A 72,089-nucleotide genomic window follows, 5' to 3' on the forward strand; every position below is an offset into this window, starting at 1 on the left:
GCTCCTTGCTGTTCACCGCGTTGTCCGACCACTGGCCGCCCGGCTTGTGGCCCCTTTTCACGACGCACCACGATTGTTTCATCACTAGTCTGGTTGCTCCAGACTGGCTCTTGCTCCCCTTCAACAGAGGAGTACCACGGACCCTCCTGGTCCACTCCAGACGCCATCTTGACTCCACCGCGTGGGCTTGCCACTGCCAAGACCTGCTGCCCCACTCCTGGGCCCAGCATCATCGACAGCAGACACCTGCGTGGGACAGCTCGCCCTCCATCCTGGTCGCCGCAGCGCCTCCTGGTCCGGGGAGCAGTCGAGTCCGACGTCATCCACTCACCTGGTCGAGGTGACTTCAGCCGGTACCCTCCTGGTGCTCACACGATCGCTGGCTAGCGGTTGAGAACTGAGTCCCCTCTGCTTTCAGGTTTCCTTCATCCCCTATCCAGGCTTGGATCTCGCTGAACATCGTCACTGGTCGCCTGCCAGCAACTTCTTCTTTCAGGCTCCTGAGACTACAACGAGGACTCCCGACATCTTGCCGAACCTCCCGCAGCCGCAGCCTCTGGGCTAGGTAACTCGAGCATTTCGGTGCTCCATCGCAGGTTCGCTCTACAAGTGTCCAGTTCCTTTTTCGTTTAGTCCCACTGATCGGATCACTCCGGAATCAGTAACTCCAGACTCTAACCATTCGCATTTCACTGTTAGTGTATATGGTTCCTCGTGCCCCTCGGGCATTTGTGTAAATTGTGCAACTTGAAGTATTTTCGTAAGAGTTTTGTAGTGTGCTTAGCTCCCTGACTCAGGAAGAGCCAGGGTAGTCTTGTTATAAATAAATATCCTTTATTTTCATAACAACTTGTGTAGTGTCCTTTCACGTGGTGTTCAAGGGGTAAATGTGGTGGTAAAACAGCTGGCTTAACACGCCCTCTAGAGTTTAGCCTAAGACTGCTCGTATCCACGCTACTAGGATAGCTGGTCTATAAGGTTGACTTACAACCAATCATCAATAAGGGTCGTTTGGAATGATACACAGTGATCACTAGAATAGTGAGCACTACATATCAGGCCAACTTCCCACAGCCGCTGGCTGGACAGGGTCTGTTGTGTGGTAGTGGGCCTCCGCACCATCCACACGGACGAGTCTGTGGGCTCTGCCTGGGGAGCAACGATGTCGGCTTGGAGGGTTTCGGCCGGGCTTCCCGTCCATCGGTGCGTATCGCATGCACCGGCTCTTCCTTAACAGCAGATGGTGAGGTGGGGCCCATATGTGCCGCCTGTGCTTTGGACAGTTCTTTGGAGCGCCCCAGCATCAGGATGTCCCACAGGGGCATGTTGTGTTCTTGTAGGATGCGCTCGTGGAGTTTGGACGAGGCGTACCCTTGGATGAACTGCACTCGGATCTCGTCTTCCTCGTCAGGGAGGGTACACGTGCTGGCAAGTTCCTTAAGACGAGCATAGAAGACATTGACAGACTCGTCTGGCAGCTGCCGCGCCTGGCGGAGGAAGAACCGTTCGTAGTCAGGATTGGCGAATGGCTTGAAGTGCGCCGTGAGGGTATCCCGCATGGAGGTGTAGTTCCGTGGGGGTCCACCTTCTCAGACAGTCTTTGAGATTTTGTGGATCTCAGCGCCACCTAAGTGAATAAGCATTGGACGTCTGCGTGGTGCCAGGATGTCAGCTGCGTCGAAGTAGGTTTCGAGGTGCTCTACCCACGCTTTCCATCGTGCTGCCTGTGATGGAGGAGGGCCGGTGACTGTGAAAGGTTCCAGAAGCGGGATGGACGTCATGGTGGGGTGGTGCAGGGGCGGGCAGTGGGCTGCGGGCCGTGTCACATTGGGCCCGGGATGTCAGCGTAAGGGCAGGAGCTGAGGTGCTGGCCAGGGCCTGCAGCATCAAGTGAAGCCGCTGTCTGGAGGAGTGAGGTTGCCTGAGAGACCAGGGCCTTGGAGAGGGCTGTGAAGACCGCAGGTAGCGCTGTGCAGCACACGTAGAGGTTGCTGCGGGTCTTGTGTCAAGTGGGCAGTGCAGGGCTGCGCTGGTGGAGCAGGCGACGGGCCTGGCAGGCAGGAACTCACCCCGTGTGGAGGAGGTGTGCAAGGCAGATCCGATGTGGCAGGTTAGGTTGCCGGCCCAACGATGTAGTGCTTGAGGAGGTTGACAGTGACATGGACGGAAGACACACATGCGGTCTTGTGGTACACCACAGCGTTGGCAGGGGGCGCTGCGGCGGGAGGCTGGTGCAGCGTGGAGCCATTGGCAGCCTGAGTCCGTGCTTGCGGCTGTGCAGTGCTCTGCAGTAACGGCAGGGGGCGCCGTGGCGGGAGATTGGTGCGGCGTAGAGCTGGAGGCAGGCATTCACCGCAGGAAGGCTGTAGGCGGCCGCGGAGTTATCGCTGACTAGGAGCGGCAGGGTGAGGTGAGGCTGGCACTTCTGGTTGCTGCGGCTGACATATTTTGTGGTGCGTACACGAGGGCCAAGTAGGTAGCTACCTCGTCGCCAGTGTAGTGTCGGCCTGCGTGCGAGGGGTACACGTGGTAGTGGTCCTGGCGCCGGACGGGTGTAATGTCGTGACTATGACGCGATACGCCTCGAGCGTACGCGTCAGTCACGTGACAATGTTAAATAAAAGACGGTCGCGCACGTACGTACGCCACTAGGGCTACGACGGCGGACCCATTCAAACTACAGTCAGCCTCCTGTCTTACTTTAAGGCCATAGCCTCTAGTCGTGACTTCCCGGCAGTCACAGGTCGGCTATTACGACTGCAGGAGCCGGAGAACACCACATAATTGGTGACGAAGGTGGGCGTGCCCTCGCTGACGTGCGGAACGTTGGTGTGGCGGCCGCGAGTGCTGCCTTTGGCTCGCGGCGCTCGTGCCTCTGCGCGTGGCGCGAGGTGCTTTTCCTTCGTGCACCACATGGAGCGCCTGAAGAGCGGTGCGGTAGCACTGCCCAGCTGGAGTGCTGCCGAGCAAAGCACGAGACGCAACGCGCGTCAACCCGCCGGCCACGTGGTCCGGCCCTCACTGGTGGTAGCTGAGGGGCTCCCTGCAACTGAGCCCTGCTGTTAGCTGCTGATCTCGCCGTAGAGCTGGAACTGCTCCTGCACATCCTGTAAGTACCCCTCCTTCCCTGATTGTGAGCAAGAAGACATTGCACCAGAGGGAGGACTAGTGGTCAAGAGCAGGCCCATTGCACTGTCGGGAGCCCTAAGTGACTGTGCACCAGAGTGGGGGGCATAGTGTGAGGGGGAGCCCCCCTACACCACCCTGTAACACCCATCCCCAGCGTAAAAGGGGAGCATCATGACGTCGCAAGCAGTGAGAGCCCCAGAGAGGGGGAAGACCCACACGGACTGGGGCACCACAGACGGCCTAAGGACACTGGGAGGTCAGGAAGGACCCGAACATAAGGCTAGGCAACAGAGATTGCCACGATACCACCAATAGAACCATTCGCAGTGGAGGGGTCGCCCTCTACGCTGGCAGCCAAATGGAAGGACTGGGAGGACCGCCTGCGTATCTTCTTCGAGGCCACCAAGGTCCACAGGGACCAGAAAAGGGCAATGCTCATACATTTGGGTGAAAAAGACTTTCACAACATCGTCAAAACACTAGTGGAGGCCACTCCCAAGACCCACCACACACTGATAACTGCCCTCAATGAACACTTCGAACCGATGGCCAACCAAGACTACGAGAGGTTCATCTTCCGACAAGCGTGCCAGCTTCCGGAAGAGTCGCTAGACACTAATCACCCCCACCTGAAGAACCTAGCGGCCACGTGTGGGTTCCGTGATGAAACAGAAGAATTCAGGGGACAGATCATCCAGGGCTGTGCGTCGGCCAAGTTGTGAGAGCGCATACTAGAAGAGTCCGGGAAGCCACTGGCGAAAATCCTGACCATGGGTCGGACCAAAGAGTTGTCAAAGGTGCGCGCGGCACACATGGAGGCAGCTCTTCAAGCACCGGTAGAAACCGAACCGGTAAATGCGATATCGACCAAACCCCCACAGAGGTGGGGCATGAAAGGAATGGGAACATCCTCCCAAGGACAAGCCAAATGGTGCGGGTACTGCGAAGGATCGCCACACCCAGCAGCCGAGTGTCCTGCGAAAGGCAAAAGGTGTTTGGGGTGCGGAAGGTTCAATCACTTTGAAAAAGTGTGCCGGTCAAAGAAGTATCGCAAGCCTCGACAAGTGGCGAACACTCTCAAGGAAGAGGATCCAGGAGCCAGCGATATGGACGATGATGAGGAGGAAGAGAGAGTAGTGCACAAGATCCACATGATTGGCACCACCACCCGCAAGGCAAGAGGCCTACCACAATGCAGCATTCGAGTAGGATCCCGGGAGTTAACCGCAGTTGTAGACACCGGGGCCACCATCAACATCATGGCCGCAGCCCTACACAGCACCGTGAACGCGAGGCCAGTCCTACACCCTTCGACCATAACTGTGTTTGCATATGGCCAAGACGCTCCTTTGAAGATACGAGGACGGTTCCGGATGGTCCTATCCCACGGCACACAGTCTGTCACCACCAACGTCTACGTCACTGAAGATGGCCAGGGGATGCTTCTAGGGTGCCGAGCGGCCGAGGACTTGGGAGTCGTAACATTTGCCTTTGGGGTGTACCAGGAATACCTTCAGCACCTCCTGGCTGAATTTGCGGAAGTCTTCCAGGGGATCAGGAGGTTCAGAGGAAAAAAGATCCACCTCCACATTGACCCTGCGGTCCAGCCAGTTGCGTTACAACACCGGCGGATAGCGTTCCACCTGAGACCTTTGGTAGAAGAGGAACTTAAGAAATTGGAGGCCGCCGGGATAATCGAGAAGGTGTCCGGTCCCACCCCATGGGTGTCCCCGATAGTTGTCACTCGGAAACCCAAACAGCCAGGCGCAGTGTGGATTTGTGTTTACATGAGGCTGCCCAATGTCGCGATCAAGCGGGAACGTCACATTACCCCCACGATAGACGACCTCATTGGGGAAATGGCAGGAGCCTGCTGGTTCTTAAAATTGGATCTGAGGTCCGGATACCATCAGCTGGTGTTGGATGAGGCGTCCCGCAACATCACCACATTTTCAACGCACGTGGGGCTCCGGAGGTACACAAGGCTGAGTTTTGGGATATCCAGTGCTGCGGAGGTATTCCAGAACGTGATACAGGAATTGATTGTGGGCATCCCAGGTGTCATCAATGTCAGTGATGACATTATGATACATGCCAAAACCGTCCAAGAACACAATGAACGCCTCCTTCAAGTGCTACGCCGCCTGAGGGATGCAGGCCTCACCCTTCACAGAGAGAAATGTGAATTCCTACGCCAAAAATTGCAATTCTTTGGCTACACGTTTTCCACGGAGGGGGTCAACCCAGACCCGGAAAAAGTTCGGGACATCAAAGAGGCTGTTGCCCCCACCAACATAACCGAAGTCCGCATCTTCCTCGGCATGGTGAACTACTGCAGGAGGTTCATCCGAGACCTGGCCAACCTAACGCTACCGCTGAGGGAACTCACCAAAGAATCCACCAACTGGAAGTGGGGCCCGAGCAAATCCAGGCCTTTAAAAACATCAAGGAGGCCCTCTCGGAAGCCACCACGCTGGCGTTCTTTGACCTCAGGAAGCTAACCCTAGTCCCCGTGGATGCTGGCCCGGTAGGGTTGGGGGCAGTGCTCCTACAAAGACGGAACACGAATGAAGACTGGGCTCCCGTGGCATTCGCCAGCAGATCCCTCACCGAAACAGAACAAAGATACTCCCAAATCGAAAAGGAAGCCATTGCCATTCACTGGGGGTGTTGCTATTTTCACTTGTATGTCTACGGGAAACCTTTTGTAGTGGCAACGGACCACAAGCCGCTGGTAGCCCTCTTCTCCGGAACCTCGACCAAACAACCACCAAGGATCGAGAAGTGGATACTACAGCTCCAGAACTACAATTGCAACATAGAATACCAACCCGGCTCCAGGAATCCGGATGATTACCTTTCTCGCAACCCCCGGAATGCCACCGAGCAGGAAATGGAAGATGCGGTCGACACAGAAGAATACGTCCGGTGCATCACCGTGCGGTCCTGCCCCATACCAATCGCCATGGAGAGCCTACGGGACGCAACCAGCCAAGATGAATGTCTGCAACGGGCAAAGGAAGCATTACGGAATGGCAACTGGCACCGGGCCAAAGAGGAATGTCCGGGAAGAACTCACTGAGGATGACACGGGGTGTCTACTGAGGGGACACCGGCTGGTGATCTCAACGTCCTTAACCCAATGAGTGGTGGACCTTGCACATGTTGGACATCAAGGTATGGTCAAAACAAAGTCACAGCTTCGCACCAAGGTGTGGTTCCCGTTGATGGACGACCTTGTAGAGGCCACAGTCCGGGCCTGCACGGCGTGCCAGGTCACAGGGGAAATACCCCGACCTGCCCCTGTCATCGTAGAACCTCGGCCGAGAGTTCCATGGTCCCTAGTGAGTTTAGACTTTGGCAGTCTCCCAGATGGGCGCCATACCCTGGTAGCCATTGATGACCACTCCAAATACCCCGAAGTTGAGATCCTATCAGCACTCAGCACCACAGAGGTCATACCAAAACTTGAGAAAATCATGGCTGCACATGGACTCATGCAAGAACTGAGGACGGATAATGGATCCCCTTTCCAAAGCCAAGAGTTTGCCTCGTACCTGCAGGCTTTAGGCATTCACCATCGCCGAATCACCCCACGGTGGCCCCAGGTGAACGGGGAGGCTGAAAGGTTTATGAGAACACTTAATAAAGTAATCCGGATTGCACATGACAAGGCCCAGTCCTTAGAGCTAGTCATATTCACCTTTCTCCGGAGCTATCGTCAAACACCTTATACGACTACTGGCATAGCTCCCGCTCATTTGCTGATGGGACGGGTAGTCACTGACTCAACCCCTCATCACCCGGAGTGGCAACCGGAAACCCCCAAGGACAGCCTCATTGATGCCCGGCGACGGAAAGCACACGATCGCGTCAGTCTCCGGCGGAGGGCCATCACGCCACACATCCACCAAGGGGATGTTGTACTGCTCAAGAACCGAATCAACAGAGGCAAATTTTGTCTGAATTTCGAGAAAGAACCATGGACGGTGGTGTCCGTTAGAGGAACCGGCGTTGTGGCCACTCGAGGGAGAGAGAGAATAACCAGGAATGTATCGCATTTCAAGAAATATCACCCTGAAAGATCCGGGCTGTCTCCCCACCAGGACAGCCCCAACGCAAGACGGATGGAAGACACCAGGCCTGGTGGAGGAGAGATGGAGCCGGTCATGGAGGACACTGGAGAGTCCGAGATCCCAAGGTCACCTCCGCATAGAGGACCGGCTAGTGTAGCGGTGAAAACTAGATCCCTGTCGCAAGAGACTATGACTCCAGCTGATCTGCCGGATGGCGAAAGCAGAGACTCACAAGGCCGTGGTATGTCGCAGTACAGCCTGAGAGGCAATCCTGAGCCATCCTGTCGATTGAAAGACTACCTCACGTAAGACTGTTTTTTTTTTACATCATTTGGGGGTTCAAACATTCCGCTATTTGCTGATGCTGGGCTGGGAGGTTATCCCGAGTGCCTAGCAGCAATGTTTTGTTTTTGATGTTTGTTGGGGAGGAATGTAATGTCGTGACTATGACGCGATACGCCTCGAGCGTACGCGTCATAGTCACGTGACAATGTTAAATAAAAGACAGTCGCGCACGTACGTACACCATTAGGGCTACGACGGCGGACCCATTCAAACTACAGTCAGCCTCCTGTCTTACTTTAAGACCATAGCCTCTAGGCGTGACTTCCCGGCAGTCACAGGCCTGCTAATACGACTGCGAGAGCCGGAGAACACCACAACGGGGACACAGGAAAGCACACACATTGCGTCTTGTGGTGGCCAGATAGCTAACCACGCCCGGGGCTCCAGGCTCTTTATTAAGGCATGACACGCTGCGCTGGCATAAGCCAGCACAGCGTATTAAACGTACGCACAGGAGGGTGGTACATTACATGAGCGAGTCCCGCCAGGCGGGACGAGTTGGTTTCGCCCAGATGCCTCACAACATTACAGACACCAGGGAAAATAACAATGTGACATTACTCCCTGTGATGATATCGGGACTAAAGGTTACATGATAGCACTTCCTGGGATGCCATCGGTGTTAGAGGTCGTGATGTTTCTTTTGCTAACCCTGGCATTCTGGGGAGTATCAGTCCCTATCTATTATTCTAGATTCACGGTTTACAACCTTGAGAGTTATCCCCTGATCATATTTGTCTTAGTTATCCATGTATTTATATATTCAACTGATATTACATAATATAACATGCTAGTTTTTTGCATTAACTCGTTAACGATTTTGCCGGCCAGCAGCTTCCACATATTGCTTTGCAATTTTTATTATTATGCTTTGATACATGTACTTGTAGCCGTCTTTTCACTCAATAGAAATGTTCTAAAAAAGGTAGAAAAAGTTCTCCAATATTTTTCTGTAATGTATAACTGACACATGGTTGGGGCCTTGACACAACACGAAAATAAAGGATATTAAACAAATATTTTGCTCTCGAGTTATCAGGAAAGAAATTATGTTTCCACCATATATTTATTAAATTCTTAAATCTCAAGTATCAAAGCTATGCTGCTTCTACATTCTGGCTGTAATTTACCACAGCAATTATGATAAAAAGTGGCGAAATCCTGTAGGTTTGTGGCAGAAAATATATAGTGGCTGTGGTGCAGTTATACCTGAAGATGGCGCTCGCAATCCATAAATCTGGAAAAAGTGTTGATAAATAGAGGCTGTATTTTTCCGATGACGTCAAAGGGAACAGCCCTAAAACTACAAATGCGAAGAAAGGCTCGCGGTCGGAAGAAAACAGAGTAATAACAGAGGACGGACTGTGGGAGCACAGGAAACAGAGCACCGAGAGGATCGAAATCGAAACGAGAACAAGAGACTCGGAAGCCAGAAAAGAAGTATAAAGGAGGAGACGAGCCAGGATCAAGCTAAAAAGCATAACAGATCTTTAACCGTCCTCCACCAACATCATGGCAGCCCCGATGTCCACCCCAGAGCTGGTCCAGCAGGTATTAAGAAGGAGGCATCTTCCAAATCCTTTCAAAAGGAGACTCAGTGTCGTTTGTCTCCGTTTATTAGAACTTGACTGTCAATCTGTTCCACTGTATTTGACTTCTTGTCTGTGGTGTGTTATTGTTTTGTCAACCATCCTATACCCCATGATTCTAGCCTTATGTACCCTATATGCCTGCTAGCTTGTTGTCACAGCAGTTAGTGCATGTCTTATTATTGATGTCGTTAACATCAGTCTTCATTTTTTTGGAGGGCGAAGCCAGTCAGAACTCTTGATAAAACACTAAAAACGCACAGGTTTATTTTCGGAAGTGTTCCGGGGCCGTATTAACAGGTGTTGCATCCGCTTTTTTGTGCCACAAGAGTATTTTGGTATTGCATACTAGATACATAGTTACATAGCACGCTGGTGGCAGAATCTGCACCAACGCGATCTCAAGGGGGCACGCCCTCCTCCGTATGGGGTCATGGCAAATGAGGGAGACTACTATCAGTGGACCCGTGCCGTGTTACAGATGTAGAGACGCAGAGAAAATAAAGAGGAGCGCCAACTGTGCGCCACATTGAGGGGTCGCATAGTCCGTGCACCTTCCAATGGCATCCCTTGGAAGGTGAGCGGGTCCATGGACCCTCAAGTCATCCTTCTGCAGGTGGGTGCCCTCACTTACTGCATAGGCCTGCAGGGGAATCTCTACCCCTATATGAAATGCAAGCTAGGCTGCCGTTTGAACAATATACGTATGGTAGCTTCAAACAGCCGGTACACCATTCATTAATGCAGTGTTCGCAGTGCAGATCCGACCTTCACGCTAATAGAGGGACCGTCCTTGTCTGCATCGTGTAGTTTGTTGCATGCCCTAAGCCCATTTTATGTTTTTTTTAATACACTTTTATTGATCTTAAAACGTATAAAGTAAAATAACAGTGTTCATTGGAGCTCACACACCTGTACAACACGTTCGAGACATCTTTCCAAAGCATCAACTTACATCATAACTTTGGTCCAGTAACAACATTCAGATATCCTCTCAAATTGCGGTACCATAGTAGGTACTACAAGGCTCCCAAATTTAAGCATGTTTGTTGGGGCAGCCTCTTTCCATGTATAACGATTTCTCAAGTATGATGCCTCTATATCTGAGCTGCAGGTACTGTATATGACAGCCAGTGCCTGGCTATAGCCTTTTTTTTTTTTTAACTATACAGCCAAGGCCAAATATTTTCATATAACTGGAATATCCCTCGTCTTCCTGTAGTAATATTATCTTTGGTTAAAAGTGGAAAGGTGGTTGTGTGATCTCCGTCAGAGTATGTGTTAATGATGATCATTGGGTATGTATGGTCAAGTTAAATGGAAAATAAATATTGTTCTGTTTGGTGCCTCGGGTATTGTGGGGAGGGATGATTACCCTTTGCTCCAGAGTCTTTCCGGCACGTAGTATGTTCTATGTATGTATTTAAGGTGGATGATTCTAAGTTTAGCTGATATTGCCACAATCTGGGCTGCCATTTTGGTCCGCCACCAGTCCCCCTCATCTAATCTTTGAACGTCTGCCCTCATTGCAATTCAAATGTGGATTTTTTTTTTATGGGCTATTAATCACCAGGGTACGATGTATTTGTGAGGTGTATTTCGCTACTTCAATGGGGCCTAACATGAATTTAGCTTCCATTAGGTTAAACTTAAGAATTTCCCCTGTCCTATTCGTGTGGCACGATATGGCATGTCTTATCTGGAGGAATTTGTAAAATTGCAACGTATGTAAATCAAATTCCTCTGCCAATTCTGAGAAGGACTTTGTTAGGTCTGAATGCCAGATATCCATCACCATAGCTTCCAGTGGGTTATACTTAAGTATTTCCCCAGTGGTTTTGGTTTGGCACAATATGGTGTGTCTTAGGTAGAGGAATTGCAACATATGTAATTAAAATGTCTTCACTAATTCCATAAAAGCTCCCTCGGACTGACAATCACCAACTCGGACGACACCTCGCCCCCGTGGAACACATCCACATCCAGCCCAACTCCAGAACGATGCTCCGTGGAACACTCACCTACAGACCACCTTGACCCCGCACCCCCTTCAACAACGTCATCAATCAATCGATCAGGGAATTGTAAGCAGACTGCTCACCTGTGAGGGACTCAGACGCGGGGTGTGGGGGAAGGGAGGGGGTGTTCTGCAACTCCGTTCAGTCAAAGAGCCAGACCTTGAGGGCCTTCCTGAAGGTGTTCAGGGAGGGGGCGCGTCTGATGTCGATCGGGAGTTTGTACCAAGTCTTGGCCGCGATGTAGCAGAAGGCTCTTCCCCCTGTTCTGGTTTTGCGTATGCGTGGGATTTCGGCGAGGGGCGTGGTTGGCGGATTGTAGGTTTTTCTTGGGTGTGTGGAATGTGATTCTGTTGTTGAGGTATTGGGGTATGGTGTTGTGAAGGTAATTGTATGCGTGGGTGAGTAGTTTGAAGGAGATTCTCTTCTCCTCAGGGAGCAAGTGGAGGTTCCGTAGGTGTTGTCTAATGTTCGTGTCGGGGGAGGCCAAGGACAAGTTTGGCGGCGGTGTTCTGTATCGTCTGGAGCTTGCGGAAAAGAGACTTGTCGATGCTGGCGTAGAGGGCGTTCCTGTAGTCGAGCCTGCTGGTTATGAGGGCGTGGTTGACTGTCTTCCTTGATTCAGGGATGGGATCCATTTAAAAGTCTTGCGGAGGGTGTTGAAAGAGCTGGAGGGGAAGGCTTTGACCTGACGGTTCATGGAGAGGGAGCCGTAGAGTATGATGCTGAGGTTTCTGGCATGGTCCGTGGTGGTGGGAGGGGTGCCAAGGGCGGTGGGCCACCAGGAGTCGTTCCATGCATGCATGGGGAGGATCCGAGGACGAGGATTTCTGTCTTCTCTGAGTTGAGCTTCAGGCAGCCGTTTCTCATCCAGGATGCAAAGTCTTGCATTCCTCTTGGAATCTGAGTTTGGTGGTGGAAGGGGTACTTGGTGAGTCAGAGGATGAGTTGGGTGTCGTCGGCATAGGACACTTTGTTGAGGCCGTGTTGTCGGACGATGGCAGCGAGGAGGGCCATGTAGATGTTGAAGAGGATAGGGCTGAGTGACGATCCCCAGGGTACTCCACAGTAGATTTCTGTGAGTTCGGAGAGGAAGGGTGGCAGTCTGATCCTCTGGCTTCTGCCAGTGAGGCATAAGCGGATCCAGTCAAGGACTGTTCCTTGTATGCCGGCGGCGTGTAATCTGTCGGCGAGTGTGCGGTGGAAGACGGTGTTGAATGTGGCTGATAGGTAGAGTAGAATGAGGGCTGCGGTGTGGCCTTGGGCCGGTAGTTCTTGACGTCTGTGGGATATGCTGATGGTTTTTTGAGCATGGATCTGACTTTTGCTGTTTCCAATCGTCGGGGAAGGTGCCGGTCTTGAAGGTGGTGTTGATGGTGTGACTTAATTCTGGTGCGATGGTGCCGGCGGCCTTGAGATAGATGTGAGGGGGGCAGGGGGTCAGTGGGTGCCCCTGAGTGGATGCCCTTCGTAGTAGAGGTGGTCTCTACGGTAGTGACCTGGGCCCAGGAGGAGATGGTCGTCTGTATGGCTCTGTCTGGGGACGTGATGGTTGCTGGGTCAGGGGTCTTGTCGTTGAAATTGTCGTAGAGGTTTTTGATCTTTAGGTGAAAGTAGGATCCAAGCTTGTCGCAGAGGTCCTGGGACGGGGTGATGTCCACAGCTTCGCTGGGGGGTCTGGTGGATTCCTGGATGACGTTGAAAAGTTCCTTTGAGTTGCTGGCGTTGGCGAGGATTTTGTTGCGTATGAAGGTGTGGTAAATAATTTAATTACCGGGACTTAATTTGATACAGAAACATAATAAAATAGCTCAGTAAATAAGAGGCAGAATCCGTGGTATTAGAGGTTCGGAATGGGCTTTATTCCAATGGTCGATTATAATCGGTTGCTCCAAGTTCCATCACCACGAAGGTTCAGGAAGTGAAGTACATACATTATTGACAATCAATTACTTTTATACAATAGGCATTACAGTGAAGCAAATACAAGAGGCGTAACAATTGATAGTATGGATAATATATTCGTGCGTAGCAAAAATAGGCGTAACTGGGTGTGATGAAAGGACGTCATTAGATGTGATGTCATAATAGGGTGGTTCTATGAAAGAATTTCGCAATGTCAGCAGAAATACTTGGCAGAAATGCGCGCGCAGCAGCATGACGTGTAATTGACGTGCAACTAGGGGGTGAAGGGGACTTGACATTTAGCTCTACATGTGGCGACAGAAGTCTGGAGGGTCAAGTCAACCTAATCCCAAATCATATCTAACATCCCATGTTTAAAGAACTAAGTTATCCAAAAGAGAGGTCTTCTTAGAGTAGAATCTTATTCTATACTGACTATACTGACTGTTAGTGCGTGTACAACCGTCTAAGTGTCTACACTAGATGCGAGGGCGGAAATCTTCCATAGCAATAGGGCTATGAATTACTTGCATAAAGACAGAGAAGCCGGGCCTGGAAGCTGGAAGAATGTTTACTTAAACTACTAGACAGGAATGCATCGGGCAGGGAACGGAGCAGATAATTTCGAAGGTGAAATACAGTTTTTGGCAGGCAGCAGGCTGATGTCAGGCTTCGTGAGCCACGCAGGGAATGAGACAAAGTTCATGGTCACAGATGCAGGCTCAGACTGGAGCTTTCAGAGGCAGAAAGCAAGAAGAGTTTGATGACAGAATCAGGGCCTACTTGCCTGGACTGTAAAATGGCATAAGTGAACCATATAAAGCCGGTGGCCTTTCATACTTAGGAATGGAATATCCGGCCTATTCATGGCGGATCTGACAGAGGACATGTTGACGGTGGACGCACATGTGTTTGCGTCTTCATAACTGGAACTGGAGGGAACATACATGTATTTGTGGTTCATACATGAAACCGTTGGGGTCCAAGATAGGGGACATAACTGATCAGAAAAATCCATATTTCCACATTCCCTCCTTGTCCCCTACTTGCCCGTTAAGAGATATCAATCTTCATCAATCCATTGATCTGTTCATATAGCATCATTTGTTCTTCTTTCTTCTTCCGTGACGAATGAAATCTTGGTGGTGGAATACACGATGTGGCACACAGACCACAGATCGCTGGTCCACATTGTAGACATAGACAGCAACTGAATAGTATGAGAAGGCCAATACCTAGGAAAGATAGGACCTTCCATCCAAAGGTAGACAATACACTCCAAAACCAACCGGACCAAGTCCAGGTGCCTGGGTTCTGGTGTATCTGGCTTACAATCTTATGAAGGCGAGTTATGGCTTTATATACAGATGGCGAATTTTCTGGTATGAAAATGCAACAGCTCGATCCGATGACCCTACAAGCTCCGCCCCTATCGGCCAGGATGACGTCAAGGACAAGACGATTTTGAAGCACAACAATCCGCATAGCAGACTGCTCTTCTGTTAAATTGCCTAAGGCGGAAATAGTTTCGTTCACTACTGCTTCAAGGGTTCTAGTTAATCTACGTATCAGCTTACTATTAGTAACGGTACCTATATAGGGAAAGAGACCTTTATTGAAATCTGTGTATTTTTCCCATGCGGTTTCAGTGTAATCGACTATCGGGAGATCTCTCCTTACTCTATTATATACTAAATGAGTGTTTCTGTGATAATCAGGAGGAGCTAGGAAAACAGGTGGCAAAAGGAATCCAATATAGCAAGTACCATCCCAATCTAGAGGCAAACGTACATATGCCGTCTGACCACATATGAAATAAGAATGGCGGGAAGCTCTAAATGTAGACTTGCCTTGATCACTAAATTCTACTACAGTCGTGCATCTACTATGGCCCATATGTATGGAACCATTCTTTCTTACACATAATTCACCCTTTACTGGAAATATTGACATAGCGGGCAAAATTGGAGTAGCTTCGGATTCGACATTTAGGATCATAAGATTAAGCGTAAAATTACCTAATCCATACACTTCATTTTCTAGATCAGTTCCTGTTCTCTGGGGAAGTCCCTCCTTGTTAGGGTGGCAGACCTTAAGCAAAACTAAGTTCAAATTTCCCCATACCCAGTTATCTTGATAAACTGCAGAATTCGAATCTAGAGAATTAATTAAACTAAACCATGCTCCACAGGAGCCGTTGTGTGTGAACGGGTATGGGAAGAGAGGTAGAATTCCTTTATAATTCTGATAGGGAGGGAGTCGGCCACATATCCAACAATTTGTAGCATTGCTAACCTGATGGGAATGATGTAACATACTGATAAACGTGTTCTTGCGCAGCGCAAATCTATAAGACAACTCAAGCGGAGGTAATTCACTAAAAGAATGTTCAGCAGTAACATTGTAAACATGTCTAGAAATAGGATAATATATGTGCAACCATATACTTGCAGTAATTATTAAAAGACTTAAGAAAAACAAAATTAATAATGTCACTATGCAATGACTACGCAGTGATTTACAGTACGCCTGTCGTTTCAACATTTTTCGGGTGTTTTCTCTATTCAGGTCCAAGGGATACATGTCAGAGACAATTCAACCGCTTCACCTTGGAGAGGACTTAAACAATCAAATTGCTTGACTGATTGGACCTGAGCTTTAGTTTATAATGTTCGGAATTACTCTTTTCAACAAAAGGAAGTTTTGAGTCAATGGGTGAAGACACACGAGGTGTGGTATTCACATCTGATTGTAGTCCATGAAATTTCTTGATATGACTTGAATGAATCCAGCCTTTTCTGCCCTCAATCTTCACGGCTGTCCTTGTGGTGAGCAACACCAGCTGAGGCGACTTCCACCTAGGTTCCAGCTGAGTCTTTCGATCAAAGTTCCTCACGAGGACCAAGTCTCCCGGAACTACGTCATGGGGTTTCACCTCTGTGTTGTCAGGAAAAGCTGCAGCTACCTGTGAACGACAAGATTGTAGTGCAGACATCAAGGAAGCCAAGTAATCTGTCAGCATATTACAGTCAATATCAGTTATTTTGCGTGGTATAGGCGTCCCCCACATATTTGGTGGTCTGCCGAAGATCACTTCATACGGGGATAGCCCTGTTCGAGAGTGTGCTACCATTCTCATGTAAAAGAGTGCAACTGGTAATGCTACTACCCAGTCGACACCTTTCTCTCTGCATATTTTGGACAATCTGATTTTCAGTATCTGATTATGTCTTTCTACGAGACCTGCTGCCTCGGGGTGTCGAACACAGTGAAATTTCCACTGATAGCCTAACAAAAGTGAAACGTGTTTCATTAATTCGGATGAGAACGGCTGGCCGTTATCTGAGTGAACAACACGTGGTAAACCGTATCGTGGGAAGAATTCTCGAACCAACTGTTTGGCAGTAGTCGGGGCAGTGTAATCTGAAACCGGGTATGCCTCCGTCCAACGGGAAAGAGCACAAACAACTATGAGAACATATTTGAATCCTCGACATCGTTCCATCTGGATATAATCCATCTGGAGGACTTCAAAAGGGTGATCAGGAGGATGAAATCCACCCTGTTCTACGGGAACGCTTTTTCCTGGGTTGAACTGGCAACAGATCATACAGGTACGAACCTTTTGTTTGGCTGCTGCTCGTAAATGTTTATTGAACCAAATGTGTTGAATGCTATCTAGCATAGCTTTTTCTCCTAGATGTGCGGGACTATGTACGGTGTTAATTATAACCTGGACCATTGAATCAGGAAGGAACCACACAGACTTTTCCTTCATCATCCATCCTTGATCCGTTTGGATCCCTCCTAATTCAGTCCATTTCTTTATTTCGTCTGGTGTAGCATGTGTCTGTATATCAATTACATCAAGAGTAGGATCTTTAACCGTCATACAATGTGTTGGCGTCGGGACTATTGTCTTTGACATGTCGGATGTTTGAGTTTGAGCAGTCTGTTTAGCTGTTCTGTCAGCTAGATCATTGCCTTGAGAAATGATATCAGTAACTTTCGTATGAGCTTTACATTTCATGATTGATATTGCAGTGGGTAGATGTATCGCATCTAATAAGGCATGGATGAGGGGTCCGTGCTGAATGTGGGCACCGTGAGAAGTTAAATAACCTCTCTCTCGCCACAGCACGCCGAAGTCATGTACAACTCCGAATGCATAACGTGAATCAGTGTATATGTTGACTTTTTTATTTGTGGCTTGAATACAGGCTTGTGTCAGAGCGATGAGCTCTGCGGCTTGAGCTGACAAGGTATTTATGCGATTTGTTTCAATGACTTCAGTATCTGTTGTGACTGCGTAAGCGGCCACTAACTCTCCTGTACTTGTTCTCATACATGAACCATCTACATACAACGTCAGGTCTGGGTCTGACAATGGGACATCGGTTAAGTCTTGTCTGGGTTTCGTCGTGATTGTAATAACTTCAATACAGTCATGGGCTAGTGGGTCTGTTCCGATCACAGGTAAAAGTGTGGCAGGATTCAATGTGTTACAGCGTCTGATTTCTATATGTGGCTGAAACAATGTTAGTTCGTACCCTGTAAGTTGCGCTATAGTCAAGTGTTGTGTTTGTGTTCTATTCACAAGAACCTCTACTGCATGTGGTACTTGAACTGTCAATGGATGTCCTAACACTATGGCATCGCTTTGTCTGATTGCTAAAGCTGTCGCTGCCACTGATTTTAGGCATGCAGGCAAAGCCTGAGCTACGGGATCTAATGTACTAGAAAAATAAGCACATGGTTTGTGTGCTCCTGCTTGTTCCTGTGTGAGTACTGACAAGGCAGTACCTTCGCGTTCTGTAACAAAGAGTGTAAACTGTTTACTGTAACATGGCGTTGCTAAGACAGGTGCTTGACATAAAGCTTTCTTTAGGCTTTCAAAAGCTTGTGTATGTTCCTGAGTCCAAGGGAGAACAGTCGATGTGGCTGCCTCCTGTGTTGTCAACTGAATGAGTGGTTTTGCTAGAAATGCATACTGAGGGATCCACTGCCTACAATATGAAGTGAGGCCTATGAAAGCCCGTACCTCCTTTTGTGTCTTGGGTATTGGCATGTTAGCTATTAACTGAATGCGGTCGGGTGTAAGCTGCCTTCCCTCCTTGGACAGCGAGTGTCCAAGATAAACAACTCGCTGGACACAGAATTGCAGCTTAGAAGGGGACACCTTGTGCCCCTTTTCGGCTAGAAATTGTAAAACTGTCAGTGATGCTTTCTCACATTCGGGTTCGCTTCTCGCGGTGATCAGCAGATCATCGACATATTGAAGCAGAGCAGTGTTAACTGGCATGTGGATACTGTCGAGTTCTCGTTTCAGTGCTTGGCTATAGATGCTGGGGCTTTCTGTAAATCCTTGAGGTGCGCGGGAGAATTTAAAGCTACGTCCATTTAAACTAAATCCGAACAAATATTGGCTTTCCGGATCTATTGGGACGCTGAAAAAGGCATTCTTGAGATCAATTACAGTAAAGAATGTTGCTTCGGAATCAATAGCTGTCAGTAATGACGAGATATCTGGGACCACAGGGAATTGTGGCACAATGCACTTGTTTAATTCGCGCAGATCAATAACCAATCGATATACTGGCGGGGCCTTCGGATCTGTTCGTTTAAGAATCGGAATTATCGGTGAATTACATACATTGGAGTCTGTTTCCACAACCACTCCTTGGGCAATGAGCTCGTCAATGATTTGCAGTAAAGCCACTACAGCATCTGGTGGTAACTTGTATTGTCGCATTCGTGGTAGTACCACTCCTGCCTTTAGTGTTACTCGATATGGTGTAATATTCATACAACCAACATCAGTAGGGCCTTGTGCCCATAGATGTGTGCGTAAAGTCTGCAGTCGGGGATCCATGTCTCTAGACACATAGTGACCTTTAAAATCACGTAAAAACAGTCTTACTCCTTCCGGAGAACAACATATTATAGCTCCTAGAGCTTTCAGTGTTTTTATTCCTAACAAGTTTTCTGGACATGATTTAGTAAGCAATAAATCTGTAGTTCGGGTCAAAGGTCCTATCGTAAGTGGAAGAGGTTGTGACACTTCATTAACAATAGGTTTTCCAGAAAAACCAAGGGAAATATTCTGTGAGCCTGAGAGGGGTGCCCCTGGAACTTCACTACGTTTTATGGTTGTTCGACTTGCCCCTGTATCGAGTAAAAATTTTCTGTCTTGGCCTAATAATTCACTATGTACATAAGGTCCTCCTTGATCTACAGGGATCTCGATAAGGGGTAAGTCAACTTCCCTCTCTAGGCTGGTTCATGCGTATCGCTGATAATCAGGATAGTCATACTGGGCGGTCTGGTACAGTTGTCGTGTCGTGGTTTGTGTGGCAGCAACAGGCAGCGCTGGTGCAGCAGGCACAAACTGTATAGACTGTGGTGGAGCTGGCATGGACTGTGCATGCTGCGGGGCTCCTTGTTCATTCTGATCCTGTCTAGGTGGCCGTGGTCTTTCTTTTGTATTACCTATGGCGATATTATGTTTCAAAACTGGACAGTCATGTACGTAATGACCTGGCTTTTTACAATAGTTGCATGTCCCTTTTACAGGTCCTGTTGAATCACCGGAATGTGCCGTACCCTTTTTATGTCCTTCAGCTGGAACTGTCTGGGAGACTAGCATTTTCATTTTCGTGTCTTTCATGCGTCTCTGTTCATGTTCTTGTTCCTCTCTAATTCTATTGTGATGGTACTGTAACATTTGTAACATTTGTGATGGAGTGTTACCTTGCCAGGTACTCTCGAATTTTAATACTCTGTTCTTTACTTGGGGCAAGGCATTTTCTACTAATTTGGTCACAAACAGATGTGGGTATGATTCGCTACTTGCTTTTATGCCACTATTTATACCAAAACATTTTTCAAATCTGGCATAAAAATCACTAGTGTCTTCATCTTGCTTCTGTTTACAGGCTGAAATTGTACCCCAATCTTCCTTTTTCGTAGTTAATAAACGTGGCAGTACCTGTACTAGTAAACCTGGTAGTGCTTTAGTTTTATCCCCGAGCCCTGCTCCTGCAGTTCGGGCCTTTTCTTCTGCTTCTAATGCTGACCATTCTATCTTTTGGTCTCCTACCTCCCACTCTTTTTCCCTGAGTTTTTCATAAATGCCAGCAGGCATCAATACCTTTAATATTGTCATAATGTCGGGATAGGTATACTCTCCCATGAGTAACATGTCTTTAATTTCTCGGTGGAAACCTGCTGGGTCTTTGTCATGACTGGGTACCACTTTCTTCATTTCTAACAATTCTATTTTCGATATGGGCGTATATACAAATACGCGTTTAAACTCATTGTCCTCGCCTTTTATTGGGTGCACTTCTCGTAAGGGATTCTGTCTGTCCATGTAATACGTGGTTCTTTCCTTGATGGGCAATGAGACATGTTCTGAGCATACAAAAAGAATGTACTGTTTTCTTGATTCTAGTATTTCTTTAATTAATTTAGTACCTGAACCTCTCCATCTATTCATGAGTAATTCAGTCAACATATCAGGTAAGGGACCAGGATCCGAATGCTGGCTCTGATATAGTATAAGGAGTTGTTGAATCATATAAATCCCAGCTAAACGCTGTTCATCTGGGGTGAGATTCAAAAATGTGCGTGCTACTGTATCATCACTATACTTTCCGGGACTGTCAACCCAATGGACAGCTGACCTGGCTAATTCTTGTTCATCCATAGAATCGAGAAAATGATAACCCCTTCGTTCTCGGAGTAATTTGTCAGCTGCTTGGAATGAATGCTCGTTAGACCTTATATTAATTATAGGTGTTTGGAAATTCCTGTTATTATCTGGACATATCGGACGTATCGGGTCAATAAGACATCTATTACTATTACAAGATCTTCCTCTACCTACATAGGCTATGGTGTCTGACTGTCCTGTGGGCAGTCCTGATCCTTCCTCCTCGCTTTGTTCGAACTGGTCTACCGCTAATCTTTCTTCGTGTAGGCGTTCTATTTCTTTACGGATCTTTCGGCACATGGCTATTATACAATTTTGCTTATCATGTCTCCCTTCTGATATATTCTGGCTCCATCTAGTAAGAATTTGCATTGCTTCCGGGTCTACCCCCGGTCGGTCTTGATTTCTGATCACACAATTTATGAGGAAACGTAACAGTTCCCCCTGTATCTCCACTTTCTGGTATTCCATAGCTCTGTTAATACATTCAGAATCTCGCCCTGTTTGAACAAAATGGTATATATTATCTAGATGCGCAGTCATTCCTGGTAACTTCCCTAAATATACTGCGGCTCGTCTGATACGTAATGATGCCAGGGTCATTTCGTCCTCTTTTCCGGGCACAGGGTCATATCTACAATCTATGAGAAGTTCCTTAAGCGTACGGGCATTTATGAGTTTGGGGGTACGTGAATGTGCTGACTCTTGAAAGGTAAGTTTATTTATTCTAGGCGGCGTAGAAAAAATGTTGCTAGCACCTCCGGTAGCCCCGTCTGGGGTATCGGGTGTGAAAGGGTTCGTTGAACGTGATACAGCAACTATAGGTGTGGACACAGCTATAGAAGTAGCTGTAGGAACAGATGTAGAAACAGATGTGCTTGCCGGAACTTGTGTCAGGACGTGTTGCTGTAGAGATACGGGTACTGGATCTTGGCGTTGAACCTCCCTGGCAGGCGGTCTATGTGTGGCGGAATTAGCATACTCGGGAGCTGCGTCGTCTAAATATGAGGAAAGAAAAACATCTTCTGCGGTTCTAGGATGCCGCTTAGGATGTACCTTTATTGGAAATAATGGGGGTGGCAAGTCTTTTGGTATCTCTGGAGTAGCCTTAGGTAATCCTTCGGCCAGAAGGGGATACATACCATTCATAAGGGCATTTCTTTGTCTGTCTACTTGTTCTGATTTCACTCGGGTACCTTCTTCAATTAATAGATTCTCTCGGACTTTATTTGAATTCTCTCTATTTCTCTCTTCCTGTCGGAGTGCTTTTTCTGTACGTCTATGAGATTCTTTACGCCATAACTCAATGGCGTCTTTCTGTGACTGTCTAACTTTCCTTTTCCATAACTCTTCCTCTACTTTCATGATGCACTCTGCATCCCAGGTCCCCGCTGCGGGCCACCTCTGACTTTCTGGTAATTCCTTGGTGTAGTCTACCCATAAATCAAGAAATAATATAGCGTCTAAGCCATGTTTATGATACATGAAGTACCCTGGAGTGTCCCTAGGAGGAATAGGAACGGCTTCTTCGAGTACCCCTTTTCTTGTTGTGATCTGTCTTAATTTCGAAAAGAGCGGCATATTGAAAACTGATCTGATACTTGATTTTAAACAAACTTAATACAGTAAACACAACAATGAACTGTCATTCATACCACAATATGCAGAACGTTATTAAAACATTTAACATTTAACATTTAACTGAGCAACGATGATAATGACGATCTAAGGAAAACGTAATCACTAAACATAATACTCGACTTTAACTGAATTATTCTGAATTTATATACTTGATATACTAGATATACTGCTAAACAGTACAGATACACTGCTGAAACAGTGCAGACCGGATTTGTGTACCCAAACCCGTCTTGACCGGCACAACCTATGTGCACGTCAGAACGCCTCCCCAGTAATGGTACTCACCGGGTAGCTCGGAAACGGAAGGCCTCGGAAACTGAACTGAACTTGAACCGGACTGGACTCGACTCGACCACTTCGGACACTGGACTCGACTTGGGACTTCGGAAACTGGTGGGCCTCTGTATACCTCGGATCTTGCTCTCTCAGCTAGGCTCTGGTCGGGATACTTCGCACTTCTCACCGCCTCGTCTGGGTGTTGATCGCAGCCTCAGTCGCCCCCGCTTGACCGGAGGGAGATACAGGAAATCCTGCTGGTACGCGTTATTGTCCGTCCAGCTGTGGCAGGAGACCGGGCCTGCAACTCACCGCCGGCGCGTGAGATGAGAAAGTGTCCCTGTTCGGGCGCCATTCATGTGGTAAATAATTTAATTACCGGGACTTAATTTGATACAGAAACATAATAAAATAGCTCAGTAAATAAGAGGCAGAATCCGTGGTATTAGAGGTTCGGAATGGGCTTTATTCCAATGGTCGATTATAATCGGTTGCTCCAAGTTCCATCACCACGAAGGTTCAGGAAGTGAAGTACATACATTATTGACAATCAATTACTTTTATACAATAGGCATTACAGTGAAGCAAATACAAGAGGCGTAACAATTGATAGTATGGATAATATATTCGTGCGTAGCAAAAATAGGCGTAACTGGGTGTGATGAAAGGACGTCATTAGATGTGATGTCATAATAGGGTGGTTCTATGAAAGAATTTCGCAATGTCAGCAGAAATACTTGGCAGAAATGCGCGCGCAGCAGCATGACGTGTAATTGACGTGCAACTAGGGGGTGAAGGGGACTTGACATTTAGCTCTACATGTGGCGACAGAAGTCTGGAGGGTCAAGTCAACCTAATCCCAAATCATATCTAACATCCCATGTTTAAAGAACTAAGTTATCCAAAAGAGAGGTCTTCTTAGAGTAGAATCTTATTCTATACTGACTATACTGACTGTTAGTGCGTGTACAACCGTCTAAGTGTCTACACTAGATGCGAGGGCGGAAATCTTCCATAGCAATAGGGCTATGAATTACTTGCATAAAGACAGAGAAGCCGGGCCTGGAAGCTGGAAGAATGTTTACTTAAACTACTAGACAGGAATGCATCGGGCAGGGAACGGAGCAGATAATTTCGAAGGTGAAATACAGTTTTTGGCAGGCAGCAGGCTGATGTCAGGCTTCGTGAGCCACGCAGGGAATGAGACAAAGTTCATGGTCACAGATGCAGGCTCAGACTGGAGCTTTCAGAGGCAGAAAGCAAGAAGAGTTTGATGACAGAATCAGGGCCTACTTGCCTGGACTGTAAAATGGCATAAGTGAACCATATAAAGCCGGTGGCCTTTCATACTTAGGAATGGAATATCCGGCCTATTCATGGCGGATCTGACAGAGGACATGTTGACGGTGGACGCACATGTGTTTGCGTCTTCATAACTGGAACTGGAGGGAACATACATGTATTTGTGGTTCATACATGAAACCGTTGGGGTCCAAGATAGGGGACATAACTGATCAGAAAAATCCATATTTCCACAAAGGTTCTTTTGGAGGTTCTGATGCGTTGGTGGTACTGCGTCATGGCGTTTTTGTAGGTGGAGTAGTGTTCGGGTGTCTTGCTATTTCTCTAGGCGTCTGCAGGTGCATCTGGCTTCTTTCAGGTCGTGGGTAACCAGGTGGCTTTGCTGTGGCGGTGTCTGTTGGCGTTGCGTAGTGGGGTGAGTTTGTTTGTGCAGTTGGAGATCCACGTGTGAAATTTGTTGGCTGCAAGGCTGGCGTTGGTTGTTGCCGCGGGGGTGTTGCGGTGAATAAGTTGAGCTGCTCCTCGGTGACTGCTCCAGTTTCTTCGTTGCGGGCGTGGAGTGGTGCCGGGTGGTTTGGGTGTGTTGACGTGGAAGTGTACGCAGTGGTGGTCCGTCCAGGGGGGTTGCGTGGTGTGGCTGAAGTGAATATTGTTTCCTCCTGCGAAGATGGGGTCGAGGGTGTATCCTGCCTTGTGGGTCAGCGTGGTGACGAGTTGCTTTAGTCCGATGTTGGCGAGGTTGTCCAGGAGGGTGGTGGTGTTGGGGTCGCTGGGGTTGTCGAGATAGAAGTTGAGGTCTCCGATGAGAGTGTAGTCAGGGGAGGTGATGGCGTTGGGGGTGATGAAGTTGGTGTCGGCGAAAAGGGCTCACAGGCCTGTAGGTAAGGGTGCTGTGGAAAGTGGAGTTCGGGGCTGGTTCGGATCTGGAAGTGCAGGTGTTTGGCTGTGGGGAAGGAGTCACACAAGGTGGTGGTTTTTGTTTGTGTGCGATGGCGAGACACCCTCCCGGGCGGTTGGGGCGGTCCTTTCTCTGGATCTTGTATCCTTCTGGGATGGCGATGTCTGGGGTGGAGGAGGCGCTGGTCTAAGTTTCTGTGAAAAAGGCGAGGTCGGGTGAGAGGGTGTCTAGGAGGTTCCAGATCTCTATGGCGTGCTTGTGCAAGGAACGGACGTTGAGAAGGATGAACTTTAGGGCGTCGTTGGTGTTAGCTGCGAGGGCGGTGGTGAAGGATTTGTGGCAGTTGCGGCAGGAGAACTGGCCGTGTGTTGTGTTTGGCGCGGACTGCTGGCAGTTGTTTCTTCCGGGGTTAAGTGTGAGGAGGGTGGCTGAGTCATAGCGGTGGATGGCCGGAGGCCCAGGGTTTCTTGCGCTGGTCACGGACAGGCTTGCCTTTGGCACGACCATGCAGCAACTGCCATTAAATAGCCCGCGGGGTCCGGCTAGCGCCGAGAAGCGCAAGTGAAGAGTCCACAGAACAGGAATGACAAATCCAAGATAAGAGAAGGCAATACAAAATGAAGAGATGGCAACAACATTAACACAGTTAAGAGAAGGCAAAAGAAAAATCAAAAACACCAGGCAAGGAAACCAGGCCAACGCAGGGCAGGCACAGAGAGTGGGTTGAGAGCGATCTCAAACCCTGCTTTTCACAGTCCGCGGCGGAGACAGCCAGGTGGAGCTGCGAGGAGGGACAGCAGGTCCCAGGCCAGAAGGTCAGGGCACTTGCTCGCTCCTCTGCACAGTGGCCGCCATTAAATTGGGGAGTGGGGTGAGAAAGCGCAGCTGTCATCCACGACCACATCGCACCACACGCCGTCGCCTCTACGGTCTACATACTACTAGGTGACCTGAACTTCCACCTGGACAACCACTGCAATCTCAACACCACCGCCCTCCTGGAGAATCTCACCAACATAGGACTGAAGCAACTGGTCTCCACCCCCACTCACACAGCAGGACACACACTCAACCCCATCTTTGCCAGAGAAAACCACTTTTGCTTCAGCCACACCACGGAACTACTCTGGACCGACTACCACTGCATCCATTTCTCCTTTACGAAACCCATGGCACCCACGCCCGCCTCCCACGCTTAAGCTGGAACAAAGTCTCTGAAGAACCTCTCACCTCCACCCTCACCTGCACTTCACCCCCTACTATGCCAGATGCCAACACAGCGTCAAGCAACCTCCACCAATGGATCACCAACTGCGCTCCCCCTTCTGAACACAAGACGACACAACAAGAAAGCCAACTGGTTCACCACAGAACTCGAGAATCCAAGCGAAAAAAGAATAACCTTTAAGCTGCTCACACGCCTTAAAAGACCTCCACAACACCGGACCCCAATACGTCAACGACAGAATCTCCTTCCACGCCCCCAAGAGAAACCTATGCTCAGCCAACCTTGCCTTAGCCACCATCCCTCGTTTCAACAGGACCAGAGCTGCTGGAAGAGCGTGCTACTACCAACCGTGCCACGTTTCTACAGGACCAGAGCTGGTGAAAGAGCCTTCTACATCGCAGCCAAGACCTGGAATGAACTCCCCCCTTCACCTCCGACGGAGCCCAACACTGCACCAATTCAAAAGAATCCTCAAGACCTGGCTCTTCGAATTACCATAACAGAGCTGCACACTCCCCCCCCCCCCCCCCCTCTCCCCCTTCAGCGCCTTGAGACCCTCCCGGTGAGTAGTGCGCTCTACAAATCCCCTGATTGCTTGATAGAATTCCAAGAAGGACTTTGTTAGGTTGGAATGCGTTCCCACCCGAGATATGCCAATGGTAACCCATTCTGTAAATCCTGGTAGGCTACTGATCCACTTTACCCAAGTTCCCTGCAATAACAGTGTTTCACTGGTAATTCTTAATGTCCACCTGATCCCCTTCAGTACCCTGTTCCAGCAATCAAACACTACTTTAGTGCCTGTTGATGGACCGTTGTGCACTCATCTTCTGTAGAATAATTTAAGTATGACCATGTCCATCAGCTCCTCTATTTCCAGTCTATTTGCTGGATTATTCCTCCTCCATACATGCCAACCCTCCCGATTCAGCTGGGAGACTACCGATTTCAAGGCTAGCCTCCCGATTCCTGCATGCAGAAACCCAGTTTGGAGTTTTGTAAAACAGCCGAAAGTACAGTTGATGCCTGTCACGCAGGCTCCAATCTCCCCCTTCAACCATTGCCTCTGAAATCGAAGGTTAACGCTTTGTTCTTAATTCTTGGAGAGGGAAATTAGAGCATATAACAGGCCTTGACATTTTTGGCAGTTTTTCATAACGCAAATAAAAACAGAGTTAAGAACTCTGTTTTTGCTTGCGCTACGTTATTCAAATGCCAAAAATGAAATGCTGATTGTTTGTCACCATATTCACCAATAAACCTGAGTCACTTAGATTGCTTCTGCTTCAGCAGGAGTCCGTGGGGAAAAATACATTCTGCCTACTATTTGTTTTTTGTATCTCCCACTTGCCTGCTGTAAAAATGTTGGCATGTATACAACAAACTCGATTCAGGTGGGGGACTCCCGTTTTTTTTTTTTTTGCCCCAAAATACTTTATTTTAGGCGTCTTCTACCTAAAATTACCTTAGTTTCTATGTATGTCAATAGGGGAAATCAATTACCCACATTTTATTTTTCACAATCTCCCTCTTACCACGTTGAAAATGTTGCAACTGTGGACCTGCCATTGCCAAGCCCCTTGATTGCATACATTTAACAAATGCAACTCTGGGGTTTTGTGGGCCCATATCCAAGTCTGAGTTTCAGCAAAAATTAACTAGACCAAATTTTAGAGATTTGGATAGGATCATTTTACATCATATAAGTAATTTAAGCATAATCGACAGTTTAGCAAGTGCAGTTTTCCCTATAATCGAAAGAGGAAATGGGTTCCATTGTCTCATGTCTGCCTGTGGAGTTTTAAGCAGCAATGCTTAGTTTATTTTCCATGCACAGTGTGGATCCTGTGATATGTAAGCCGATATACTTAAACCTAGTTGTTGTGACAGCTAAGCGACCCTGCTAGTTCACTGCCGATTCACTCCCTTGTTGGGGTTTATGATTTATTTGTCCCAGTAAATCAATAACCCAGATTTTTCTAGGATCTCGTGAAGTGTTTAGTTCACCCAACATATAATATGTCATCTGCATACAATGAAACAATGTTATCATGTCTGTTCTTCCAGTCCAGACACTGTACATGCTACCCAGGTGGATACAGGCAGCCAAGGGCTCAAAGGCAATGGCAAATAATAAATGTGAGAGGTGTCAGCCGTCTCGACCCCCCCCCCTCTTTTGGAAATGGGGCTGGTATTGTTCATTTATTTGTACCTGCACTGTTGGTTTGTTATATAGTAGCTGGATGTGTTAAATGCTCAAGTCAGTTGACATAATCTTCGCTGAGCACGCTATAGTGTGCATTTTTGCCAAAGCTTAGTGTTCTCTTCTCACTTTGGATCTGGTTCCCCTTGCAGGCATAAAACCGTTATGTTCTGAATGTAGTGGATTTACTTTGACCAGGCATATTGCCAGGATTTAACCACAGTCTTAGTTTCCTAATCCATGAAGGAGAATGGGCAGTATGCCCTATAATTTCCCCCTGACGTCCTTGCTTGAGGATCGCATCTGTAGTCGCCATTTGGTAGGTCTTCAGACATAATCCCAGTCGATATGGCCTCCTCCAGGGCACTGTGGAGGTGCTTTATTGTTTTGGAGGATCATTTCTTAAATAGCTCGTTTGGTCGACCATTTGGGCCTGGTTTTTCTTGGTGTTTCATTTTAGTAAAGATTCCAGGTAATTCCTCTACAGGAAGAATAATTCCTTCAAAGTAAGCTTCCTCTAGAACAGATGTCTTCAAACTGTTGGTAGGGCCTCTACAAATACTTGTAAATAAAGATGGTCTGAAAGTGTAACTTTGTTTACTTAGCGCATTTCCAGGCTGCCTTCATTTACATATAGCCACTTAAGTGCTTAAAAAAATGGGAAATTTCATAAAGTAAAATAAATGATTTTTAACAGATTAGCTTAACTTGCATTTACTTTTCATTAAAGGTCTCTGCATTATTTTATATGCAGTTAACTGAAAGTGAAAAACAAGACACTAGCAGAATATTTTGTTCTTTTTAGCCACGTTTACGCCCCTGCCACTGTGGTCAGAAACGTGGCTTAAAAGTACTCGGCAAGTGTCCTGTTTTTAATTTACTGCAGAGAAAATAATGCAGTAACCTTAAATGAAAAATACATGCAAGTTAAGCTAATTGAACGGAAATACATTCTTTTACATTATGGCATGTTTTTGGGTTAATGTGATGAGTGCAGATGTGGGGAATAGTGACTTGCTGTGAGGTGCCAGCCTGAAACATAAAGCACAGTGAACATGCAAGTCATTATTTTAAAACGGTATTATACACAAGGTAGGCTAGTATAAAATGATTTAGTGTGTTAAGATAAAAACCAATGTGTTTAAAGTATATATTTTAGTAATGGGTAAACTGAGCCTAGTGCAAACATTTTTACGTGTCTCAAATAAATGTACTTTCTAGAATTCATCTTATAACACCATGATTTTACCAATCAAAAAGAATAACTCATTGTACCATGAATATTAAGTCACTCCATCAATTAAAGCCTATACCGGCTTCTATGCAGCCTGTCCATTTGGTCATTAAACAATTGCACACATTTCCATGTCCTTCAGGTAGCAGGCCCCCTGGTGAAAAGGTCTGCTTCTTCCTTGCTCTCTGTCCCTCCCTGGGCTTTACAGCACAGGAAAACCCCTCTCCATCATAACCCTGCGATCTGTTCACTTGCACACAGAGGCAGTTTAGGGGCCACATTAACCGTTCAGGGATTTTTTTTTTGTTTACAAAAAAATATGTGAACTGCTTTTGTAAGATAAAAAACGCATGGGCATGTGGGTCCCTTAGTTCTTGTCCCCTTCGACCTCTGTTTACATTCACTTTACGGTGAGTTGAGGTAGTGACGGGCAGGAGGCCAGCAAGATCATGGTCAGACGCAGAGCTCTGATCGTCCGGGCCCCTTGGGCATCAGAGTAATGGCCCTGAGAATGAGAAAGTACTGAGATCCTTTGATAGCCTCAAAGAGATGGCCAGTACGAAAGGGCGCTATATGGGAGGTCAAGTTTTAGTTTAAAAATTACAAAGCCAGCTACCTCAGAGAGATGCCTTGAGGAAAGTGGGGGGGGGGGGGTGGGTATTGGGGCTCTTTTTATTTTATTTTAAAGGGCCATTAGTGTAGCATGTCCAGAGGCACTGGGGCCATGGTTGTGAAAGGCCATCGCACCACAATCTTGGCTTTCTTATTAACAAATATGGGATGGGAGCCATTTTCCTTGCTAGATTTAGAAACAACATTGGGCGAGAGATGGGACTTTTTCCCCTTTTATTTTTAAGGGGGAGACAGTCTGCTTTGGGTCTCAGGCCTAGAAGTGATAGCCCAATTGAGTGAGCAGAGGACACAGCCTGAGTTGCAGTGCTTGGTGTATCATTAGTACTGCAGGTGCAGTGGCCACAGGGCTGGGAAGGGACCAAATAAAACTACATTCTTGATATCCTACATTCAAAACCATCTACATTCCCAATAAAATCACATTTTACGTCCACCCCATCACCGGGAAATACATTAGACTTATTCTTCACAGCCGTGATGAGGGACCTTGACAAGGAATACCAGAAATAGCTATCTAAAAGGAAATGCCTTACCACAAATAGAACACAAAAACGATAAGCGTTAGAGGTACTTTGTGAAAAATAGAAATATAATAATTAAAGAAGCCGACAATGGCGTGAATGTGGTCATTCTAAATAAGGAAGACTATCTTTATGAAGCTTATCAACATCTTGGTGATAATAAGTGCTACATGAAACCTCACTACAACCCAACCAAAGAGATACAAAGCAAACTAAGTGACCTTCTTGACAACTGGTATAGCAAGGACTTACCTTGGAAGAAAAACTATCTTTTTATCAAATATCCGGTGACCCAAACTCTATACTTGCTGCCCAAAATTTATATGGCTGGCACACCATCTAACGGCAGACCGATTATTGCAGGCATCGGCTTGATTTGTTCTAATCTGGGAAAATATATTGATGCAGAAATTCAGCGATTCGTTAAAGACCTATCCTCTTTATTCAAGGATACAAAGGATAGTCTTCAAAAACTCCAGAAGATTGATTGCCAACTGGATTACTTACTAGCTAGCATAGACGTAATAAGTCTGTACACCTCAATCAAACATCAGGATGGAGTGGAAACAGTAAGGAAATGCTTGACTACGAGGTCAGTGCATCTTCTTGGAAGGAACAATAAAGCTTGCAAATAAATACCTGTGAAATATCGGTTGTGTTAGGTCTCGCCTACGCAGCCCGCATGTGCTGCATAGGAAAAAGAACCTTTAGCAATCGATTCCCTTTTTCTGCCAAAAACGTGCACGCGTTGCATTGCTTTGAATGGCAACGCGTGCACGTTTGGCGAATTTACTTGCGGGAGCGAGCTTTGAAACATCTGTACTCGCTCCCGCAAGGGAAACCGGCGCAGGCCCCCTTCCTTCCACCTCCCCCCCCCACTCCCCCCCGCTGCCTCCTTTCAGCGCGAGGAGCGCTTGTTTTTTTCTTTCTTCCAGTACTCTGAAATCACGTTGCGACAATTAGTCTATCATTTTGCGTGCAACTGCATACGTTGCTTAGTGTTTCTTAGGAGTGACTCAAGACAGAATTGACTTGAATACAGAAGGTCCCCATTTCATAAAGAAGCGCCCCTAGCTCTCAATTAAGGTGCATTGAAAATGCCGTATATTTTTTGCATATGATCCGTGACACAGTCCGAGGGGCTGCTTACAGAGATCCAGCCAGGGCTGATGTTTAAGGTTTTAGATCTGGCCAGGTCAGTGAAATTAAAAGTGCTATCATTCAAAGTGCTGTTGGTTGAAACCCAGGACTGCTGAAGGTCACTCACTCGTATGGAATGTGAGTTCACCACCATTTCATTCCATACGGGTCCTTTTGTAGGAGGTTTGTGATCACCATTCAGGGGTACAGACAACAGAGTACACAAAGTACGGGTCGAAGCAGGTCAGTTCATGTGTTTTGGTAATCCTTATTCCTTCCCCATGCCAGTGATTGATAACCCACCTCTATGCGAGAGTGACAATGTCTTCCTCCTCCTGCCCTCAGTTCTACAGTTGTGCTTCTTATACGCTGGCCGTGACCCCGTGGCACGTGCTCACCTTCAGCCATCCCGACTTTGAGCCCAAGGCACTTTCCATGCTCCAGCTGCAGTTTAAGTATGGTTAACTACTGCGATCAGACCAAGTGGTGTGTGTTTAAGAGGCGGGACTTAAGAAGGCGTAACATTATTTTTAAAGTTGTGTATTTAATATTTTCCAATTAACAGTATAGAAACACAGGTACCAAAAAGATCAAAATCACAGCTAGCTTGTTCAGTCGGTGGGGACAAGGGGTTGAACAGGAGCCGAGATAACCAATCACTTTTGCAAGCTGTTAGCACAATTCACCTCATGAGATTAAGTCAATGCCACACAATGTCGTGGTTCCATCAGACGCCTGTTAACCATTAACAATGATCGCGAACCAGTGTAGGAGATACATATTGTAATGTATTTCTATGGCACTCATGCTGCCTTATTGGCTATTTCAAGGCGCTGGAAGTCTGTTTTTTGCGTCATGTACCAGATAATTCATCTGTTTACGTTTAAGTGGGCCAGACTTCCACACTATGCAGTAGAGGCACACCACAGAATAAGATCACTTAACAATAGCACTATATAAATATGTATTGCCATCATGTCATTTCCCTGTACAGTCAAAAGTAGACTGTAAATACTTTCTAGATGAGATGTACAAATGAGTGTACATTTGTAGTCCCCCCCCCCCCCCCCCCCACCCCCCACGGTGCCTGGTTATTAGCACCTCTCACAGGTTTGCTGTTCCTCATATAACAAGAGGCCTCATCACAAACCATTTTTGTATCTATGGTGGTAAGGTATTGCTTGTTGCACACACATTTAACTAATGAGTCATAAGAACAGACTTCTAGAAGTGGTAATGTGTGACAAGAATGCCTGCACGACAATTGTCATGGTGGGGGATATAGTTGTTTATGCTGCTGCATTATTGCCTTGTGTTGCTGAAGTGTACTGTGTTTTTTGTGCTGCATTATTTTTTTGCCTGTTCTATTCTACTGGGCCATTTATGTTTGTTGTATTGGTATGACGCTTTGTGTTAAGGCCTTATGTTATGCTCTGGTGTTTACTTTAGAGGCGTCAATATATGCTGCTACATTTCCAGCCAAAAGCTGTGCACGTCCTTAAAATGATTATTTTTCACTGTTAAATGTGGTAAAATACGACTGACTGCTCTCAGGAACTAGAGACACTCGGCAGCCTAAAATGTGGCAGATTCTGTTTAAAGTTACGCTTTCAGGGCTTGCTTTATGTGATATGGCCCATCTACATCTCACTAGTAAACGAGCCCTGAGAGGCCATGTCAGCCTTTCAACATTCTAGAGTTGATAAATAGAGCGGAGTGCATTTGGGGTAATAATGAAAGATATTACTAAACAACCCGAAGACTATAGAAGAATGAGTGACGCATCATTTGTAATCACACATTCTTACAAAGTCAACTTACTACTTATAAGCGCCCGTAAGGCACGCCTTCAACATGTCAGCGATACCACAACTTAGCACGCGTGCTCACCTTAATAATACTACAGGTGGGAGAGTTTCCAATGTTTCTACAAGTCACGCCCTGGCCTCTAAAACACGCCTCCGGTTGCAGACAGCGCATTCCACAGCTCTGTTACACCGTCGAGCAGCACCCATGGAACCTGCAGGCGAGCGTCAGCCGCCAAGAAGACCTTTGTTTTCGTTGAGGCGATCGGCAGAGTACTGTCCCAGCTGGCGGGACCCTGGCAAGATGGTGGGGCACACTTGCAGCCGACATGGGGGGCAGACAGACACCAGGCGCTTTCCTGGCCAAGGTATGGTTTGTGATGATTCTACACACAAAGCACGCAGCCTGTGGACACGGGTAATGCAGTCCGTCAGGTTTGCTTTGGTTATAAATAAACCAGGGCGTTAAAACTAATGACGTCCAAAATCTAACGACCGAGTGTACAGTAAGCCGGTAGCATAGCTTAGTTGGTTCAGGACCCGTTGCCCAGAAATGCATGTAACATGTAGGTCGGGGCTCTGGCGAGGGGTTGAGTCAACTTTCTCCTTTTCTATGATTGAAGAATGTAGAAGCTGTATTTACAGTACAACAACATTAAGACGGTTGTGACAGCAAGAATAATATACAAACAAGCATTGGCATAGCCAATAGGTCTCGCCTTTGGGACCTTATAAGTGTTTAGGCATGCAACAGTTGATGTTGTTGCACCAAGGATATTGTGCTGGATAACCAAACACTTATACGGTCCCAAAGGCGAGACCTATTGGCTATGCCAGTGCTTGTTTTTCCCATTGCTTTCTTCTTACCTCTGGGGGTTTGTTTCATTTTGCTACAGAGTATTTAATTTCTGTTTCATAGCCTTTGTATTTTCCTGCCTTTCGTAGCTGCTGCGTTTTTCTTGCTGCCATACCATTAAAGGGATCATCTTGTGTTGACAATACCACAGTTCTCATACCCCTCCCTTACATAGCAAACAATCACCCGGAATAATCTTTTCAGAATGTTCTGCTTGGGTTTTAAAATCTATTGTGACATCATTCAATAAATAGCCGCCTTAAAACCAACATGGCAGTATGGCCGCTTTTGACTGATTCCACATTAATTGATAGCCATTGCTCTACTAGAAAGACCTTGGAAAATCGAAATACCAGCTTCCTCAAGGATTTAAGGTGGATGAAACTGCAGCATTCAGTGAGTTAGTCTTTAAGATCAGGAGGGTTGTGTGGACAACTGAAGGATTCCCCAGAAGATCAGAACTGCCACTGAGATTAGGTGAATTTTATCAGTGAGTTCATGCAGCTTCTTATATGACTTGAGGCAGAGAACTAGCTGGGAACTGATATTGGGGACCTGCCCTTCCCATGAGAGATGAGGGCAGTCTGGGAGGTGAAGCGTGCATCTTTCCCGTGAGCAATAAAGCTAGCGTGTCCCCATGTAAAGTTAGGATGTAGAATATTTGCCTTTGAAGGTAGTGGACCAAACTGTGAGGTCAGAAGAAACTCTTTGGTGTGCGAGTTGTGCTCCACCTGGGAGGCTAGGCAAGTCAAGTTGTAAGGTGAGACCTGAAAGTGGAGGGGAACCTGCAGAGAGGGGAGAAGGTCCCATTGGAAAGGAAGGTGTGCTCTTTTGGGGGACGAACCTAGTTTTCAGAAATGTGTCAGATCTTGGATGTGAAGCGCCATGTTGTCTTGATTTTTTTGACAGGTGAGGAAAATAACTCAAGCACAATTGTTCTGTGGGAAACCCTAACAATACATTAACTGGTACCTTCGTCTTCCTTCTATAGGTGGCATTTTTGAACTGGCTGCACGATGGCAGTGAGCAAAGTAAAGAGATACTTCAAGCTGTAACTGGTCTGCAGGTGGCCTGTGAAATCCTGAACCGCCTGACTGGTCAAGATGAAATAGACAAATGCAAGGTGATACTTTTTTTTTTTATTAAAGGTAAAGCAAGCATTCTTATTCTTTTCGCAAGTCTGTTTTGTGCCTTACTTGGCAAAGATGGGCGTTGATAGTCTTGGCTTCTCCTCTGTGATGCTTACTTCACCAAACCCAGCGAGTGGTGGTAGGCACCTGAATCCTTCATTACTAGATAGCTCAATCACACTGGAATTTGAAGACTCGTACTTGGGGTATTGTTGGAAAATCTCTGACCACTTTTAACTTGAGAAAAAGGGGACCCTTGGCTGATTTTATAAAATCTGTTGTTGACCCCCAAGCCACCGATTTCAGGCAGACCAGATGGAAAACTTTAAGAGACTTTGAACCAGAGCAAGAGAGGCAGACCGAATAAGAAGAAAGGGCAATAAAGAGAAAGATGGGAAACCATGACAAAGGGACACTTGAGTAAAGAACCTGCCAAAGTAAGATAAAGAGGCAGGAAGCGTTGGGTGGTGGAAGTAAAAGGCAGTAAGGTGGAATCAAGATTAGGCATCCTTGACATTGGGCAGCACCTCTTGTGGGCTTCTAAGAAAAAAATTGGGTCCATGCACTTATTTATTTTACAAATTAAATACTGCTCAGGTGAGCTACTCAGAATAAGAGGAATAATATCTTCACTGAACAAATTACCGCATGAGGGTGGACTTTCCCCAAAGAAACCTTATGCAGAGAGACACTAACATGTACAGTCTGGAAGAGAGGGAGTAGAAAATAGCCATTCAGAGACTTGAAATTCCATTTTGTGTATTTGAGGTGAAGTAGCCTTTTTAACAGAAGTGCTGTTCGAACCTTTAAAGTGCTACGCAGAAGAATAATTGCCATCTAGGTGGTTGCTTTAAGAAGAGTTGATGGAATATAGTGGTTGCATAGTGGCATGCAGATCAAGTGCAATTGGCATACTGCTAATTACATATTTAAAGGGAATTAAATGTGGTTAAGGTCAGGTTTTTCCCCCCCTGGTTCAGAACTCTCTAGACCGAGAGCAAATTACTGTGAAGTGTGTGGTAATTGTCTGTCCAGACTACTAAAGCACTTAAAAGCTGTTACCAGTGGAGAAAGAGGAAAGGTCACATTTTTCATTGCCCTTACTGCCCTGAAGTTTAACTTTAGGTGCATCAATCGATTTTCAATAAGTCATTTTACAGCAAGACAGGCCTTTTGTAATTTAAATTGTATTTAAAAATATATAAATATATTTGTTTTACTGCGAGTCTACAATCATGGATTCACGTTCCTCAATTGAGGGGCTAAAAGAGAAGTATAACTCCTCCTTATTTGTCTTGGGGTCAGGTTCATCCAGAGATGTGGACTGTCGGGTCGCTTTGACGCAGATCCGGCGCATTTTGAAGCACTGCTCCCCTGTTTGAACACGTTTTTATTGTTACAAATGACTTCTCTTTAGTAATGCTCTTTGTAGTGGGTCCTCTGTCTAGCCATAGATTCCTCACTGGGCGCCAGACTGGAGCTGGGAATCTTTTAATTTGCAGTGCTGCCGCATGTCCCCCACCCCCTCGGGATACGTCTTCCTTAAGGCAAGCTGCTTCTTCGCTCAGAAAAACTAAGCGAGGCCATGCAAAAGTTCAGGCTCCTGGCCCCCAGCAGATCCCTACCATCGCTCCTGATACATTTGCTTGGTTACTAGTAGAAAGTTTAGGCCGGGCCCTGCATCGACGCTCAAAGTGAGTTATGTGCAGTAAGACGAGCCTGGCAGGGACTGGGTTTCTCAAGCGTTCTGTTACATGACACGAAGGGAGGTGGAGGGTTTCGGGTGATTATTGAGCGCCTTCCATAGAATAGGTCAAAGTAGCTAAAGGATTGGGGGGAGGGGGTGTTACAAGAGCGCTGGGTAAGGGTATGAGATGAAGAGAATACTTCAGAAGTACACATACACTCACTCCCAAAACTCGAACCGCCTTATTGGGGGCTCTTGCTACGCCACGGCATACACTATAGAAAGCCAACAGAAGACTGGCTCTAAACTAAGGGAATGACTCCTCTTGAGACAAAACGTGGTAAATGTATGTATGATGATAGTACCATCTTCCAACAGCAGTGGTGCCCGAATTCAGTAAAGTCTCGGACAGACGAGTATATTCGGGGATGTGTTGAAGAGAGGCTCAGTGGCGCCTGCTCGGTAATGAATATCCGTATAAATGAGGGCCTTTGATTTCACACCAGCTGTGTCTATTGTGCAGAGCTTCTGATTGTATTCGGACACTCTTTTCCTCGAACAATGATATTTTTGTGAACACTTTGTTGTAATGTGGTGTCCTCTTGCGGCAGTTTGTGGTTGTAGTTGCTTGCAGTGGCTCAACAGAGCGCTGAACCTGGTGATCCTATTGAGGCCTCGGTCTATGTCCCGCCGCCAAGTTTCACATGCGTACTTCCAGGCCCATACTTAACAAGCATTTACAATGCAATGGTCTCGGCATTGTTAAAGTTAGAGCTATTGGCATTGCTCCCGACATTATTTTTGTTTATGTTTTTGTTTTTAAAACATTTAACCCCTTCGGTGCTCATGACGGAACGGTTCCGTCATGAGCCACGGTTGAGCTGTGCTCATGACGGAACCGTTCCGTCATGACCACGCCCGCGCAAGATTCCGTCAGCACAGCAGCGGAATCTGCGCAGCATGGAAGGGGTTAAAGAAACAGCATTGTTATTTACAATGTCAATAGCTTAATCACTCTCAAATGCGAGACCTATAGCATTTGCACCCACACACACAGAGCCAGCCACCCACACACACAGAGCCCCTCACATAGAAGCAGAAAAATAATCAGACTTCTGACCTCTCGGAGATGAACAAAAGAGATAAACCTTCCTATGATCCCACCAGATGCCAATAGCAGAGATACACCTTTCTTTGATCCCTTAGGCATGAGAAGCAAAGACACAACCCACTTCGCCCTTCAGGTGTGAAAGGCAGAGGTGAATTGTCCTTTGCCCCCCATAGGTGTGAACAGTAAAGATAAACCATCTGACTGCTCAAGTGTGTACAGTAAAGATACTTCCACTAGGCGCTCACGTGCTAACAACAGTGACAAACTCTCCTCTGGCCTCTCAGGTAGGGACCAGCAGAGATAATCGTACTTCCTCGGGTGTGAACAGTAGAGATCAAACTTCTGCTACTGATGCTGCGTGACAGTGCCAAACAAGGCCGGGAGAGGAAGCAGGGTGCGCAGAACAGAATTTCCTGTATGTGTCAGAGCAGCTACTGTACGAGAATCTCACTGGAAACCACAAGTCCTTCAATGAAAACAAAAATATATTTAAAAAAAACAATGACCAGTCAAAGCACACTGAGCTAGAGAACACTGATGGATTCAACCCAGATCTGTGACTGGAGGGGAGTGTTTGAAAAGTTTCAGCACTCCGTCCATCATCTCCTTATGTTTGCTTTAAGCATATAATAGTCCTGTCCTCTTGCCCGTGTCATTATCCTTACTTACCTTGCCACAGTCCTTGGCCAAGTGCCACATTCAAAGCCAAGCAAGCATCACTGCATCATACTACCATTTTACCCAACACTCTCTGGCAATGGACCTAAGCCTCCTCATGCCCACCACTCTCTGTCTCATGCTACCGATCGTGCAGGCCTTCCCTTCTTGAACCCTTAAATCTCAGGCAATTTTACACCATTCTCTCTCGTGTCACTCTTGTAACCACCATCCTGACTTACCCCTTTCACCCTACCCTTCTACAATCATTTTTCTTCTCAAGTCATCTTCACCTTTCAAACTTCCACTCGTCCAAATGCCACTATCCTTGTCACTAGTTCCAATTCAAAGTTACCATTCTCTTTCAGCCCACCACCATTCACCCCATGCCACAATCCTCGCCCTGCCGCCTCCACCACCCTCGCTTGTCACACAACTCAATCCAAGCACTGGCTTCGCCCTCTCTGGCCCTGTGCCCTCACCCTTGCATTAGACTCCTGCTCTCTTTCCCATGCCTCCCTTCTCATTCTGCCCACAAACATTTGCCACAGGCCACCATTTCTGACCTGTGAGACCACACCACACGCCTTGATGCCACCATTCTTGCGACCTCCACTCCGTCAGCTAGTCCTGGCTTTTAGTCAACATCACTTTGCAATCCGGTAGTTTCTTTCTCCACTATACGCAGGGTCTCGCATGTGTGAGCGTGCAAAGACGGGACTGTGAATGTGCCACATATGACACAGGGCTATTAGGCAGCATGCCTTTGTTGATTATCTCCACTCCTTGTTAGTCCCGTACTACTGGATTTGTCCTACTCTGGCTCTCCGCCCGTGTGGTCACTATAGAGTAGACCATGTTTACTCGCGTCACATCTTTGTTACCCCTTTCACCACAGGCGATCCTCAACCCGCAGCTTGCCCCTATCACTTTCATTCTACACCCCCTTGCTACACTTCTTTTTCTTGGTACTCCCTTTATCTAACTGTTTCCCACTGCCCTTCACTCTACCTTCCACCCCTCTCTTACCCTTATTATACACGTGAAGGTCAAGTCTAGCACCCCTTCTCCCGCGCAGAGACCAAATTGACGCTAGCCCCTGTCCAAAAGTTCCTCTGCGTCTGAAGGTCATTTGCGTCCTCCGCTGCCTGACTCCCTCTCAGGCTTCACTCACCCGACTAACCGCTTTCTCCGCTTTGCGGGATCCTTGTGCCTCCGTTGCTGTCCCCGTCCCTAGGTCCCCGCGTCCGTCCTGCCCCGGACTGCAGCTCTGACAGCGGCTCCGTGCTCTGCACTACCACAAGCCGCCGCAAGGGGGCGTCAGGCGGCGCCCCAGTTTCACGAGATATGGTGTCATAACACAGGGCCCGGTCAAGGGGAAAGTAGTGAAGTGACAGGGCTGCATGGGAGATGGAGTTTAGAGCCAGAGCTGTTTCTCAGACAGCAGTAGAGGGCGCTCGGGGTCAACGGGAGATGGAGTCTTGAGCTGCTGAATATTATCGACAGAGTGACCAGAGGAACGCACAGACTTGTATATGGAAACCGAAAAAAACTCTGTGACATGTGCACCATGGGAAACGTAGTCACGGACTGAAAGCTACCAGCTAAAGTCGAAGAATCGTTTACATTTACTATTTAAAAAATAAAACACTGTGCTAACATTTAACTTTGTGACTTAGATGTTAATTGTTGAACAGATTCAAATACCTATGTGCGTGCTGACAGGCGCTGCTCTTCTGCCGGGCAGCCTCGGAGGCGGCGGCCGCGAGCCTCTCGGTGGATTTCTCGAGCTCCCGCTTGCCGGCCGCCCTCACCTCGGTGTGCAGGGCAGCCCTCTTCGAGGAGGCCAGCCGATGGGGGTAAAATGGCTGCATCGCACCACACGAATCTACAGCGTGTGTTGCTCATGCTGCCTGCACGCGCCAGTAGGCTCTCTGATTGGTTGACAAGGTCCACCAATCACAGTGCTTATTTGGTAGTTGCCAACCAATCAGAGAGCCGACTGGCGCTTGTAGGCAGCGTGAAGACATGCTGTCTTGTGGGCGTGTAAGGGGCGGGCTGCCAAAAAGCGAAAAGTAACAAAAAAAACGCCCCCGAATCCGAAAAGGACGGGGCCTGTTCGGAGTGACAAACCTCTTCTCCAATGGCTGGCCAGCATTCAAGAGGCCAGCCAATGGAGGAGAGAAGAGGGGCGGGTTCAAGCCCCTCTTCTCCAAGTCATTAAATCTCGCGAGCGAGACTGCGCAAGCGCAGCCTTCGCTAGCCGAGACCTAAAAATGCCGAGGTCACGGCAATGCTCTGGTAAATGCGATTTTCACAGATATTTGGGGACTAGAGTTCGAGTAGTAAATAGTCCTCACATTGAATGTATGGGGATGTTATTATACCTCGCTTCCAAGTTCCAGTAGAGGCATAGAAATCCCAGAAGGCACAGGAATCACTAGCCTACCGGCCGTACGCGGTAACACTTTACTTCGAATTACCTTGGTCACTGTACATGAATTGCCCAGTGAAATGTCTGTTTTTTTGTCTTATAGAAGGAATGCATTGCATCAATTGCCGATTACGTCTCGAAGCATCCCCGAGCTACTCCGCAAGAACTGAACAAAGTGGTGGAACAGAATGTCGTCCTGTTTGCTGCCAAGATACAGGCTTCCACTTAACAAGCCCCGGTATGGACAGAGCAGCAAGGAGCGCTATGGCACCACTTTATTTATCTAAGCGGACTCGCAGTGAGAATGTCACTTTCCAGAACCAAAGCTTTCGCCTTTGTTTCATGCACTGCCCGCTATCAGGAGTCTCGTCTGGACAAAATGTGGGCATTTGGTCTTGTCAAAGGTTGGGAAAAATCAGTCACGTCTTTAATTGCATAAACTATTTTCAGTTGTAATTTGAGCAAAAAAGAACAAATAAATAATGTAAAATGTATCCATTTCGTTATAACCTGCGCCTGATCAAGTGTGCAGCCGCACATTGGGCAGAAATGTTTACTTGCAGCGGCTGTTTTTTCACTGCTTGCATTCTCCCCAGAGCCACTTCAATACAAGTGTGAGAAGAGTAACTCCTCTGTTGTCAATAATTTGTTGAGCGGGATGGGCAGATTCGTGCTATGATAAGAAAACAGGGGTTCGGTTAGTCGAAGTAAGATCACAAGAAAGACTTCGGTTTGAGGAAGAGGAGGTGATTCCGAACAGTTGATAGACTGGGCGTGAAAATCAATGTCCCCAGTCCATTTTTCCCTCTCAATGGGGGAGGTGCTAGACGCCTGGATGTATGCTTCCGGTTGTTGTACTCTGCAAGGACAGAACCCCACTTTTCTGCGTTTGTTTCGGTTTCAAGAGAAAGTCCTTGAGTCCCAAAAAGTATGTGTTTTTAGCAATTTTTTTTAGGCTAAGCCTATCGGACAGCACAACATGTCTGGTTGCCAAAAAAACAAACTATTGGGGGCTTACGAAGAATTTGCAGGGGCTTACAACCCACGCATTACTTATCACTAGTTGGCTTTGTCATTTTTCATTTGCTCCTTTCATAGTCGATGGCTTTCCTTGCCCATCCTATTTTTGTCCCTCACCCTGGACAGACAATTTCTCTGAACGGCTGCCTTCTATCCTTTTGCTGCTCACTTTTAGGGAAGTACTTTTTAGGTCTCGCCTGGCGTAAGACTGCGCAGACATGCGCAGTCTCGCTGGCGAGATTTAATGATTTGAAGAGATTTCTCTAGTGGGCTTTAAGCCCTGCCCCTCTTTTCCATTGGCTGGCGTCACCGTTTATGCCAAACGGTAGCCAGCCATTGGGAAAGAGCGTCTAGTGACGTACACTTTTCTCTTTTAGAGCCGTCCCAGTTGGACTGGCTGCCCCGACTTACTGCTGGCGTAAAAGTTTTTTTTTATCTTTATGGGGCCAAACACATGGCCCCATAAAGATAAGAAACCAGTCATGCGAGCCAGTCCAACTGGGACGCTCTAAAAGAGAGTTGTTGTTGGCGTTGCAGCGCGCGCTATATATTTTTTAGTCCAGATGGTGCGTAGAAATTCGAGTATCATAAGAGTGCACCTTGGGCGGTGTATGCGTAGGTGGTGGTTTGTTCGCTGACGTCTGGCTTCATAAGGCTTCACAATACCGCCGCTATTGATCCTGAATGATAAGTTCTGTTGTGTGTGGAGAGGCTTTTGTAGTGGCGCTGTAGAATTGACATGCGGAATACCGTTCAAGACTACTGACTATTTTATGCGTTGTAGGTAGCATATCTATTTTAATTTGGCGAAGAGCTAAATGGTTTAGCATTCAATTCTCGATTACAATATTTTTTTAAACACGCCACATTTTTATACAGAGATTATTAATTTACACATATTAAAATAATAAGTATATTAGGATTATTTCACTGGCTGACCAAGTCATTATTTCTCCTGACGCTACTATTAAAATGAAAGGGAAGTGTATGCAATACAAGATGGCTACCTCGTTTACCTTAAGTTCTTGTATTGGGCGCTCAGTTCCTTTCGGGCTTGCCCAGCGCATAATGTGCTGCCTAGTGGGACAGTGACGACTCACGTGTTTTTGTTGACGTTGATGGCCGCCAGTTGCTAGCAGCTCGGAAGGAGTGAATGGTTACAGCAGCGCTCTCCTGTTGTGTGTCCTAACAGCAGGTTAAGTGTCCATAAGACCCACTCACCAGCACGGCCATGAAGGAGGACAAGGAGAATACCAAGCCGCACGACCGGCGGTCAGAGCTGAGAGGCGAGGACTTTGAGCGGCAGGACAGGATGAAAGAAAAGGAGATCTTCAGCAAGGTGCGCACCGAGATGTACTCCTGGGACAGCGTGGGCAGCTGCGGCACCAGAGTGGGAGGGTAGTAGAATGGCCACAGCATAGTGACCTGGTCTTGGGAAAGTTCCTGAAACCCTAACAGTGATAGTAACACCCGGGTCCTTAACCCACACAGTCCCTAGCAATTACCTCAGGTACAGAGCACAAATACAGCGACTGTCACAGAAGTTCAGCCCTGACTGACTTATTTTACCTTCTTTGCATGCTGGAATTTTCAGGTATTATTTTTTTTAAAGAAGCATGTGCCTTCAAATGTTATCACACCCTTGTTGCTGCTGGCAAGAAAACCATGAAATTTGCCATGGTGTTATTAAGGGCAGTTTCTCAGTTAGGGGATGCGTCCATTATTGGTATACAACTTGCTTCTATAGCTTCTCAACACATACACTCCGCCCATTGCTTTGTAACTTGTTTTCCAATGTGATGTTGACGTACCTTTTGTTTAATCGTTTGAGACCTCTAGGAACTGTGCAACTATGTTTTTTTCCGGAAAGATGACGTCTTGCGTGATGAGACATGTCTCTCTGTGATCCAATGTCCGCTGCCCACAGACATTTTGTAATAAGTCTTTGGTAACGAGGTATCACACATGTGCAACCTTTTGAAGATTGGTCTTTGTAGCGCTTACCTTCAAGTCTTTGGTATAAAGCATTAAAATGCGTTCGTGCTGTCAGAATGTGCTTAAGTGAGTTGGCGACTAAATAAGCACTTTTTGCTTACTAAGATAAGTAGAGCAGAGAGAAGGATTTAAGATTTGCTTTCAAATGGTACTGTCATGTTTACCTTTTTTTGGAAGTCTTTATTTCTTACATAAGAATGCTGTTGTTGCAAAGTATGTTACACTTGGTGGTAGGATTACAGACTATACTTGTTAACAAAACATGTCAATATGAATTGTTCATTCAAGTTCTGGCTCGAGTTTAACTAGTTCAGATTTTGCAAAAATTATTTTTCTTTTACGAAAAGTAGTGCTTCCAAAACGGTACATTTTGCTGATTGGTTTTGGTGCATATCACACTTGCTCCTGTTAAGGCAGGCCCTTCATGCATTATAGTTTTATTGTACACCATTCTTCAGACAGGGCTGTAAGCCAGTCTGGCTGCACTAAGGTGTATCTCTGTTGTATACAGAATCCGCTCACGTTGATAGTTTTTGTGATTTTTACAATTCACACCGGTGTGCCTGCGCTATGTTTTATTGACATCCTGTTTTCTCATTTTATATGGTCACTCATTTCATATTCATGTATCTAGGCGAACATAATGAAAACAAGCTTTTATAGTGGTTGAGATATTCGACGTTTTCCTTATTATTTGAAGGTGCAATACAGACAATGAAAAATAACTGAATTTTGTTTTAATGTATTTTACTAATCACTACCATTGAGCTGTGATTACCAAAGGTGCTTTCATAATCGTTCATAAGCCATTTACATCCCTGACCGGCTATGATTAGATTAGGTTAAAAGCTTATAAAGCGCCTGGTTACACCAATGGAGTCTCCCCGCGCTAGGAATTCTTCCTCTCTGTAAAGTGGGCCCCAATCCGAAATAAAGGTAATCTTAGCACCAGTCTACCTGGGATGACCTAAAGAACCATGTTTTGAGTTCCCTTCGGAACAGAACTTCTGAGGTCTGCATCCTAAGATCTACCGGCAGTTGATTCCAAGCTTTAGCTGCTAATTAGCTAAAGGAACTACCTCCTAAGCATGCCCTTTGAATTTTTGGCACTGTCAGCTGTGCAGTGCCCGCAGACCTAAGATTCAGAATAGGTCTGTAGGGGGTGAGTAGAGGCCGGAGATAGCTGGGTCCTTTCTCGTTCAGAATCATATGGCAAAAGCACATAGCTTTAAAAGTCACTCTATCCTGCACCGGTAACCAGTGTAGTTACTCAAGGGCAATTCCCACGTGGCTCACCTTGGGATGTTAAATAGTATCCAGGCTGCCGCGTTCTGAACTCTCTGCAGCATTCTCATACTACTTTTGGTGACCCCCTGAGTAGAGAATGTTGCAGTCATCCAAGTGAGATATAATCAAAGCCTGAATGATTATCTTTTTTGCTACCAGAGGTAAAAGATCTTATATTTTCTATAGCATCCTTAATAAGCCAAAATAGGTACCGGCCAAAGCTAATATCTGTTCTGCAAAAGAAAGAGTGTTATCAAACCATACTCCTAAGTTTTTTTATCTTAGGTTTGGGACCAGGGTCAGACCTAATTTTTCGGCCACTCGTTTCCTGCCATAGCGCCAAGACGCCTCTGCATTTGTGCGCTCTGTAAGCTTTTACTTACTTACCAGATGGAAGGTTGTTTACCAACTACCATAAGGTCAGTTTTGCATGCATTTAGTTGGAGGCAACTGAGATTCATCCAGTTGACCAGATCGATTAAGCAAGCTTTAAATTTAGGTGCAGCCTCTACATCCTTCTGTTCTAACGTGATGATCAGCTGACGCTTTGCTCCTAAGTAAAGCATAAGTAATGGGAACTTGGGAAAGGGATTGCTCTACAATAACAAGCATTGAAAATGCAATAGGCCTCGCCTTTTATTAAGTTAAAGCCATTTGCTTTGCTATATAATACCATTAGCAAAGCAAGTGGATTTAACTTAATAAAAGGCGAGGCCTATTGCATTTTTAATGCTTGTTTTTCTATTTGCTTAAGCATTCAATGAGTACATTTGTTGTCGGGCTCTCTCCCATCTGTTCTCAACTCCCTGTCAAATACCTGCTTTGCTGTCTCGCTCATATTGCAAGCTCTCCCATGTGCTTCTCTCAAACCAAACTCTCTCCATCTGCCCGCACTCATGTGCTTCTTCCACCCTTTGTTGCACTCCCTCTTGCCCTTTTTTTGTTTAAAAAACAGAATAAACAAATCTTCAGTTTGTATAGTGGGGGGGGAGGGGGGAGGGGGGGGGGGGTGGAGGGGACCAGACAGCAAATTTCCAACATCTTTGCCATCCACCTCAAAAACTGCTTTAGCCCTACTTTTTCATTTGGGGGAAAATATTAATAATCCATCTCAGATCGATAAATAACAATAAAAAAAAAAATCGAATCACTTTATAGGCACACATGCGTAATGCCATGTGGGCGCCTACAAAATATGTCCACTTTTGTCCGGCTTCCTTTTGGCCATGCGGCTCAGCACTGCCTAAAAGTCATTGAAAACGCCAATAGGTCCCAAAGGCAAGACATGTTGGCTTTGCAATGTTATTTATTTTTACATCAGTGAGGGCCAGGGAGCTTGTTCGAGAATAAGGTTGGACATAAACCACCATTACAATTAAAGCATTGACAATACCAAAAGGCTGGCAGTCAGCGCCAGACCTACAACTTTTCCAAAATGCTAGGGGGCTAACTGCATATCCTGAAACAGCTGACCAAACACCTGGCTCACCAAAGGAAGAAAGTGCCTCATCTGCAGTGGTGGTTTGGAGGGCAGCTGAAGCTCTAAACTTGCAATTACCCACTAGTGAGACGAGGACAAATGTACTGACAGATTCATCAACCAGTGCCAGCGTCATCTGATATAGCACTGCCTTTCAATGAAGCGTTTACCCATGCCCTTATGGCGACGGGGTCAAAGACATGCCCGCAAGTCAATCGACCTCTTCTAAGCGACACAGACTGGCTACTGGTGATCTGTACTTCCTAACTAAAATCTCACTTCGGAAAGCCTGATATTTCAACCAGCAACAAGTAAGATTAATTCAAATTCCTTTACAACAAATCCTGCAGATATTAAATCAACTGAAACTTATGCCTTCAGACACAATGTTCTCTTAGGGCTACTGTATCCTTTAGATCTATCGAAGCAGTTTGTCTCACGGGAAGGTACACCCATGCATTGTGGGATATGGCCAGGGACTTGCTGGCAGTCCCCAAGAATCTCATTGTCTCTTTATCCCAAAAGATACAAGATGCATCCACGTATGTACTCTGAGCTGGCCTAGAAACTACTGATTGCATAAGCAGAGCTATTGTCATTAGTGTGGTGCTCATGCAGCACACTTGGATGAAATAAACTGGGTTTTTAGGGGACATGAAATCATCCTTAATGGACATGCCCTTTGGAATTGCCAGGCTATTTGGTGAAAAAGGTAATTCAGCAGTGGGACAATGTTACTTCCACAACAATATATGAAGGTTAGGGCTACAGTTTGGCCTCCAGACAACTCCAGCCTACCCAATATGTACTACAGCAATCAATCCAGCACTTTTAAGGCCAAGAGCGTGGCTACAGATGAAACTGTCTGCACCACCAGGGTCATCAATCAACCATTTCTTCCTCCTTTGCTTTAGTTTGCACTCCCAGTCAGTGCCTGCCAGACAAGAGACCGAATATTAAATTTCCTACCTGGGTGAAGATTCATCACAGGTGGGCCTTAAAAACTGTTCAAAGGGGCTGTGTCCTGTCTTTCATTTCTTCCCCATCCCCTTGTCTTCCAATGCCAGAATAGCTTTCAGAGAAGGACTTCACCAGGGTGCCATTCAGCAGGTGAAGGACTCGGAGGGTAGAAGTATCCTGTTTGTGCTATTTCCTCATTCCAAAGAAGGACAGAGGCCTCAGACCCCTCTTGGAACACCACCCACTGAATGGCTTTTTGAGGCAGACAAGTTAAAAATTATCATTTCGGCTCAGGTTTTTTAATAGCCAGACCGAAGACACTGGATGGTTCACTGGACTTGCAGGACATTTATTTCTATATTCCCATCCTGCAGTCCTACCAGTGTTCTCTGTGAGCATACAACACTTTCTTTGCCAGGTTCCCTTTTGACCTTCCCTGAGGTGGGCACAAAAGTGATGGTGTGGTCGCTGTCCACCTTCAGATGCTGGTGATCCATGTATTTCCGTACATCGGCAACTGGTTGTTTAAGACAAGCCTGATGCAGTCAGTAACAGACCACCTCCAGAAAAAAGCTAAATTCCATACATCTTTGGGGTTTTCAATCAATGATCCAAAGTCACACCTTTGCTTCTTGCCTTAATTGAGGGTTGGCCTAGGTACAGTGGTGCTCAATGCCTTTCCACCCCCGCAGTGAGCCTGAGACATTCAGGATATGAGCCCGATATTTTTGGCTCATTCCCGAGTGAGAATGGCCTTAACACTTCTTGGACTCTTATTCCCATTATCCCAAACTCCATATGAGGACCGTGCAGCAGAACCTCAGGTTTCAGTGGAACCAGCATCAGGGCTGCCTCTCTGACTCCATCCAGATCTTGCAATAGACAACACAGCGTTTTCTGTGGTAGCAGACAAACACTGCCCTGCAGCAGTCCACTGCCCCTTACCCCACAAATACTTCATGGTTGTGACAGGCATGTCACTGCAAGGGGGGGGGGGGGCTCCCCTGGGAGAGGTGCCGATTCGAGGACTCTGCTAAACAGCCAGCCTCACATCAGCCTTGTGGAACTTCAGGTGACCTGTCTGGCCCGGAAAGCCTTCCTATCATCCATCATATGGAGGCTGGTGCAGGTCCCCACAGACAACATGCTTTCTATGTTATACTGCAACAAGTAGGGCAGAGTAGGGTCTGGCGTCGGAAGTCTCTAAGTCTATGGAAGTGGCTGGACCAGCAGCAAACCATCTGGCAGAGACTCTGAGTGCCAGAGCAGACTCAGCTGGCAGATCATGAGTGGCATCTCCACCCCCCAAGGTGGTGAGGTTCATCTTCATCCTGTGGTGGTACACCCTATTTAGATTGCCACTAGTGAGAACATGCAGTGTCAACTCTACTGTGCAGTATAGTTTCATCCGGAAATGTCACTCTGAGACACACACTGACTGAAATGAGACATTGGACTCCAGTACACATTCCTGCCACTGTCTCTGTACTGACCATATGGCATCTATCAGGTGAAAGCGTGCCAGAATCTAACTTGGGACTTCATGATGTCCAGGAGTCCTCTTACCAGGATGGGGGATATGGGAGGCTGGTTAGAGTATCCACCAGAAACAGCTATACCAGAGGTAAATATGTTGTTGTTCCGATGGCTACTTCTAACATCAGATTCCTTACCTTTAGAATAAATCAATAGCAGTACCTATAGAAGGTGGCAGGACTATGTAGTTTAATCATACCAATAAAGTATTGCAGGACCAAGCAAGTAAATTGTCCCTCCTGTCAATTCTCGCTGTGCAGACAGTAGTGTTTTGTGAACATGTGCACGGACGCCTTGGTCTAAGTCTGGCAGATAACTGGAATTCCCCTTGCCAAACCCATCGTAGTGGTCTTGGTCCTGGTAGAATGAGATCGCAGGCCGTCAGGTGGGTGCTAAGTAACTTGTTCCTCTGGCCTGGTGCCCTAGAGACTAACATCAAAATCTTTAGAAGCGGACTTTGCTATGGCTTTTTAAGGGGGCGTGGTGGTTGGTGTTGAGTCAAGTGCCATGGCAGATTTTCAGCTACTGAGTCGAGATAGAAGTTGAAATTGAGGCTAAGCTGCATATGCCACCATGGACTCAAATGACAACGCAGGAGCTGAGATTTCCTCAGCAGATATGATAAAAGGAGCCTCTTATGCACCTTATGTTTCTTGGGCTTTTTGAAAGAGAACAGGTTCTTTGCTGGGAGTGTGTCGGTTTCCTTCCACTGGAAGGTGATCTTCACCTGCACTTTCTTGCCAAAAGCACAAGTTTAGCTTTGTTTGGGTGCATGAGGGCAAATGAAGACGCATGTTATCCCCCCCAAACAACCAACTGACACATGCATATAAACAACAGACATTGGTCTGTGAATTGTGGCTTCCAGCCCGAACTTTTATCAGGCGACATGACCCCAAAATTTGAAGAAAAAAAACCTGGTCATTTTGCATAAGAAAAATAAGGACGCAATTCATCCCACAGAGGAGCCCTAGTTCTGATCCTACGACCCATAACACAGGCCATACTAGTCCTCCCCCCTTTTCTCCTTCTCATACTGACTTAACTGCCCCGGCACCATTGCCCTTCCGCCCTCTATCGCCCCCACTAGATAGGGACTTCCGCCCTCTATCGCCCCCACTAGATAGGGACATGGCCTCTCTGTTCTCCAGAGCTACCAAACTTACCCAGAACATTCACATCTCTATCTCGGAATTAACGAACCTCCTCCACCTCGCTGTACTTGCCCTAGCTAACCTCACGTCCCCGCCTGTCTGCACATCCCTGCACTTAACTGAGCACCCGAAACAGCCTCTTCCTCTAGTCTTGAGACAGCTTCGTCTCCGTAAACAACCTTGCCACCTCTCAGAGGAAGAATGCCTCGCTCTGGCCCTCTCCTACACCGCTTCTCCAATTCTAAGTCCACTAGACCTCACTGAAACTGAAATACTGGCCATCCTCCGAGATCATAACCCCACCACAGCTACCCCTCTTCCCTTTGACCGGAATTTCGAACATCCCATCCGCTTGGTCACTATCAACCCCAACAGGCCAGCCACCGTCCACAACAGAGCTGTGATCATGAGCAATCTAGCACCTGTCCATCAGTCTGCCCAAACTCCCGAAATCCCACCAAAATCCTCCCTGTCTGGTCTCTTAATCAACTGCCGATCGGCAGCTAAGCATGCTGCTGATATTGCTGATCTCATCCTTTGCAAAAAACTCGACTTAGCAATCCTAACAGAATCATGGCTCAATGATTCCTCATCCCCATACCTGGACCTCCTAGTCCCCCCTAACTACAATATCGCAAGACTGGATAGACAATCTAACAAGAAAGGAGGAGGCATCGCCTGCATCTATAGCTCCAACCTCCGCGTCACCGAACTTCTGGCGGACTCTACCGAATCCTGCGAATACCTCGCTCTCGCTATTTGCAACAACTCCACCCTACTATGTAATCTTCACATCTTCTACCACCCCCCAGGTACGAACGACTCTTTCACCGACCACCTCATGGAAATCATCTCAGCTAAGACTCCCACCAACTCCAAAGATATCTTCTTAGGCGATTTTAACCTACACTGGAACGATCCCAAGGACCCACATGTCAACGCCATCAAAGACCTCCTGGCAGATCAAGCCCTGACCCAGGCCTGCTCACTACCTACTCATTCAAAAGGGGCAACCCTTGACTGGATCATCTCCAAAGAATCATCTGTCCAGCTCATCTCTATTGACCCATGCGACTGGTCTGACCACCACGCCATCACCTTCCATCTACCTGGCACCATCAAGACAAAAGCACCGCAACCAACGATTCCTAAACGCTGGATCAGAGACACCAAGAACTTGGACCGAAATGAACTGGTGGCCCGCTGTAAATCCAACCTCCCACCCCCTTCGCATCTCTCATCAGTCAGTGACCTCAATGATCACTACTCTGCGACCATCTCAAACATCCTGGACGATCTAGCCCCACTAAAACTGAAAAGAACCCAAATCAAAGACAGAAACCCCTGGTTCACGGGTTCCCTTAATGACGAGAGGAGAGCCCTCCGGCAAGCTGAAAGAGCCTGGAGGCAACACCCCTCTACTGCACACCTACAACTCCTCCGCCAGGCCAGAAATACCTACAACAGGAACATTCTCAACTCAAAAAAAAGACTTCTTCAGAACAGAACTTGAGAAAGCTAAGAACAGACCCCACAAGCTCTTCGAATTGGTCAAACACCAATCTAACAAACTGGCCAAATCTTCTAAAGAAACCCCCAAATCTCTTATATCCTCTGAAGAATTCTCCTCTTTCTTCACTGACAAAATCTTGGCCCTTGGAAACGAACTCAACACCATCACATACCCCCAACCCCCACCTGACCCGTCTCCTCCCACATCGACACTCCCACAGGCCACTCCCAAAAATCACGCTCACTGGTCCATCTTCAAAGACTATGATGAAGACTCCATCTCCAAAATCCTCTCTACCTTAAAACCGAACAACCATTTCAATGACCCGCTCCCTGCCAACTGCCTTACGGTCGTCGCCCAATTCATTATTCCCAGCTGGACTTCAATAATCAATGCCTCCCTTCAGCAGGGAATAATGCCAGACTCTCTAAAAGCCGGCCAAGTCCTCCCCATCCTGAAAAAGCCATCGCTGGACCCAGCCTCCCCAGACAACTTCAGGCCCATCTCCAACATCCCCCTCTTAGCCAAAGTGTTGGAGAAATGTGTGCAACAGCAGCTTAGTCACCACATCAACAACTTCCACCTCCTTGATGACTTTCAATCCGGATTTAGACCGGGGCACAGCACAGAAACCACCATGCTTCACATAGTCGATGATGCCCTCCAAGCCCTCGACCAAGGCAAAACCTGTCTCCTAATCCTCCTGGACTTATCCTCGGCCTTCGACACAGTCAACCATGAAAAATTACTCGAACGCCTCAAACTCAGAATGGGCTTAGATGGCACTGTTCTAGATTGGTTTAGTTCCTTCCTCCATAACCGGTCACAGAGATTCCTGATTGATGGCAACCTTTCTTCACCATCGCCGGTCACAGTTGGAGTCCCCCAAGGATCAACCCTGTCCCCCACCCTCTTTAACCTCTACCTAGAACCGCTTACCGAAGTATTGCGCGCAGCTAACATCTCCTATCATATGTATGCCGATGACACCCAGATCTACATCAAAACCTCTTCTCTCGAAGAGATTATCTCCCTGAACGAAGCCCTGATACTCACCGTACAATGGCTCGCATCCAACCAACTTAAACTCAATGCAAAGAAAACAGAATTTCTCCTGATCTCCCCTCCCAATGCCAACTTAGAGATTCAATCATGGATCAAGGCTATTACAGCCTTAAACTGCCCACCGACCATTGTGAATTCGGCTAAATCCCTGGGCATTACCCTTGACACAAACCTTAACATGAGGGACCACATAAATTCTATGGCTAAAACAGCCAGATTCCATCTGAGCTACCTTAGGAAATTGAAACCCTTCCTTGATGCCCCTGACCTAAAAATGGCAGTTCAAGCACTCGTCATCTCTAGACTGGAATATGGCTGCTCAACCCTCTCGGGCTTACCCAAGATCTCCCTGGCACCTCTAAAAGCCTGCCTCAACGCGGCTGCCAGACTACTGACTGGCACTAGGAAATATGATCATATTTCCCCACTCCTGAAAGCTCTCAACTGGCTTCCCTTGGAGGCAAGAATACAGCTCAAACTAGCATGCATCACGCACAAAGCTTTACACTCTAACTCCCCCGCATACCTGACACAGAAACTCATGATCTCCGGAGGAACCAGAAACTCCAGATCCGCCAGGGATTTCCTGCTCCAACCTGCACGTTTTCGGAAAAATAAAACGTACAATCGGGCCTTCTCAGGGGCTGCTCCACGAATATGGAACTCTCTCCCACCCCACATCAGAAGAATCCCCTCACTGTCTCACTTCAAAAAGGATGCCAAAATCTTCCTTATGGGCAAATTTCTCGTCTAACACTACCTCAACTACTTCTTTGGCATAGCCTATGACGGCCCACTACCTCCCCCCTACCTACCGGGTCTCCCGAAACACCAGAATCTTGGGACCGGGTTAGAATTATTGAAAATGTACTCTGTAAATATGGTTTGTCGCTCTTTGTAATCGGTTATGTAAAATGTAAATACATACGTTGTGTATATATATTCCTGCACTATACTGCTACTTGAGCTGTAACTGGTTGACTCTAAATCTGTCTGTATATTGCTTTGCTCCCCTGTAAAGCGCTCTGATACCCTAACGGGTCAAGTTCGCGCTCTATAAAACACATAAATAAAATAAATAATAAATAAGGTTGAGGTGGGGTTGCTTACCCAGCAGTGGCGGGTAAGGACATTTTTGTTTTACTTCACAGAACCAGTTATTATCTTGTGTTTCATTCTGTTGAAAGCTTGCATGAATCATTTTTGTTTTAGTGATTCTTTCCTGACTATAGGTAATCCTTACCCATGGAATAGACAGACTAAAGTATCTGTCTGTATCCTTTTTAGGTCTCGGCTAGCGTAGGCTGCGCAGACATGCACAGTCTGGCTGGCGAGATTTAATGATATGGGGATTTTTTAGTAAAGGGCATTAAGCCCCGCCCCTCTTTTCCATTGGCTGGCGTCACCGTTTATGCTAAACGTTGGCCAGCCATTGGGAAAGAGCTGTGTGTGACGTACTCTTTTCTCTCTTTCTGCCGTCCCACTTGGACTGACTGCCCCGACTTACTGCTGGCGTAAACGGTTTCTTATCTTTATGGGGCCATACACATGGCCCCATAAAGATAAGAAACCTTTTAGCAGGCAAGGCCTGGGACGGCAGAAAAAGGGAGAAAAAAAAACGTCATGGTGAGCGCTTGTTCTGCTCGCATGGTGGGGGATTTTATGGCGGCGCTCTTTCAGATTCCAAAAACGTGCTAATGTTTGACGTCCCCACCAAAACCACTCCGCACGCCGCCGCTGCTGTTCCTTTGGCTCTTCTGGCTTGCGGCAGGTATGTGTACACTGGGGCCGACATGATACTTTACAGTCCCAGGCGGTTGTGTTTTTCTCATGTACGGGTGATGTCCGAGTGGTGGGGTGTTGAAGCAGAGTCGGGGTGGCCTAGAGAGGTCGGATGTCCATCCAGGGAATGCGACTAGGGAGTCCCGGTCAGAGAGCCGGTTTAAATGCGTCCCGCACCTCCTCCCGCAGTATTGGAGATAGCGGTGTCATCTACTCTGGGGTCCAGTTCTAACATCTGTGTATTTTTACAGAGCCCCTTCACTCCTCTATGATCCTCCAGAAATGGGATGCGGAACCTCCGCCGGTAAAAGGCCTCTAGGCGCAGCTGTGGCAGCCCTTGTGTTACGGGAGCAGCACTTTTGGGTCGATCACAGGGCTGAAAAGTGTTTTGACGGTGCTTTCAACTGCTGATCAATGATGTATATGGCCAGCAGTCTACATGTTTGGAATTGTTTGGCTTCCTACCAAGAACTCGTGTTAGAAAACATGTGGATCCAAGGTATGAACCTCGTTGCCAAAAGTCACATGAGTCTTGTAGAAAGCGAGACTAAACTCCGATGTGTGAGACATGAAGTCTCAGGGTAATGAGGTGAAAAGTAGATCAAGTGAGTTCCTGACACCGCCGAGGCTCTACAGCACTCTACACATACACAAATTTGGACTTGTGGTAATCATTTTCAGCATGTGTTTTAAGTTCTTTTGCAAACATGCGCTTTCCCCTCTAGTATTTTTATTTATTTTTTATAAATACGATTACTTTATGAATGGTTCGAGGTATGGGTTTGATGTGATGGTTGGCAGGTCGAGGACACCCCCAGAAATGTTGATCCTAGTGAAATCGCCTTTCAAAAATCTTCTGACTTAGTGCATGCAAATAAGCTTTTGCCTGCGTTTAAATTGTTTACATTTGCTTAGAGAGAGTACGAGTGTTTGGATGTTTGATCCGTCATTGTAAACCATGACTTACTTGCATGCCTGATTTATTTTAATTCGAGAGCCGAAGTAGAACCGAGAAGCTGCTATAGGGCTGAGTACGAGCGAATCGCAGCAAAACAGTTGGTAACAAGCGGTTTGGAGAGGGGAATACAAAAAGGCCATGGAGAGTAACTAATAGTTCGCAATCGAATATTTTATTATCCACTTATTTCACATTTCCTAATACCTTGCATGCTGCTAGTCATGCACGTCACATGAGTGGACACAAAGTTTGGGAGGGCTGTATTTTTTTGTGCTGTCATGTTGGGCATGGCGAGTAACAACAAAAAAATGGTCGATAAAGTACTATGTGATGTACTGCTAATTACTATAGTTTTTCCACCCCTTGTTCTTAACCCCTTGCGTGCGCATGACGGAACCACGCCGTCATGAGTCACGGGCGAGCTGTGCTCATGACGGCGTGGTTCCGTCATGCTGCGGCCGCTCCGCCTACGCGGCACTAATTCCCCGCCTGTGTGGGCGAAATGAAGAGTGGGCGGAGTCGTGACGGAACCACGCCGTCATGAGCACAGCTCGCCCGTGACTCATGACGGCGTGGTTCCGTCACGAGCATGGCGGCGCCGCGCTCACCCCACACCCCCCCAGCGCCATGGCGGAATTTGCGCCGCGGCGAAGGGGTTAAGTTGCAAGCTGTCAAAACATTGATCAACTCTGTCCCTAACCGTTACTGCAAAATACAAAAATCGGTTGCTTTTATTGGTTAAATCTCTCCTGCCGCCATGGTCATCTTCCAGTACTCCATAGTCGAAACGATTATAGGGACCTTTTTCCCCACACTTCATACGTGTGGTCGCCGGAAGGGTTTTCTCCCGTGATGCCTCATGTGCCGAGGATGCCCTGACAAGCCGTTGGCGCATTGAATGAACGTCTATTTTCTTGACTGTTTCAAGGCCTTCCTGTGCTCTGTGGTGGGCTTGTTGTGTCTGTTCTTCCCTGGGATCCTGGCCGGAGGTTTTCAGTATTCACCCCGTATCAGGCAGTGCGTGCATCGCCATCAAATATTCACTAAGCCCAATTATTCCTTGGTCCGTGGTGTAAAGATTTCCTTCCTGGAGTGGAACGCTGGCAGACTGAGTCAGACTGCCCCATAGCGACCCTGGACTGTAGGGTTAACGTCCTCCTGCCCATACACCTAAAACTCGGCAGCTGGGCGTGTATAAAAATGGAAAAGGAGGCGTTCTTATAACGTTAACCCATGTGCGTAAATGGTGTTAAGTTTTTATTTTTAGCTCCTTGTTCTATCGGATTGAACATCCAGCTAGATGCATCTCAAGGTATGCCTTCTACATTGCTGGCCCATCTGTCTTGTACCAACGATTGTCTATGAATGTATTTGCAAACCCTTATTTGAAAGGCAGAGTAGTCGCGACATTCGCAAACCCTTATTTGAAAGGCAGAGTAGTCGTGACAGTTATTTTGGAATTAGTAATGTTATTTTAATGTTGGACCTCAGGAAGTAACAAAGGGTGTATTTCGAGCTAGGGTACACTTTTTAATTTGCACAGTAATACATTTTCTATGTTCTCATTTTGCCAATTTGGGAATTAGTGTATTTATCGACTATACTGTGCTTTCCCTTTTCGACGCTGAATACTTGGTAGAGTTTGCGTGTTCCACCAATGCAGTGAGCTTTACAGCTGTCCCTTGGCAACTGTCTCTTAGACCCCAAATTCACTAATGGCTCCCTATCGACTCAAGGATTACCTGACATACGCTCCTCACAAATGGGGCCCTAATGAGCCCCCACCATAACACAACAGCCATATAAAGCCCTCAGACCTTTCCTTACACATTGATTTATTCCCCCTCCTTCAAGTGCTCTGGGTCTCCAAACCATGCTGCAGCTCAAACAGTTCTTTGAATCCAGTGACTGAACCTAATGCAAGACATCATCTAAAAAGACAAGCATTCAAAATGCAATAGGTCTCGCCTTTTATTAAGTTAAAGCCATTTGCTTTGCTAATGGTATTGTATAGCAAAGCAAATGGCTTTAACTTAATAAAAGGCGAGACCTATTGCATTTTCAATGCTTGTTTGTTGTATCACTTACACATGTTACGTAGCAGCATCTTAGGTCCTGATGAAAGCCTCGCCTAAATTTAGGCTCATGGCAGAAACATGTTGACCATTGATTTTCTCCTTACCATCACGGTTTAAATCCATACCGCTGGTGCACTGTGTTTTAATCCTGGCAGTGGGTGTACCTGAATAAATAATACTATTTTACACTCCCTAGATAGTTTTAATTTTACCATCCTCACATTATAATTTTCTTTGCGCCCTCATTCACACAGTTTTCTCTTCATATGTGGATTTAGAATATCCTATTAAATATTCAAAAAATCCCTGAGCTCCTCCCTCTCAGAGAGGGGGTTGTAGCCCTCAAAGGAACTAGGTATTTCCTCTGAGAGGAGAATTCCATATGATGAAGCATGTCACCTCTGGAGAGAGAGGGATTTCGTCCTAAAAAGGGAAGTGCCCACAGGTAGTTCTGTGGTGTATAGTCATTGGTTCTGTGTTGATTTTGTTTTGGCTGATCATTTTCCAGTAGTGGCTCGCCACACCCTTTAAAAAATTTGGGGAATAGACCCTGTGTGGTCTTTAAAATTTCCCTAGGACCCTCCTGCTTTGAACTTTCCCTGTTTAGTAACTTCTGAAGAACCCCCTCACTTCTCAAATTATTATTGAATATGAAACATACCTTATAAGAGAGGATATCTTTCTGATTGAAAAATCTAGCTGCAAATTCCTCACCTTTTGAATATTTCTCAGTTGTCAGACTGGATCCGTAAATTTTTCAGCATTACCTCTGTGCACCGGTAGTTGATGCCAAGCGGCTCCACACTGACACCATTCCCCTCTGGAAAGGATGTGCAAAGCGTGTGTAGGAGCCACTCCCGCATGCTGACAGGAGTTCCCTTTTTTCTGCGCCACCAGATGCAGATCCCGAAATCCCTAATTTCTCAAAGATTTACCTCCTAATTTCTCTACAGAAAATTCAGTGTGCAAGGCAATCTCACCCCCAAAAATGACAGGTTTTAAGCCTTGTATGGACTGTTGCAAACACAGGTCTGTGACAGATCTGCATAATTTGTCCCTGGGGTCGAATCACGACTCTAGGACCTGCAGCGACTGCACATCTATGAATGCAAAGACCACCCGAGACTATGAAGTTCAACTACATCACCAATTATCAGAAGAAACCCACGACGAGACTGGTCCCAGTCACGCTCCAACAATTTTTCATGTTTATTTTGTCCTTGGGACAAGTAGGCTCAACTCCCTGCAGCAAAAACCCTTGGCTGCCAGATTACAGTATCACATGATGGATCAGGGAAGGGAATTGTCTGCAGTTTAGGTAATTCTTGTGTTCATATGTAAATGCTGTTTGAACTTGTATTTATGGTTCATTAATACAGCTCTATGCTGAGGACTATTGGCACAATGACTTACAAGAGTTCCGCGGTCTTGATACCTCCCCTGAATCAGTCTTCTCTCATCACCTGGCCCAGCCACTGAGGATTGTGCCTCCTATGCCTTGGTGATGCGTAGAGTAGCTTAAGTCCTTGATCTTCAGCTCCCCACCCTGGAGGTTAAAGCAAATGTGCTGAAGGCAGTCCTTCTGCCAGGGCAAACATCTTGTGAGCCCGTTTTGCAATTTAATGAGGCACGGACATGTACCTTGTTGGGAAACCAGACAAATAGCGAGACACAATTGTCTTGCCTGTGGTGACCCTGTGTTCTTATCTCAGCACCCTTCCCCCAAAAGTTAGGTTGTGCAGTCCTCCACAAGTACGCCCAAACCCCAAAATCTTCCAGACTACTCCACAGATAGGGAATCTAAGTGAGGTGAAAGGTTTGGGAAGTGAGTTTTCTTTTTCTTCCACCAGCCTCGCTCTCCATTCAGTAAATGCCAACTGTCTCCTGGAATGCTACTCTCACACCCTTTGGGACTGTGTTGTCCCAGAACATTTTCCGACCTGTCCTTGCCTCTGCCATTTAGGACGGTTGGGATGTGGCAAGTTCACTATTTGTTGTGGCTTGGACACCATTGATTCCAGTGCGGACATACACTGCCACTCTTGGCTGTGGTTCACCTGTTTTTCAGGGGATGTCCAGACGTCCCTTGTACATGCTGTTCGATGTGGCTTGACTGGGGGTCAGGCACACTCCACTCGAGTGCTTCAAAGGGAACAGGGAAACTGCTTGCTCTGTGGGCCTCTCAACTCTACGTTTGTACTTTGGCAGAAGTGCCCCTTAGCGCCAACCAACACAGCTACAGCATGGCGCCCAGCAGTTGTGTTTCCCCCCCGGCCAAGGTCAGTTGACTGCTCCGTCTCCAGCCACCTCTTAGCCACCCCTGCATTCCACCTGCCAAGCCCGTGCCCTTTGCAGAGCACAGCCACTCGATGGCAGGCAGGATACAAAGATTCTTGCCAGTTGGCACACCATGACATCAGACTGGTGGGTCATGCAAATTGTTTGGAAGAGCTATGCCCTGCCCTTCAGCCCTGACGCACCTTCCACCATCTCCCCAACGGATGCCGGAGGACCATCTTTCCATATTGCAGCAGCAAGTGCAAGCCCTTGTGGCCAAGGGGCTATCAAGAGGGGGGCCTGCCTCAGAAGATGGTTGTGGTTGCTATGTCCATTACTTTCTGGTGACCAAAGGCGATGGCGGCTTTTGTCCAATTTGACATGCACACTCCGAGCATTCCTCTGGAAGGAAAAATTGAAGATGCTCACAGTGGCCAGGTCTTGTCTGCCCCTGACCCTGCATGGTGGCAATGGACCGTCAGGGTGTCTACTTCCATATCCCAGTCCTCACGGCCCATCTGCGCTACCTGCAGTTCACAGTGCAACAGGAGAATTTTCAGTTTGCTCTGCTGCCCTTTGGTCTCCAGTGCCATCGGGTGTTCATGAAGGCGATGGTGGCAGCACATCTTCAGGGGTGTCAGTCTTTCCCTACCTCGACAACTGGCTGTTGAAGGTGGGCTCACCCGAGTTAGTAGTCAACCACTTCCAGGCTACAGCAAAACACCTATCATCTTTGGGCTCAGTATTGTTGTGTTAAAGTCACACCCGATTCCTGCGGACGCTCCCCTTCATTTAAACCATTCTGGATATGGTTTGGTTTCATGCCTTTCTCTCTGGAAAGAGAGTCCAGGACATTTAGGCGATGATTCAGATCTCTAGTCTTCAGTCCTATATTACAGTGAGGTGGACTCTGAGGCTGCTGGGACTGATGGTCTCCTGCATCCTGGTGCTCGAGCTCGCCAGGTAGCAAAAGCTTGCTCTGCAATGGGATCTGAAGTCTGAGGGCCAACATCATGGGGACCTCTCAGACCACATTCAAATGTCAAAGAAGACTGCAAAAGTCCTGCAGTGATGTTTACTGGATCACGACTGGGTCAGAGGTAGAACACTTTCCCTTCCCCACCCAGAGCTGACATTGGCGATCATTGTATCACTGCTGGGTTGGGATGGCCATCTGGGAGAGGTCGGAGTCCAGGCTCAATATGAACCTTCTGAAGCGGAGGACCATCCACTTGGTGCTGAAAGCCTTCGTTCTGTCCATCAGAAGGAGGCTTGTATGGTGGTCATTAACACCACTGCAGGGGCAGGGATCTGCTGTTGCTGCAGCATTGCCGGGTTCTGCATCTGGGCCTTTTCAATCTCCACCTTCATGTTTGAAGATAGAGCGGCAACAGCTGTGACCTTCCTCTGGAGGTGGTTGATGTCATCTTGGCAGCCAGGCATCCCTCGACAAAAATTGTATACACTTCTCATTGGTACACCCAGATTGACTCTCTACCGGCCAAATCATCTGACATTTTGTTGTTGGTCTATCTCTAGCCCAGAAAGACTTTGCTCGGGTCATTGTTAAAAGGGTAATTTTCAGCTATTTTGCAGATGTTGGGTGAGGCTTTTTTGTTTACGTCTCCAGTTGTGCGATTTCAGAAAGGGCTGCACAATGGATTCCTCCTTCTCCCTTTGTCATAACACAGTGGTATCACAACCTGGTCCTAATGTGCACTCCATTTGAGCCACTTTACAGCTGTTCCTTACGGCTGCTCATCTTTAAGACTGTGTTCCTTGTCGCCATAATATCGGCGCGGAATGAGCTCTGCGCTCTCTAAAGTAACTTGCCGTACACCACTTTCTTTCCTGACAAACTGATTTAGCGGACATGCTCATCTGTCTTGCCCAAGGTTGTGACGCCATTCCACATCCAACAAAACATCACCTTGCCGGTTCTATGCTCTGCCTCACCCCTTCTAAGGAGGAGGAGAGACTCCGTCACTTGGTTCCCAAGAGAGCACCGAGCTTCTACATGGATAATTTCAAGGAACACTCGGTAGACAATAAGCTCTTTGTGGGGTTCAGTAGAGCAAAAAAGGGCAAGGCTGTGAATAAAAGAACCACCTCCAGTTGGAATATGCTCTGCATTAAGATCTGCAATACACTGGCAAAAACGCAGCCTCCAGAAGTACTACATGCTCTTTCTACCAGGGCCAAAGCTGTTATCACTGCATTGGCACGTGAATCCACATCCTAGGCGTCTGCCATACGTTCACAAAGCACTATTGTCTGAAAGGTTGGGTTTGCCGAGGTGGTCATTTTGCCTGATTAGTCTTGCAGGGCTTTCTGGTTTGTGTCCATTTACAGACCCACCTCTCATTAGTTACTGCTCTGGTATCTATTTAAAAGGTGAGGAATCTGCGGCTAGAAGTCTCAATCAGAAGAACAAATTACTTACCTTCAGTAACACCCTTTCTGGTAGAGAAACTATCTAGCTGCAGATTCCTCACCAACCCTCCTCATTCTGAGTGGCCTCCATGCATTAATAGGGCGTACTCTAAGAATCTGCACACTGGTCACAGCAATTTGCTTTTGTGGCTCTGTGTCTGTGGGGCACGAACAGTTTCAAAAGCAACAGAGAGCGCCGGAGTGGCACCTATATAGGATCTGCAGGTCATTGCTGGAGTGAAATGGTGTCAGTGCAAAGTCACATGGAGCCACTTGCAAAGGTACTGTTGAAAGGTTTCCAGATCCAGTTTGATGCCTGGGAAATATTCAGAAGGGGAGGACTTTGTGGCTAGATTCAGTCTCTGCCAGAAAGGGCGTTACTGAAGGTCAGGTTGATTGGCTACCTGAACTTTTACTAGTAATATTGCGGAAAAGTGGAAAATCAGGTAGTCTTAAAAATTCACAGCTGTCAGTTAACTTGAAAATGATTTGGAATACCCCTGTGCTCAATTTTCAACTGTGATTTCTTATTGCATATTGAGGCATTTCCTGCAAATAGTAAAGAATACAGCACTCATATCTCACCCTATCGTATCAGCATAACGAATAAGCTTCTCATGCTTTGTTATGAACACATGATCAACATTACCAGTTTTAAATGTAGCGATACCGGCAAGTGGGGGCACAAGAATGTCCAATGGAGTTCTTGTCAAGAGGCCCAGCAGAACAGGAGGAATGACCAAGGAAGGAACAGATTATATCACCAGCTCCAGAGCTGATCCGGAAGCATTCAGTTAAATTAACCTCCTCACAGCAAAGATACATCTCCCTCGTCCGGGCAGGCCGACTGCAGCAGCAAATACGCTCTTCACAGGGAGCAATCTCATCAACTGTGACTTCTATTGCAGAGGATGATTTTGATTCTAGAATTTTACCAGAAAAGTCAGATGAAATGCAGCCTGCTTTGCTGGATCATTTAAGCCATGTACAATGCAGTTATAACCTACAGTTTAGAACAGTTCTTACAAGAAAATCAGTTTCAAACACTTAATGGCAGATTCACATGTTAGCCTGCAGAATAGACTTAGTTACATTGTGATATTATTGTGTCAACTGATTAGGTTTTTCAACTGTACACCTCTTTTGAGTGGACATAGTAGAAGGCAGTGACCAATTCCCTTTAAATACTGTGGGTAGGCAACTGTGTTCTCCATAAAAGCTAAGGGTAAAATATAGAAGAACTAATGCCCCTCTTCATTAAACTTTCTGGAAACCTTCTAAAATGCAGGCGTGTATTTGGTCTGTTGTAGGCCTTGTTCAATGTTTTTCTAGGTTTGTGAAACTTACACACACATTATTTACTTCCACCAGTAAATGGTCAACAATCTAAGTAGAAGTGGTAAGAGTGTGATTTTCCAGTGGGGTTTATTTGCAATATGTACAGGCTAAGGCAGATTTTAGGAAAATGTCTCAAGGCACCCCTTTAGGGATGCTTACTACTTTGAAATTAAACAGTTAATGCAGCAATATGATGATTTCACCAAAATTAAGAAAACATCAAGATAAATAACTTATTCTTCTGATTGATACTTCAATGACCGATTTCTCATAGCAGTACCTCCCAAAGGTGGAAGGCCTTGGGAGTGGACTCAGACCAGAAAGTGTTGCAGCACCGAGCAGGAAAATGGCCCTCCCGATGGACCGGATTGTCTTGGAAGTCGTGTTTCGTGAACATTTGCACAGATACCTGAATAGCAGCCTGACAGATGTCCAGAATAGGAACTACCTTGGCAATGCTATCAAAGCAGCCTTGGCCCTGGTGTAATTTGCCCACAGGCCTTCGAAGGGTTACTTCTTGGCAAGCCCGTAGCAGGTGTTGATGCAGAGAACTTTCCATCTTGACAGGCTCCTTTTCTGCACTACCTCCCCATTCTTTGTTCAAGAGAATCTATTTGACACAATGGTACTTTGTGAGCTCAATACTGAAAGGGTCAAGCCGATAGAGCCTCTCCTCCTCTTAGAAGGGAGAAGCAATGTAAAAACTAGTGGCAGAGTAAGTGATAGATTGGCTGAAGTGAAAGGGATTTTACAGGATTGGGTAAGAAAGCTGCGCTGGTCTTTCCTGGGAAGGTTGTGCGGGTGGTTGCACAGACAGCACCTGCTGCGTACTCATGCTGCACACAGAGGTGATGGCAAATAAGAAAACGGTTTTAAATGTCAGTAGCCACAGTGATCAGACGTGCATCGGCTTAAAAGGCATGCACATGAGGACTGTCAGCACTAAGTCCCATTGAGGCATGACAAATGGCTTCACAAACGAGCCAGGCTTTTAATGAAACGCACTAAAACAGGTGATTTAAATAAAGTGGGGTGATCAAGAAAACGTAAGAGTTGAAAGGGTCGACAGATATCCCTTAACTGTGCCCACTGCAAGGCCAATGATAGCACAAACAATACATCTGAAAGTTTGACCTCCAGATGGTCAGTATGATGAGTGCCACACCAGGTAACTAATTTCTTTCAGCGATCAGCGTAGGTCGACTTTGTTGAAGGGTGTTGGGCTGCAAGAATGACATGGACTACTGCGACTGGCAAAACTAACACATTTTACTGCCACAGATTCACCGACCGGTCACCACACATGAAGCGCTAGGTTGCGAAGACTTGGGTCCAGGACCCTTACTTGTTGCTGTGACAGAAAGTCCTCCCAAAGTGGTAGCCGGATTGTAGAGTAAAAGCTAATGAGCTCCGAGTACGGTACGCTCCTGGCTGAATCTGGATGTATTAAGATAAGTAAGGCCCATTCTGCCTAGCTCGCTCAAGGCAGGGAAGACAGTAGAGCGAACACAATCTGTAGACCAGTGGCCCATAATAACTGTAATGAGTCCTCCATTGACTATCCTGAAGGATGGAGGAAACTGCAGTGCACAGTGGTTTTGACGCTGCATGTTTTTGATGGTTGCAAAAGGATGTTACACAGGCATGCCTCACTGGTCGAAGAAATACCTTCCCCACCTTCGGGCACCGATACCACTGTGATCTGCCAGCTGACATCTCAGCAAGTCTGCTGTGGCATTCAATAGATCCTACTAGATGGTTGTCTACTAAAAAGATGATCTGGCCAAGCACACTCCAGGCATCTAGGCTCTTCTAGCACAGAATCCAACACCCCGCTCCCTCCTGCTTTTTGAAGTACCAAATGGCAGTAAGGTTGTCCACGAGCACCTGCAGTCTCCCCCGATGGATGGCAGGAAGTTGTTCAGTGCTTAACGGGTCGCATGAAGCTCATAAAGATTAATATGGAGCTGACTTCACCATATATCACAGGCCCCTGACGACCACCTGTCCATGGTGCTCCTCCCAACACTGCAGTAATACAGCCTTCACAAAAATGAAGTCTGGGCGAGGAAAAAAAAGGGGCCTGCCACCACAGAAAACCCTAAGCCATCTCCTGCGAGACCTGGATGGAGGGTGAGAGGCAGCCCTGTTGCTAGGCCACGGAAACCAGAGGTTCCACTGAAATAATACACTTCGTGAGGACCAGGTGGAACCCTCAGCTTGATGGAAAACCTCAAAGATGCCAGTAGGTAAGTTGCTGCCTGGATCAGGCCCACGACTGACTGCAGCAAGCCTGTCTTGAACGCCCAGGTACTGAGGCACGAACACATGTATACTGTCGTCTGAAGGTGGGTTGCAGCCACTGTCATTACTTTTATTAACACCTGAGGTATGGTGGAAGCGTAGCATGGCAAATTGGAAGTCTTCAAACCCCACAGTGAAACAGAGACATACCCATCCTGCCATCCCACAGGAGTTTATGGAAATACACGTCCTGCAAGCCCAAGGATACCATCAAGTCTCCTGCAGAAAGGATCTGGGGCAAGGTTAACATTCTGAATTAGTTTTACCTCAGAAAGACATTTAGTGGGAGGAGGAATTGAATACTCATGAGGAAATAGCACCACCTCGCCTCTCTGAATCCAGCATCTGCTCGATGGCAACCTTGGCCAACAGAGGGTAGACTTTTTGCAGTACGACAGCACAATAGTCTGCCAAGAGGCTACTATGTGGGGGAAACGGGCAGGGAGGAATGAAAGGCAGGATTTGCAAGACCAAGTTGTTTGATGTGATGGATCTTCAGCCAAGGGTTAGGAGAGGGGGGAATGTTGCACCTTGCCTCCTACTGGCTGAGTATGGGTCTACAAGGGCAAGATACAGCAGCTTGGTAGACATTGCAGAATTAGAGGAGGCTGTACCTACTGGGGTGATCTGCCTCAGGCAAAAGACACACAATTGATGGACTGGGTCTGCAGTTGCTGTAAAGTAGGGGTCTCCAACCTTTGTTTTAGTGAGCCACTTCTGATCATTGAAAACGACTGTGAGCTACTGCCTAATAAGGGATTAGATCAATGTACACAGAAGCCAAATAACTTAAACACTGCCCATAGAGTACCCTAGTCCTGCTACAGGGAGCATACAGCATTAATGGTGTAGGAGCTGCATTGCAAAAGGTTTACATCTGAGGTCTCTATGGATCAGTTCTGTCCCTTACTCTTGAGACAGTGAAAGAGATACAGAATGTGAGAGAAATTAGGGTAGGACGAAAGAGGAGAGAGACGGAAAGGAAAAAATGACACGAGAGAAAATCGCAAGAGAGATAGAAAGATAAGGACGAAGCAAAGAAAGGAAACAGAAGAAAGGAGCAGAAGAACTGGAAAAACTAAAATAGAAAGAAATAACAGAAGGGGGAAAATGAGAGGAAGGAAAAAATAGTGACATGAATGAAAGGAAAGAAGAGCACGACTAAGATAAGAGAAAAAAAATGAAGTATGGAAAGAAAATGAGAGAAAAAGTGGAAGAAAAACGAAAATAAAGAAGCAGAAAGGAGAGACAAGAGAAAAGATTAGTGCAGGAACAAAGGAGGAAAAGGAAGGAAGCACAATAACTACAAGAAAAAGAGAAAGAAAGAACAGAGGATAAAAGAGTAGGAAGATGAAACTGAAAAACAGGAAGAAAAAAAGAGAAAAGCAGAGAAAGAAAGTTGGAAATGGAACAAATAGGAGAGAATTCAAGACAGAAGGAAAAATTGAGAAAGGAGAAAGACAGAAATGGGATCAATAAGAAAAAATAAAAATAATTGAAAGCAAGAAAAAAGGTGACGTATCAGAAAAAGAAAGAAGCAGAGAGAAAATTGAGAACTAATGGGAACGAAAGGAGTAGCAAGCAACAAGTATAATATGGCTGAAATGAAACTAAAATTACAGGTAGACATGAAAAAAATGAAAAAGGAAGGGAAAATAGCAAGAGTAAAATAAAAACAAAAGAAAGACTGAAAAAGAATGCACACCAAATGAGGGAAAGAAAGATGTAGTCTAAAAGGATAGGAAGAAGGCGAGAAAAAGGAAAAGCAAGAAAGTGGATAAAAAGACATTAAATCAAGGAAAAAAGAAGGAAGAAGAGAAAAAGAAGTAAAGAGAATTTTTCAGAAGAGGATAACCTGCATCATCATGCACTGTCAGCTTTCTATCCCTCAGAGAAAGGGGCACAGTGTTGAAAACAGCTGCCTTATCGGGTGGGCAGTTGTATATTGCTGACAGGCATTTATTATGTATGAGCTACCCAGTTTCAGAGTGCAACATGGTGGAGACACCACTGCTGTACAGGTTGGGAGGGCTGGCACTGAACGTACGCTACCCCCCTGGATTAACCCCGTAGCTTCCTGTATTGTTGGCGGAACTACTTGCTAGGAGGCAGGAGTCCTAAGGATTTTCCACTTCATCATCATCATGTGCTGTGGCGATTCTTTGGATCCGAATAAGGCCTCTAGCATCCGATAGTAATGACACTGAAGCATAGGCAGAGGATTAGAGCCTGGTTGCGTATTGACTGACTGTGCTTTTATAATCTCATAGCAAGACACAGACCTGGAGGGAACAGATGCGAGTGTCTCAAGGTTGGAGATCAGCGCTGGAGTTGGGTCCCGGGTTGATGCCAGTAGAGTCAGCACCAGCACAGAAGGAACCGGGTTGGAAGCGTGAACCAGTGTTGGAGCAGGCTCAGCAACAGCTCCCACCAAGGCAGTTGGTGCGAGGATGGGCCTGCAGGTGGAAGCCCCAATTGAGTCCACTTGCACTCTTGTGGGGGATGAAGGCGCTTCAGAGGAAGTTGGAAGCCTCAGAAAAAGCGGCAACATGGCCTTTTTGAAGGTTGCTTTTTTGCTGTGGGGTTAACAAGAGCCTAGGGAATTTTGGGCATGCTGGGACTAGTTGCAGGACCGGATACCCACAAAAAGATTTGTGGGGTACGATTGCCGCCATTGTGCTTTCCTGTCTCATTTCAGAAGGTGAGATGGGGTTGCTTCTTGCTTAGCTTTACTACGCTTACGGCGTGTCTGACTTACCAAAGACTGAGCAGAAACATAACTTTGCATGTGGATCAGCTGTTTGAATGAGATCCTGAGCGACCCTGTGACTTGGGGCAGGAATTATGTTTCGACTGTGAGCTCTTATGTTCAGCAGAGGTTCATCTCCTGCCTCCAAATCACCTTCAGGTGCATGAGGGCACACTTATTGCAATACTAAGTAGTGTCGGAGTCCAAGCCTCAGACACTTCATTTCGACCACTGGCAGCCACCTGTATTCTGCAGTCGTGGCAAGGCTTTGATACCATCTTTTTCAGGGGTAGACACCAATTCCCATCTACCTACATACACCAGATACATAAATAGGTAACCACATCCGGGGACATTTAACTAACTAAATAAGTCTAACCACAGGCAAAGCAATTTCCTAGCATGACAAAGTGAGAACATACATACACACTCATTTTAAACCAAACTAGAATGGCTAAAATTAACATTTGACAGTTACATAAGTTAGGAAACCCTTTATTGCAACCAAGAGTATTACAAGTAACCTATAAATGCAATAAACACACACCAATAGATTTCTAGGGTTTACAATAACGCAAGTACTGGCCTTAAGAAAGCCTCTCCAATCAAGAGAAATAAAATATAGTATCTAATATCCAAATGTTGGGACACACAGGAGATCTCAACTCATTTAAAGACAGTTTACAAAGGCTCTTCGGTCCACTGTTAGCTAAAGCCGCCAGCTCTATTTTCAGGCTGGTCATCCATGCTGCACTTCCCATTGAAAGATCGCGTTTTAGTGAATACTTTGAAAGTGAATTATAACGCCAAATGAGGACAAGGAGTAAAAATAAATCCCCAAAATCTTCAAACTGTTGGGATAACAAGAGATGTCAACAATTGCAAACAAAAATAAAAAACACAACCTGAATGCTGTAATTACATACTTCATTCTAGTGCCAGTATCCTATGAAGCACACATGGATAAAAGAAAACCCAAACTAAATGGAGGCTTCAGGAGCGGTCATCAAGTGGTATGCAATGCGGGGGTGCAGGTGAGCTAGTTGGCTCCATGAGATTTCATACAACCAACTATTCTACCTCTTAATATAAAATAGAGCTGTGTTTAGATGGATTAGCCTCATGGATTGGAGGTACAGTATGAATTATAGTCAAGGAAAATCTACAATAATAAAAAGAAAGAAAATAGACAGGTATCTTGTAGTCGTTTCTATGCAACATTGGTAAAGGCATTTAAAGTAATTGTTTGCTTCACCCAATAATGCTTCCATATGTTCTAATTTTTGGGTTTGCTTATTAAAGACGTTGCTTGCCTGCCTATGACAAAATTAAGACTAATGGACTGACCTATTTCTGTTGCTCAGTGATGCTAAGATAACGGGCCAATACTTCAGCATTGCTTCTAAAAAATTAGAAAGATTCTGATCCCCACTACTTAACTTAAAACCTTCATATATACCCGTGGAACTATATCCTCAGAGGCTGTGAGTAATCTGCCCATTAGCCATTTCTGAGAAAGTATGTAAGCCTGCAATTTAATTTTCGCGAGCTTTTATCACTGCTGCAGTTAAATATGGTTTCTTTTTAACACTACCAGAACTTGTGAATAAAATAAACAACTTAGCTCAGGGGTAAATTGTCATTATCAAAACTCCTGCTTTCTTGGACGATCCATTCTTGTCTTGAACATAATGGACTTGTAGAGCTTTTAAAAACAAAAATTTATCACAGCACCATTTTAAGTAGCACCTATTATGCCACTGACAACACGTCAAGTAGGCAACTATGGAACCTTTGAGGTAGGACATCATTGGCTATCTGTACAAGAAAAATATACTAACCATGTTAAGTTATTTCAGATAATGATAAGACTGATACAGTATTTCCTAAAGAGCCAATCATTATGTGTCAGCTAAACTAACACAACTTTGTAGCTCTAGCCAACCATTTTCAGTCTTCTTCAGGTAAACTTAATTCCTACAAAATGATATCCCTTCCTTTTTATGTTAGCACCACGCCCCTCAGGTGTGGCCAAGAACCCTGTATGGTAAGGCTATGTTGAGTAGAATGTCACTTTCTCCTTAACTCAATCTAATTTATATATCCAAAAAAGTAAAGTTTTCCTAGAGTTGGGAACAGCATTTCAAAAACAAACCCAGTTATACCTCCAAAGCTGCTAGTACTAAATCGAAGCCTAAGAGGGGATCTTGAATCCAGACTATTAAGAAATAATAATTGTACACATTTCTAATAGTTAATGTAGGATGTACAGGTTCTAGATCAACAAGTTAGACTATTCCTTCAATTTGTGCCAAGACTAACATGCCTAAAATAATCAAAAGTTCAAATGAATCTTTTTAAATTAGAGGCTTAATCAAGCCACAAGCTGTCTCATTTGGAAATCCGAGGAGGATGGTCACTGATATGGATGGAATTTCTGACCAAGTTCTGGAGTTGCTATAGAATGTTGCTTGTCTTAGTCATTACAATTGATTGTTGCAGTCCCTCCTAGATAGCTACTGGATGAGGCAAAAGGCTAGCACCTGTCTAAGATCATACAAAATTAAATCTCAAAATAGAGCATGTGCTAAACGCACAAATGACTACTTGTGTAACGATATATCTGTAAGA

At 46.4% G+C, this 72,089-nt stretch overlaps 1 long non-coding RNA gene across 1 annotated transcript; it reads left to right on the top strand.

The window, feature by feature from the left end:
• The first annotated feature begins 8,884 nt into the window (after positions 1-8,884).
• LOC146798459 (uncharacterized) lies at positions 8,885-42,023 on the top strand. The gene is made up of 3 exons (XR_014968701.1): positions 8,885-9,101; positions 35,502-35,633; positions 41,633-42,023. It is a non-coding gene; the product is annotated as an uncharacterized LOC146798459 (long non-coding RNA).
• Positions 42,024-72,089: the final 30,066 nt, after the last annotated feature.

The sequence above is a fragment of the Triturus cristatus genome, chromosome 9 (genome assembly GCF_964204655.1).
Source record: "Triturus cristatus chromosome 9, aTriCri1.1, whole genome shotgun sequence".
NCBI classification, from domain to species: Eukaryota; Metazoa; Chordata; class Amphibia; order Caudata; family Salamandridae; genus Triturus; species Triturus cristatus.